We start from the raw sequence: 72,089 nt of genomic DNA on the forward strand, positions 1-72,089 counted from the left end.
AATTTTGAAATTATCAGTGTTCGGGAAACCCATTTGTAGATAAAAAGAGTGGTTGTCCAGGGACTTGAAGTATTTTTATACTCAGGCTAATGAGGGAGAAGAATATAACTGCTAGAGAGAGACAGAGATAAAGGTAAACAAATTCAAATAGCAATTTTTATTCAGATTCCTCATTATAAACATTCCTAGGTAAATTATTAAAATTATTGTAAGACATACCACATTATTGTCCAGTAAAGACACATGATGCAGTTGTACTATTTCTTATTACTAATAATCCATTCATATTTCTGTTAAAGCTGAATCTTCAGCTGCTCCTTGTTTTTTGAAAGAAGGTAAAGGACAATACTGAAAATCTCATCTCAGGAAAACATTTTCCATCCTCTAATCATGTTAGTTTTATTCCCAAACAGTGTGCTGTATGCACAAATTGGTAAATTATGCTCGCTGCTTACGCAAGACACAATATATTCACCACATTGTATTCAATACATCAACATTATAGTGATTGTTTTATAAACATTAACATCGCATTATTAATGTACAATATCAGCAGCTTCTTTATGCTAATAATGATTAATTGTACTTCTATTTTGGAAAACAGCCTACCTCCAGTGATGTATTAGAATAGCATTTGGTGCTTATCTTGTGAAAAGCTTACAAATAATTTGGTCTAACAGATAAGTAGATGACAGTCAGTCAGTCTCATTAATCTCTTAGCAGATTTCCTAAGACCATTCTTTTCTAGAAGTCAATCATTCTACATGTTTTTGCTGTTTTTCACTGAACAGTCTCTCCAGTATCACCATTTAAAATCTGAGCATGCTAAGCAGGATTTCTCCTAGGTCTACCTCATTAACTTCACTGGGGTTGCACCACATTTTATTTAATCCAAATATGTTTGAAGTTCTGAATATCTGTGACTGCATCTTGTTTAAAGGGAAGAGTGTGTGGAAATTTGTTCTGAAAATAATATATATAATACGGAAAGATTTTCAATGGCAATTTAATACTTAGTACATAATCAAGCAGATTTCAGCCCTAGAAGGTCAAACACCAGAAATTTTGTTCGGATGCTGTGAGATAGGCAGAGAGAGTCAAAATAAAGTATTAAATGCTTGTCATAGAATTGGTCCATGAAATGGTGGGGAAAGGTTCATACAAAATATTTCTATTCTTTGAAAAACAGTTCCATATTAATTTTATTTCCAAAATATGTCACTCTTTCTTATTAAATAACTATTGCTCACTTGATTTCTTGATTTTAGAGGAAAACTACAAGGCTGACATGAAACCTGGGAGGTATTTTGACTGGAATGTGCTTTTAAATGAGACCTACTTCTCCTCCTCCTAGTTCTTTCTATATCTTGTATTAGTTCCTGTTGTTGAACATTCAAATTCAGATGAGATTAGATCCTAATTTATTTCCTCTTACTCTGGGCTGTTGCAGAATCGTTTTTTCCCCACTCTTCCTTTTCATCATTTTTTCAAAAGGAGGTGGGATGAAAGCACTATGTTTATGGCAGTCCTTTGGGATTTATTTTGTATTTTTAAAAATATGTTGAATACTGGACCAGATCCATGGGTGCACACCTACAGATAAAATTCAGGAAAAAGAGAATTGGTAAGCGGATGGCAATTGTGTTTTATAGCATCTTGGGGGCAGTGGTTGAAGAAGGTTATTTTTTTACCTGCCGTAGTCACAAGCGATGTAACAAAGTTGTAAACAATATTCAAAACACAGAGAAGAATGCAATCAGACCTAAAAAATTCAGTGAGTTTATAAGCAAAAACACCAAAAGACACCTAGATTGAGTTTATCCAGATTGTGGACAGAGGCCACTCCTCTCTAAAGGACCAGCATGAGATGTCCAGCCCATCAGTCCATACGAGGTACTCATCCAAACGGCTACGGGCACTGTGACCCATTGTTCCTGTCCTTTCACCCTCCTCCCCATCACCTGCGTCCCCACAGATGCAGATGTGGCTGCTCCATCAGGGATGCCTGGAGACAGGCAGCATTTCATTAAATTTCCTGATGAGGAGGGAATTAATTATCATGGGCAGCTTGTCTCTCTTCTGCTTGCCACAGCATGAGAGCATCCACTGTAAAGATGGCAACCATGGTAACTGTACCTATATAGTTATATAGCTCACATTTCTGACAAATTGGCGACAAAATGCTTCTCATCTCTCTTTTAAAAGTAGCAATTATAGTATCTCTTGCATTTTGTCTTGCAATAAAACACCTGATTTTAGAAGTTTTTAGGAAATAGCAACACACACTATTTGCAACTTGGTGTCTGTTGGCTTCATAAGCTCTGTTATTATTCGTTTTGTTTTGCATAATTGCATGCCAATTAATTTTCTGTTAAATGAACTTACCTATACAGAAACACAGAATCTCCAACTGGGTAATACTTGTTCTCTTCCCCTTCTCATTTTCTTCCACAAATGAGCTGCAGGCATTTTAGATACCAACTATAACTGTAAATCTCCAAAGCTGTTTAGGAGAGGTGCTCTATAAATATGAGGATGCAATCCAAAATTTCTCCTAAATACACTGGGATTAAGCCATGAAGACAAACTCTTGCAAAGCACTTATGTGTTTGAAAGGGAAGTTCAACTGTATTGTCTTTAATGTTGTGGGTTTAATCCTCCAGGTTTTATATTATTTCCTAGTGTTGTCAGGTCAACTTTAGAAAGAGGTGACATATCCAGATACGAACAAGGACCTATTTTCTTAGGCCTCTTTCAGCTAGAGGTGATTGCAGGGTAGACATGTGGTAGTTCTTCTGTACTTGGTATAACCTACACCTAGACTAAAGTATTTACTGTATGCACTGTCTTAGGAAGTATGTGGCCCTTGAGACAACTGAACTGGCGTTACTGCCAGAGTAAGTTATGTTACAGCTAAATAACATTACAACCAAAAGAAGATCGTTGTGGTACAGGGAGCAGTGGGAAAAGGTTTAAAGGGAACTTTTCATTCCCAAAGGCTCTATGTTTCTTCACTTTCTGTCCTTACAATCTAAAAATGTTATCTCTATTACCTCAACAATCTTTAAGACTTTACAGGTTATTTCCGTGTGCAAGTACATTTTGGTGGCTTTTTTCCTCTTTGCTTTCTTTTATGTGCGTGTGAAAAATGAATAAAAGCTAGGCAATAAAATAAAAGATATTTAATTAATAAAGGCTTTTCAGATCTTTACTTTATTAACCACTAGTACCACTAGTCAGGGGAAAAAAAAATCATCCTTCACAGTCAGAATTCCCAAATGGCTTTTCTTAGACAGCAAAAAAGGATAAAAACCAGCTGCATTAAAAAAATATGGAAAGTACCAATCTACTGCTTTCATTGCCTCATGATTATGTTACTTACATGTATCTGATGAAAAGAAGTACTTGCTATAAATGTAAAACAACATGATCTGAAGCAAAACTACTGGTAGCCTGGCATGCAGTTGAACCATTTACATCAAAAGATTGCAGTATTTGCTAACTTACCTTGTTTTCCTGTCATATTTTGTGTCTTTATGACTAACCACGCACTAAAGAACTGTATACAAGTGTTTCATTTAGGAAGTTTTGATTTGCCATGAATGCTCTACAGCCATCAAGCGAATTGCTGAATAGTAAAAACTTTTGCTGTTTCACCTAAGTATGAAAATGAATGACATATTTTATAGGATCAAATAGTTACATCCTTCTTCCTGTTTTCCTTTTTTTGGGAATCCAAAAGCCAATCTCATAATGAAAAATATTAATCTAGGTTTCCTACACTGCATTTGTTGGATAAATTTTATCATCATCATCGTTCACATAAACACGATATTTGGCACTAACACACAGGAAGAGAAGAGCCAAACTTGTGATGCCTGCAGCAAACACCATTTTTGGGCAATTCCTGAGCCTACTTGAAGCCCCGTTGAGGCTGGGTAGCACAACATTCTCACAGACACTTGGCAATTCTCCTGCAAAATCAGTCTTCTCTTTACATCTACGAGAGAGCTCTTGAAGGGTATAGGGGAAACTCCTTAAAATACTCATTAAGTATTCTAAAAATGAAGAAAGATCCCAAAGGTTTGGTGGTTCCATGAGCCAGAGCATATGTTTCACATGAGATGGTTTAAGTGGCAGGGTGACATCATGTCTATAATTAATCAAATATAGGTATGACCATAGTATTTTGGTGTTACTGTTTCTGAAGAAAATGATCTCTGAATTGGCTAGGACTCAGACTCTAACTGGTAATCCATCCTGGGGCATAGGATTTGATTTTAGATGGATTAGGATTGTCATGATGACAGTTCTTGTCATGGAAGTTGGTAATTTCTCTTTCTGGTCCAGGCTGGAAGTCTGAGGTGAAGAACCATGGGAAAAATATTGTGAGGAAAAGATTTTGGTACATACGGGCATCAAACTGTTGACTGCAGCTCTTAGAGTGCAACCATCCAGCCAATTCCTTACCTACTAAGTGGTCCATCCATTAAATCAATTCCTCTCCAATTTAGAGACAAGGATGTTGTGCAGGACAGTGCCAAATGCCCTTCACAAGTCCAGGTAGCTGACTTGTACGAGTACTGTTTGATTTCTCTTGGAAGTTAGGGGTTTTTTTTAATAGAGGACTTTAGACATCTATGGTGATGCTCTCTGACCCTTTGTACAAAACTTGAAGAAAAAAACAGATGTTGCAATGTTGTGCTTCAATAGAGTTACTGAAGTTTAACACCTACATTCTAGATACATCATTTCTGCAAAAACAGGAGTTGATTTTCCACTAAGATAATTTTCTAGGTTTCAGTGAAGACACTCATTCATATAGCTGTGAAAAAGGAAGGTCCTTAGTGTTTGCAATAAACTTTGCTTCTTGCCTGAAGATAAAGCAACCAGAATTACATTTACAGCAGGAATAACCATGACCTCTATCTTATTGATTTTTATGTTATTGTAAATCTGGAATCTTGTCTGCTCCTGCCCAGCTGGAGGTGTTCTGTGAATTTCTGAGATTTAAATATTTATTGTTCTTTCAGTAAGTTCTCGAAGTTTCTCCGTGTTTTTCAACTTGTCTAATCCGTAGACCATCTACACATATGAGAAGTAAAGTTTTAAAGCTGCCAAAAGCCAAAGTGTTTTTACCAAAGACATCATGTATTGATTATTGCCAAATCTCATTGGACTAAGACACTATGTTCTTGTCAGTATTTTTACTGCTGCCATTGCTTTTTTTTCCTTTAATAGTTACAAGTACCTCCAATATATTTCTGAACAAACTGTTCCACCAGCTATAAGGCAATGAGAACTTTTCATAAGAATCATATCTAACTTCAAGAGACACAAAAATTAATATACTTGCTGCATTTCTCTTTCTATCACACATAGTCAATCCACAAACAAAAAAAATTGAAAAATGCTGTTTCTGTTTGTTTTGACAAGCAAAGAGAATAATCTCATTCTTTCTTGATTTGGCTAACCCTTTGCAAACTATGGGTATCTTATATATGATGTAAAAATGTTACAGAAATTGAAATGTGTGAAGGACAGAAACAAATTTATTGTGATACAGAGAGGGAGAATTGAACCTAGAACGCACATGGATAATATGTGAATGGAGAATATGTGAATGATTCTGCCCATGTGGAAAAATTTATGAAGAGTTCCATTTGATGCATTCTCTGAGGGGCAAAGCCCTCCTTGCTTCTGTTATCCTCTCCCTGCAGCTTCGGAAATATCTACCCTCTTAAAACAACCTTGCACATAGCACAAAGTCAAAAAGAGGGGTTCCAGCTCTTGGTTCCAAACTGTTTCTGGCCCTGTTGGAGCCAACAGGAGTGATGCAGGGCTGGTGACAACAAATAACTAATTACTAAATTAAAAATTATGAGAGCAATCTACCTATCCTGCACATAGTGATGCATCTTAGTGGCTAGCAAAATTTTATTTCTGTATTTCTCTTTGATAAAAAGCATTTTATCTCTTCTTCTTCAGCTTATTAAAGAAAAAAAAAAAGGAAATCATATCAAGAGATTTTCTCCTTTTCTCCTGACATAATTTGGCATACTCCCTGACATTAAGCAGACCTTTTTTTTCAGATACTGATAGCACATTTCTGTTCCCAAACAGACCCAGATAACCAAGGTCACTGCTGGCGAGAGGCTTATCTGTGGTGTTTCTATCAGAAAATAGGCATGTAACACAGGTCAAGTAAGCCGGGGCTTGAGCAAGAGGAAGGGAAAATTAACTGAAAAGCTCAGCTGACAACATCTCAAGCCATGAATTTGTTCAGCCTGCTGTTGTCTCTGATTTTAATATTCAAGAGGCTCTGACCAGCCTGAACCTACTGTATTCAAGCTGTGCATACTGTATTTCCTCCCCACAGGCATGTTAAATAATATCTTTATTTCTTCCGCTCTTCTCTTCTGGGTCAGGCTGAAGTCAGTGGGGATGGTGTGACAGTTCAAACAGGAATATCAGGATCCCCAGATTTCCTCCTGCATTTTGAGACATGCCCTTCCTGTGTCTCGGTGTCCCTTGGGAAACATACCAGGATGGAGGGAGGACATGGAAGGGGTCCCCCAGGAGAGATGGAGCAGAGCAGGAATGCTGCAGCTGGTTTTCACCAGCATGTGGAGGGAGCAGAAACCACTCCAGAAATGTGATGTGAAGATAACCGATCTCCACTTGAAAGGACTTTAAGAAAACACGCAGCTGCTCAGGTTACTGGGACAGGGGGTGGCAGAGGACAGCCGGCGCTCAGCTCCGAGCCGCACAAGGGGAGCAATCTGGGAAACACGATGGGCTGTCACCCAGGTACACACGTTATCAACACCAGGGGTTTTCATCAGAAAATGTTTCTTCTTCTCCTGTTCTTTGGTGTTTCCTCTTGATTAAGTAAGAAGAAACATGGTATGAGAGTCAGAGCTGTACAAATTCCAAGGATCTTTCTATACTTTACAAGCCCATTTGCTTGTCTTTACTTGCCTTGGAGAGCACCTTCCAAACCACCTCTGCAAAGGCAAACCCTAACATTGTCATTGTGGTCCTGCTTTAAAATAATGCAGATTTTTTAAGCAAAATCCAAAGTTCTTCATAAATTCTCCATATCCAGAGAGCAGCTACAGAGTAAATAATGTGGATCGCTTTGTGAGCATCCTGGCTAAATTCCTCCTAATATGCAGCACAGGCCAGCACAACAATTCTGCGGTGAATTTAATTAGCGGAGTTCTCCTTTCTGCATTTGTTATGCACAAACACTTCCTTGAACAAATAACATTATTTTCTCCTTTGTCTTTGCTGTGTTATTCCCAGCAGCTATCTTTTTAGTGTCATTTTGCCATTTCTTACAGATCTCTCTGTGCTGTAATTATGCCACTCTGCTTTCCAAATATACTTTTTTGGTGCTGAAATACAAAGGTTAGGACTGCATGAGGAAAGGCAGAATAATTTTCACAGAATTATTTCAGTTGCTTCAGAGACTGCACGTAATACTTTTACAACTTTCTATAGATTTTCCTTCTCCCTACACTTGCACGTACTTGGTAGTCACTCGGATAATAAGACATCCTGAGTATCACAGCATAGGAAAAGAAACTGCTGCGCCTATGTTATGAGCACATAGTGTAGTCTACATAGATATTTTACATGAGACAAGTGGTTATTGTCAAAGAGACTGGTAATATGTTGCCTGAACATTTTCAAGCTGGCTTTAGGACTGTATACGCGATGCTAGCAGTGATGGAGTAGGTACAATATTCCTACAGCCGCATAGTTCTCTGCAGACGTCAATAGGTTTTATCAGGCTCGGAGGGAATGTCTGACTGTTTATTGCACTGTTGAAATTCTGCTTTTAAGAGCTTAGACCAGATTAGGCTTCTCAAACGCACTGACTCTTTAATTTTATATTTCAACGTTTTTGACTAGGAGTGGGTCTGAACTTTTTGCAAGTTTTTATCAGAGACAAATAAACATGCAAAATATTTCCCAGAGATTGCTCTGCAGCCCATAATCTAGTATAATTTCAGGTCTGAAGTGTGTAAACAACATGATCAGGCAACATGACAATTGCCATATAAGGTAAAACGGCAAGAACTAAGTTTCTAAAATTCCAAGCAGACTTTGGGGGCTGTGTGGTAATAGTTAAACATATAAACTCCAGCTCTCTTAAGATAAACAACAGAAATCCACCAAGGCTGACTGCACTGAGGTATGGATGGATATTCAGAGATATCTACTTCAAAATGTTTGTTAGTCAGTATGGGAGGCCAGCTTTCTTGCGTTAGCTTGAAACTCTCCCTCCAGCAAGGTTATAGAGTGGCATTATAATTTCCTAATAAGATGTATTGAGGCACAGGAAGAGCACAGTCTTCCCAGTCATATGTATAAGACTATTCTGAACTGAAGGCACAGGGCAGTGCCTCTCATTAAACGATGGGAAATTACACAGCCCAGTTATAATATTGACTCAGAACTTCACGCAGCAAAGTGCTTCAGCTTAAGTCCATCCTTTTTCAGCAAAGCACTTATTTTTGTGGGAAGCTTTAAGCACCAACACAAGTTGGTCGATTTTAATAGGTCTTTGCTGCATACACGCAGCTCGTTGAAACTAAAAACAGAAAAAATGTTTAGCAGGAGCCATCCGGTTTTCCTGGCAGAGACGAGGAGGCATTAGCTCCTACATTAGCTTCTCTCTCTTGAGACCCCAAAGCAGAGATGAGATTTTGCTCCCTGCCAGCACAGCACCTTTGCCTTTCTCCAGCCCCTCGGCTCATTTGCTGGCCGAGGGACAGGTCTGTCACCGTGCCAGGCTGGCGAGGAGATGCTTCTACTCTGGTACGTGACCCAGCGCAATGGCATTTCTGCTATTCCCTTCCATTTCCCGCTTGCATCTACCCCAGCATAACTCTTCTCATCGCTCCTTAGAGCATGGCAGAGACAGTAATCAGATATCTGACTCCATTTCCTTCCAGGCACCTGCTCACTTGCAAACTATCAAGGGCAGCAAGTGCTGCAAGATTAGAAGGATAATGAGCTAAAACCTTATGCTGCCAGATCTATGAGGCTGGTAATGTAGGAACTAGGGAAACTTAAAGTCCAAAAAGTTTGTACCATGTATGATCTAGGATTGCAGTAATCCTGTTGATGGCAACTTATGCACACATGCAAAAAAAATCCATATACTTAGGTCTGCTGTTATACAGCTATGATTTACCATCTTGGTATTCATCATGGTGTTGAAGCCGTTGCAAAGCAGGTAACCACCATCAGATGGTCAGCGAACACACAGGACTTCAGAGTGTCACATGTCACTATTTGTGAGAGGGGAAGAGATACAGAGGACTGGATGTATCATCCCACGATGAGGCTTGGTACCGCACTGCTGCTCCTAACACAGAACCTGCAAGAGCTGATGTTGCTGAGATCTCTCTGGTTTATAAGACCCTTGTGAACCAATTAATCATGTCTTATAGTATATTGTAGATATTTCCCTATAGGAGGGGAATTCACCTTTTCTAATTACAAGAAGGTGCTAGAAAATACATGAAAACAATTAGTAATAAAAGACAGATCTCAAGAGCATTGAATCCAGATTATCCATTGCAGATGTGAACCGAAGGCAGCTAAAGGCAGAAGTCTTTGGTCTCTAACTTCTCGATTAAAATACTGGGGCTGAGTTGGTGGCTGTATTATAACACTATTTGCAGACACTATGTGAAATCACAGGTGTAATAAATCCAGAGAAGGTGGTAGTGAAATTGAGAGGGAAATTCGCACTTCATTGAATTCAGTGTCAACTTCCATTTAATTCAAAGGGACGTAAGAGTCTTCATGGGGTTACTGAGCATCTGTAAACATTTCCAAGTATGCCCCAAGTTACAGGTTTATTTTTCAGTTCATAGAAACCAGCCAGGCAAAGGTATGTTCATTTCTTATTATAGAAATAGGAGAGCAAAGAAGAATGAGATGATAGTCTTGATAAGAGAGAGGACATCTAAAATATTGATTTAAATCTTACGATGTTTGGGATGCCACACTCTTGGGAATACCATTGCATAAGGGGAACCTAATCTAATATGATTTATGCTTTTTTTTTAATGGGTCCTGGCAACACATATTCATTCCAGTGTGGCCTCAAAGGCACTCAGCATCCTCACATTTCAGGTCTGATATGCTTCATGTTGAGGCACAGATATGTTTCACACTGGATCTTGTATTAATGAAGAAGATTGAAACGAGGAAAAACACCAGCACTGTGGTGCGGTGAAAGAGCTCTTGTTCAAAGAAATTTTCTTGCTTAAATAGCATAGGAAAAAATGAAGAGAAGAAAGATACATTTCAGTGATAAACAAGATTTAAATCTGTGCCCCTCACAATAGTAACAGGAGAGGCAATCCCAAATGCTACAAAAGCAAAGTTGGTCTCTCACCCTTTTCTAAGTGTGTGGTGAAGGTCATCGTCACAAAAAAATTGCAATTCTTGGGCATGTGTGGCATGTTATTACTTGTATGTACATCTTAGTTATAAATATATGCTTAATTGTTTTGGAGTTTTTGTATATGTGTGTCAAAGTATAAGCCATGCATTGATGTCTGTTGAAAGAGTGATTGACTTCTGTTGAAGGAGCTGGGGTTGGTTCAGCTGCTAAATTAGGGTTCACCTTAAAGCTGACAAGCTCTGGCTGAAAGGCTGTCGTTGACTTTAGTCACGTTTAGATTAAGCTTCTAGTACAAAACTATGAGCCTATTTGCAATTAAAAAAAAAAAAACCAAACCACAAACGAAAACAAGTAATCTTAGAGAATGAAATCAAAAGATGATTGCAAATAGTATCATAAAGTTTTCTTGAAATTTTGGGTATTAATTGCTGCTCAGAGGTAAAAGGGCATACACAATACCTGGAGTAAACTCCGCCAGCCTGAAGCTTTAATAGTTATAAACAACAGCGTAGAGGGGTAGGAAAACAAAATGATATTTGTTAAGAAATGGATTGCAGTTGAATTCTGTGTATGGGAACACCCTGGGTGGCAAACATTATGGAAAATCACCTTGTCTTTTTGTTTGTTTGTTTTTATGATAAAGCAAAACAATACTGAGGGATCCTGCAGATTCTTTAGGGTTCCATACACTAAATAATAGTCCAGGCAACACAGAGAGGAAAAGTGACAATAAAAAAGAAAAGGGGAAAAAATGCCTAAGTCATTGAAAACTACCTAATGTAATTTGCTAGAGGGATACAAAAGGAAAATAGAGAGATTACTTAGTTATTAAAGATATTAATTAATGACAAAGGAAAATGACCTGAGTGTTTTGCTTACGTGAATTTGGATTGAAACTGGAGATTAAAAGGTATCACAATCACGTGAACTCTGGATTCTGCTGTAGAAAAAATATATTTATTCAAATTATGTAACAACTTGGATTTTAACAATCTAAATATTGACTGCGATAAGTATTGCACACACACAAAAGAGAGACTATTTGACTAGAGGAAATGGTACTTCTCTTTGAGGACTTTCTTGATTAATGAGTTTCATCTTTTACTATTTTACACTCCAGGTTAGACACAAATCTAGGTCCAAAGTTCAATAGCTGTTAATCCAGTTGTTGGTGATGTTGCTTCTCTGGTTGGAAACCTGACAAAACTGAGTTCCACTAAAGGAAGAGGCAAAAAGTTTTCCTTCATAATGCAGGTAGAAGTGAAGAAAAACAACATTGTCAGCAGTTCTGACCACCTTTCTGGTTGTGTTTGGCAAGTCTGAAATCTACAATCAATCAACGAACTGAGCTTCTCCATAAAGTGTTGAATTATAGTGTGTCTCAGAAGCAGCTAAGATACCTGGCGGGAGAACTATAAAGTGAAGTCAAGCAGATAAGACCTGATTCCCAAACAATGAATGAGAAGTTCCATAATTCAAACAGAAATACTTGTGCAGCAGTACACGTATTTATTGCAAACCACAATTCATTTCTTTACATTTTATTTTACAAATTCTCCATTACTTGCTTCAGTTACAGTGAAACGGCCTACTGTATTTCAAGGTATTTCAAGCTGATCTTGTACTTCATTTTTCTCTGTCAAGAAATATTCAGACAATTGAACAATCAGATTACTGAAAAGCTGTTAAGTGCCTTGTGATGCAAGGAAGTGTGAACTATTTAAGAACTAATGTGAAAAATGGAAACTTATATGCTATCAGGTAGGTGTAAAAGTAAAAAAAAGTAAGAATAAGTCAATATGATTAGACAGGACTGTATTCAATAAGCACACTTTTGTTTTGAAGTTGTGAGAGAAGAATGATATTTCTTAGGAGATTTTCCTTTGGATTGTAGAGGAAGATACTCTCTATTCTGTAACATGTCTTTTGCCCTTGCAGTTCCCAGAGTTGGTAAGAGGAGTCTCATTGAAAATAATTAAATACACAGAAATAAGTATTTTTTTTTTTTTTTTTACGCTGGTGAAGCTAAAATGAAGCCTCTACATTAAAAATTGCAGAGATTATTTATATAATAAGTGTTCAATCAATCATTTTTAAAGCAGAAATAAGGTCAAAAAGAGAAATGTTTCATTAGTGATAGCTGTTTGGCAACTCTGCAGAGGTTTCTCTGGCATGAGAAGCTGTCGAGTTCATTTGAGTGGACACACCACAAAACCATGACTTTAAAAGGCTGGCAACTTTGACCAGCTCAGTGCCACATAAAAGCTGAATAAAAAGTAGAATTGTAGAGTCTTTGTTTTGCTGTGCCTTATTGATTAAGACTTCCCAAGCCCTCAGTACTGAACTAAACCTGCTTGCTCTGAGGTTAAACAGGTAGATAAATATCGGTGGATGAATTCCCACATCACAGATGAGCAAACTGAGGTTTAAATGAGCATGTCCTTCTTTTGCATGAACTTTGAAAAATCCTAACTTGCACTCAGTTTCTTTCCTGTATGAAGCAGGCAGGAAGAAGCGCTGCTGTCCATTCTAATGCTGTGTGCTTTTTTTTTCTGTAAGATTTGCAAAATGGATAATTTAAGGAAAAAAGGAAAAATGACTTCACTGCAAAACCACAGCACCACATTGAACAAGGTATATGTGAGTGAGCAGCTTCTAAACCAACCCATGGTGTGTCCCAATGGGAACAGTGGGTCTGGGTCAGCCAGGAGTAGAATCACAGAGTAGTTTGGGTTGGAAGGGACCTTCCCAGCTCCCCCAGTGCCCCCCCTGCCATGAGCAGGGACATCTTCACCAGGTCAGGGTGCTCAGAGCCCCGTCCAGCCTGGCCTGGGATATCTCCAGGGATGGTTCATCCACCACCTCTCTGGCCAACCTGGGCCAGGCTCTCACCATCCTCATTGTAAAAAAAGTATATATTTCCTGATCACAATAAATGAATGCAATCAAGGTTTCAAACACTGAGGCTGTTCCAACTGCCAAACCTTCACTTCCCAGACTCAGAAATGTCCCTTTCCTGTAGCAGTATCATTTCTGCACTGGGCAAGTTAACAGCCTGAGTATATCTTGCTAAAATTCTGTCAATCTAAACCATATTTATGTTGCACTCGAAGTCTACATCTGTCTTGGAAGACACTAGGAAATTGGCAATGCAGAAAATTCAGTAATTCATGAGTTGTGTTCATAAAGTGAGAAAAGCCTTATTTCAGAAAATATGGGCTGGATTACACTATATATCCAAAACATAGCAGAAACCATGATTTTAATGGAGTCTGTGGAATGGAAATACAACCAACTTTCATTAATGTTTGAAAAAGATCTAAGAATTTATGGTAATTGAAGATGGAGTGCCAAAGAATTTACCAGAGACAGGTGCCCATTTCCATCGAAATTTAAGTCAATGACAAACTATTAAGATATTTTAATGAATTCCAAAGGATTGCAAGGAAAGTTTACGGGTACTTTTAATTATAATATTTGTTATCAATATATAGTTACAGTAGTAGAGATACCCTACGGAAAGATGGTATTTATATGAAGGTGAAGAGGGTCAGAAAAAAAAAAAGCATGTTCTACAGAAAATAGGGAATATGAGTACTGTAATTAGTGGATCAAATTGCCAAGGAATTGCAAAAAGGATCAGAAGGTAAAAAGATAATTAGCAAGTCAAAGTATAGGAAGTCAAATGTTGAAATAAAGCAGTGGTGATACAGACAGCTAAAGGGGAATTATCGACCAATAATTGTATTGCTTTAGGCAATGTGTTCTTTGCTAGAACTGTTATTAACAAGGGTTTTAATGGACTCATCTATTTTTATAAATGTGGAGTTAAGAAGGTCGAATGTCATGAATTCACTGTAGAGCCACAGTGTGTAACCTAGTTTTTAGGAGTTTGTAATACTGAGGGGAAATAGAAGGAACTGTGGCCAAAGTAGATGGTTATGTGGTCAAGGAAGCTTTCTTTGAATTTAGAAAAAACATAGAGTGTGATTTGCAGAGATTTGATGCTTACAGCAACATAAATTGCATAGTTTATTTGGGAATGAGTGACATCCTGGGCTAAAGCCTCCGTGAATCCTCTCCATTGCCCTGAGTGACTTTTCTTCTCTCTGTGATTCAAAAAGCTTCAAAAGTCTGGCAATGGAAGACCAACTATTTTCATGCTACAGCACAGCTGCCTCACCAATAACGAGGTCAAATTGAAGGAGTGAAAAGCTAATCCAGGTGTTTCCAATTGTCCCCTGAAGTGCTGTCTCACCAAAAGGGTGAGACCTCTCCCTAAGTGGGGATTTCAGTCCTGTTTTCATCAGCCCTCTGGGTCACAAGCATTGGGTCCTGCTATGGCTGGCAGCATGGGACACAGCCAGAGGTTAAGTAGGTGGAAAACATAGGTAAGACCCTGTTTTTACCCTGCATTTAACTGACTTCAGCATGAAGCGCTGCAAGAAACCTCATTACTATTGCTGTTTTACCACTGTTTGAGGTAGCTAAAGCTGTTTTTCTCGGATCCAATCCGGCTGTTTCTTGGACTCAGACTAGAGACTGGTAGGCTGAGTTTTGATCAAGATCCCTCTTTGCAGTTCTGGACCCACAGGGGATAGTCACAGGCTTGGGAGCTCCTGAAGCAGTTGGTTGTCAATACCCTTCTCTAAATAGGCGTTATTGAATATACTTATCTTAATATTTTTAATAATACGTGCACTATCTGAGTGGGGATAGTGATGGGAACTGCTACAGTGGATCAGATTTATGGTATAATTAATCTAATCTGTTGAGAGCCTTGATGAGGCAGCAGAGAACCCTCAGGTGAGCTCAGTGTGCCAGTTTTGCCAGGGGTTACCAGAGGATAATTTTGGTTTCTGCTTTGGTTTTTCAGAGTCCTTTCATAAGAGAAAAATATAAAAGACAGAGTAAACAATTTAGTGGCATTTTTAGTTAGTATCTAATGGATTTTCCACCAAAGAGGAGTACATAAATACAGTTTGTCCACAGCTTTATTCTCCCATTTAGTTTGTCATTAAGAGGGGAGAAAAAAAATAGTAAACACCTTCTAGATTACTAAGTGATAGAGAAGATTGAAAACGTCAGTCAAAGGAACTCTTGTGCTTCTACTGAAGGCAATGACAAAACTTTAGTTAAGTGAAAGTCACTGACAAGTCTAAAAATAGGAGTGCTGAGGTCATTCCCAAAGACTGATGCAATATAAAACTTTAGTTGAATAGGGGCAAGTGTGTGTACATAAGTATATAGTTGAATTTTTGGTTTGTAATAATAATTCCTGGAACTAGGATTACACCTGCAGTGAGAGCTATAAGATTAAGCTCTTTATAGAGCAGAGGCTGAGAAAAATTACAGCTATCCAAATCACAGTAACACTGAAACCAGAACATGAAATGAGATGAACATCTAGATTACAAAAGATATGTTGAAAGATGATGAAACAATATTTTTCTGCAATTCTAACTCCTAATTAAAAGAAGTTAATATATTGGTTCTAAGCCAGGAAAAATGAGACGTGGTTAGTGTTATTTAATGACTGATGTAACTCCTGTAAGCAGTATCTATAAAACTTGTAGTTCTGTAATTAGCGAGTGGGAAGAGTTTAATATTTCAGAAGTATCACTTTGGATGTGTGATTCCAGCTGGTTCCAAGAGTCCTAAATAAGGTCCATGTGAATTCCTTCATAAACAATTCCTGATACATGACCAGTCATATCTCTTGTTGCCTTTTCTGGGTTAATACCCTAACTTACCTCACATGTGAGATAATAAAATAAGATCAGTCTAAAAAATCACTTGAAATGTTTTGTAAGAAGTGGTGCTGCATAGGCTGTAATAGAGAGAGGATGATGAGGTACCCTGAAGTGATTAGACGTGCTGCAAGAGGGAATTTAATTTGGAAGATGGAGAGGTGTGGAGATAACTGCTTTCTGCCTACACACTTTTACCACTACTCAGTATAACTGAGGACTAATAAATACTTTATAAATTAAAGAAATTAAGCACAGCACTCCCAAACTGTGAGAACCACCTGCACCATCTGTACATTGTTCTACAAATAGTGGCTAAAATGTTAACTCCTGCAACCACAGCATTGGACAGATCAGAAGCTGATGTTCTTTTTCCAGGCAAATATATGGATTTGGAGGGACTAGGTACTTTTAAGTTTTGAAACAACAGTAATTTCCTGGCTATGTACAGATCCCTTACCAGAATGACAGTATTTTTAAAAATGATGGTGATATCTGTAGTGACCAGGCTCAGTAAATCCCAACAGACAAACCCCCACAGCCTCTGCAAGTGTCCTCAAGCTGATGTGATTCTGTCAGTGCAGAAACTTTTGAATAGTTCACTTTTGCATAACAGACCATGTGCTGGAATTAAGTTGCCTTTTTCCTCCTAACTCTCCTCAAACTATCTGAAATCATTATGTCACTAAACCCCCCTCAGCCCAGCACTTCTGCCTAGAAGCCTTATTTAAGCTCACCTGCAATCCAATTAAAAGCCTCTCAAAAATTCACACCTGTGCTAATTGTAGATTCACATCACTGCTTTGTAGTCATTAAGTCTGTGAGTTTAAGTTTTTTATGAGTGCAACTAATCTAGTTTATCAACAAAATGCTGGAAGGTTTACGTGCTGAAAGAAGATAATCAGTATTCATGCTTCAAGATTTCAGCAGGGGTCAGGAAGGAATTATCTTGTCTTATGAAGCATTTCAAAATGGCTAATTATGTTTGTTCATAAGATTTGGTCCAAAAACAATTGAAATCAGAGTAAAAGCTTTTGAACTTTTAACTGTGAATGACTAATTTAGCTGAAGTGTTGATTTATATCAGAAAGTCCTGTGATCATGTTGTTGTTCAATAAAAAACAAAAAGATACACTTTGAAAGCACATAAAACAAATAACATATAAGCCTCTGTGTTGCCAGCAAAGGTTGGAAATAGGCAGCTTCTGATGCACTTATATTACACTCTGTGTGTGTGTGTGCATGGATGTATATTCTCTAAGAGACGTGATTTTAAAGCCAGTGTTCTCTCAGCTCACAGAACCAAGCCGAGGTTGTTAAATATTAACCTTGTGCCCAAAGTTTCCACACACCTCTTGTAGATCCCATAGATATGGTATTCAAAGTGTCCAAAATTTTCTATTTTGATGGTGGTTTATTTTTTTGTTTAAGGTGTCTTCACCCTTATACAGCAGCAATCACCTAGCAATAGAAAACCCATCTAGAACTTTAGACAGATGAGGCCAAGGAAAAACAGCAATGAGAAATTCTTGTAATTCAGCCAGGAACTTTTTGGTTTTTTTCCAATGGGTTCTTGCTCCTGGAGTAAATCAACAGGCATGTGTCATGTACTAGAGATGGATCAGCTGTGGTAAACATATCCAGCTGCACATATCTCTGCCACAAGTGCTTGGTTTAGACTCTCTGGATGGCCAAGAGCAGTCAGTTTTTGGCAAGTGCCCATAGTTGCAGGGACTGGAAGAGAAAAGCTTGACAAAGGAGTCAGCTGGCACCAGTGCTTTCCATAGCAGCCCCCAAGCCTGAGCCAAACCTGATGGCCTCATTCCTCACCCCGTATTCTGAATAACTGTCAAATTCCTAAACCTGTTTTGCAATCTAGTGAGGTTTTTTTTGGCTGGAGTTATCGGAACAGGGACACTGGGATAATTAATACCTCTGGGTACAGTACTAAGCCCTTCAATTGTTGACTGTTCTGGGGCAAAAGTGCTTGTGCAGGGTTTTCATAGTCTGTTTTTTAACACCTTTTTTTCCCCCCTTGCTGCTTTTTCTTTTCCCCTTGCAACACAGGCTGCTCTTTGCTCCCTGGACATGCTGCAGGTGTAACTGCAGTACAGTGATGTTTCTTACGTCCCTCTAAATAGCTGCTACTGATGTTGCAGAACTGGTGCTGATCTAGTAGAGAGGCATGAGCCATAATCAAGCCTGAAAGAAAATGTCATGATATTGACAAATGCATATCTCTCCATTGTTATGTTCAGATTAATCCAGGTGATATCTGCAGATGACAATGGGCCAAATCACTTGCTGATGATCCATTGTGATAGAAACATTAGAGAGGCCTATAGAGGTCGTATTAAGCTTGTGCATCATGAAATATCTATAAATTTTTTGACGATTCCATCAGTTTTTCATAATTTAAGATAATTCTCTCCAACACTCTACTTAATTGTTAAAAAATGCTTATATTCCTTATGTCGCAAAGATACCATTCCAAACGTGAGCTGATATCCTTGCTATTAACAGAAGTATCTGAGTTATCTGCTCATGAAGATCTAGATTCTGCACATATATCTTTGTGTTTATAGAGCATTAATATCTGTTCTGTAAATAGCCTGAGCCTCTAGTGACCAAAAAGGGCCAAAAATTCAGGCTTCTACTTAAAAAGAAATTCAACTTTATCGGTGTGATAAAACTAGAGCAATGGCCAGAGCTTAGCACAGCAAGGACTAACTACCTGTCCAAAAAAATCCAAGCTAGAGTGTAAAATCTGTAATTAGGAGGAATTTTGGAAACCTTTTTGGGGGGTTTTAGTTCTGTTAGAGAAAACCTTTTTGGTCTGAGGATCCTTGTTCAAAGCTGGAAATCTTCAACCTTCTCTGGTCCAGCTCTGCAGATCAGACCTAGAGCAGGTACCTTGAACATCCCAACTCCGTCATTTTTCAGTTCCCCCACAGAAGCGCAGATGGGATGTCACTGAAATAAGGTTTTCCTGAAAGCTTATATAACCCAAATTCCTTTAGACAAAATATTTAAAATGCAAGAATTGGTGTTTTTAATTAAATGGAGGTTTTTCTGGGAAATTTCTGATTGCAGTCCTCTTATGACTGTCACTAAAATATGTGTGAAATGTCTAGAATTTAATTAGTGTGCTGGTAGCTTATAAACCTAATGACAACTGGTTTAATGCCAACATTTTTGTTGGCACTGCGGTTCATTTTATTATAATCTTTCACCAACTCTGGCACTAAATTCAGAATTCTTGCTTCAGGTATCAAGAATGATAAGAAAGAATTAACACATTTTCTCTGGTTTCACACAAAAACCTTAGTTTCTTGCCTCTTTTGAGCCAAAAGAGAACTTCAACTACGTTGCATCTTCAGTGAGATCTGGGTGAGATCTCTCTCTAATATCTTTTTAAGCAATGACACAGTATCCTCAAATAATTTCCAGTATAAATTTATTTGACCTTTAGTTTGAAGCTACTCACAATGTGGACTGATCTTTTTTCACTCTTCTTTACTTTAGCTACTTACATCCAAGTACTTAAGGCTTTCCTACTTTTGCATAAGTGTGGTATACGAATATATGACTAAGTCATATATTGATTTCATATGAATGACAAATGGAGATATTATTTCCCAGCATATGAAAAAATATGAAGCTAGCAACTTATTCACACCAAGAAAATCAGTAAAACCACAGTTCAAAAAGTGGTTTAACTTTTGCTTTATTCTGCTTTTTCCCCTTCCTTCCACCCTTATTCCTCCTAAAGAACACCACAGGCATCATATACATACTGTGGAAAGGATATCACTCTTCATATAGACCTTCTCCAGCCTAGCACACAACACAGAGGACACCTTCCCAGCAAATATTTTATAAACTGCTTTGCAAGCTGCCCTTCCCAAAGGTTATCTTTGTATTTTAATTAGCTCCGATTTTTTTTTTTTCCCATTGATTAGGCTGATTAGACAGACAGATAGTTAAATATGGCTAAATAGTAGTTATCAAAAGAGACAAATGCTGTTTTTAAATGTGCTTGGGTGTTGCTGGTGTGACAAGGTTCGCTGTGGCAGATCAGCACCCATCACATCTATGAAGCACAACCCATAAATAAATCAGGGAGTGCCAGAACTGGCTCAATGATGGACAGAAAGCTCATCCTTCTGGCTTTTCTTTTTATTCAGTAGCTCATCACTAGCATGAGGAATATCTGATAAATACCCAATACACTGTAGGCTGACGCAGCTCTCCATTAATCTATTAATAGCGGTAACTGTGCTAATATTTGTAATGAGCTAATTACCTGTGGTATAAACATGAAGTGCTGCATAAAGAGGGCTTTTTAATCCCAGATAATTTCAAGTTTTAATCAGCTTGCTCATAAATGATTGGGTTTTTTTGATTGTGTGGGTTTGATTGTAGTCTTTGGAAATACTGTGCTGAAAGGTGGTTTACCATAATTTAGTCAGGAAATGATGGTATTCTCTCAGAAATAATTGAAAAGATGATAAGCCATCATTTCTTGCAGAATTTGGCCCTTCTGCAAAAAAAGAAAATCCGTTCAGTGCACTGATCTTGTGTGGACAAAGTGATTGCCAGAAAGAGAATACTCTCTGTTCATTATATGGATCTCTTCAGACTACTCAATTCAAGAAGGAATTTTGCAAGAGCTCACAATGACTAGAACAGAAAATAGATGCATTGAAATGTTATTACATTTACAGAAAGCTTCAGGATAATTTATTTATGAGATGGGTTGTTGCTTTTACATGCTTCTTATGTTTATCAAATTTTTGCCATTTATTCTTCCCGGTTGGGCCAGTGATAAGCAGCTCCTATTAAGGTGTTATTCAGGCATGCAACTTCCAACCCTATCCAGAAACAGGGAAGTAGAAAGAAGAGTTGTGTGTGTTCATGGTGTGGTTTGTGCGTGTGTGGGTTTTTTGTGCTGTTGTTTGTTATTATTATTATTATTGTTTATTTGTTTTGGTTTGTTATGTTCAGAAGTTTCTAACAGATTCAGCTCAAGTAGGTAGAAGGGGCTCCAGGAGATGCCTACTTGCATGGTAGCCAGAGCTCACTTGACCACATTAAAAATCTGGGTCCTTCCCAGCAAGGTCACAATGTCCGTCTGAAGTGATGTCCTTCCCAATCGTCCCCAAGAGGACCAAGGGCTTTGCAGCCAGGTCCAACTCTCCTGTTGAGCTGGCTGAGCAGGACTTTCATGGCTGATTTCTGATGAACCTGTTGACACGCAGATCAATACTCCTCTTCAGGTACAAAAACTCATCCATCATTTCCCAGTAAATGTGGGGTTGCCCCTTGACTTGGAAGCAACTTGGTTGAGAAGAACATATCATAGTTGGAGCTCACCTCCATAGTGGAATCATTTACTAGTTGAAACCAGTGGGGAAAACTGAGTTCATTGCTTTGTTGATCTGTAGGTCTTTGCTCCTTGAAAATGAGGACAGCAGAAGCATCAGTTTTTCTGGCTTGTTTCACCATTGCACTTGCATGCAGAATGACGATGATTTAGCTTGAATATTCTCCTCCTATGGCTTTGTCTTACATGTTTGGCCATAAAGAAGCAATGATTTGGGCTATAATGGCAGTCTTAAAAATGTTTGGTCTAACAAGACAATATCATTTAGGGTGTGTGTCCAGTGAAGTTATTATCTATTTATGTGTATGTCAATTTAATTATATCTGAAGTGAGGTTTAGGTGTGGTGCATTTCAGCTAAAGATTAAAACTGATTGTGTTTTGCATGGCAATACTGTAAAACACAGCTATTTCTAATTAAAAAAAAAAAATATCCATTTCTCTATAACAGATTACATTGTTTCTTTGAGGTGTGAATTTAAGCAGCTAGTGTTTATAATATGTACATCATGAATCTTCAGACTTTAATCTCTATAGTCCTATTTAACACAGTGCAGCTTCAAAGAATATGAATATCTTATTGTTTATTGAGATAAGAAGAAAATATAAATGAAAGATCTTTGGAGTCAAAATTATATCCATAGCTTCTTTTAAATCTGCATAATATATTTAATGCTAGATGTCTTAGAAAGCTACCTGTATATTTATCTGATGAACAGTAATACAGACATACTGGAAAGGGTAAACACATTAATTAGTGCCTGCACATCTTTCCTTCTTGCTAGTGTAATCATTAAATTGATTTTTCCAGTCTGACATGTAATTGTTCCAGCGATGGAATCCTGCTTTCCACTCTTGTTCTGCCTCATCAATATTTCCTGTAAAACATGAAATGGGTTACATTTAATCTAAATTTGAATCTCTTTATATGTTAATTGAAAAATAATTTTGATTATCAACGTTACTTGCTCCAAATACACCATAGGCTGGTCTTCTGTATCTTTTCTTAAACCTTGAAAAAAATGAAAATTTAGTGTTTAACACTTTATCTTTACATTGGGAAGGAAAGACTGCAAAGTTATTGTCCTGGAACACTGCAGGATAATAAATATACTTATGTATGGGGTTGTTGCCTTTGGCTAATGCTTCTGTCGATCTAATTTGTCATTTTAAAGCCACTTTTTTCAATCCTCCAAATATTCCTTTGGTTCAGCACACTCCATAGTGAAACCCACACACCCTGCACACTATGATATGCAAACTGAGATAGTGGCTTGTGAAGATGCCATGTAATTGAAGCATTGTTCAGGACAACAATAGCCTTGCCCTTGGTTTCAATGGATTTCAGTGGATAGCCAGGATTTTGCCCTCCTATGGAATAAATCCACAAGTTTATTGCATAAGGGGCAGAAGTTTGGAGAAGGATATTGTAAAATGTGTGCTGTGTCAACAGGAAACCATCTTCTCTTTTCTTTCGAGTCTATAAAGCATTTGCCAGCTAATTCTGTGTCCCAAGGCAATATTTATTGTCAAATTTGTTATAGGCATCAGAGCAGAGGGTGAGGATGAGAAGAGTAATAAAAATAGATCATTTTACAAGGTTTCCAGAGTATTTTATAGACAGGGATCACTTCCTCCAGTCCCAAAAGGTAACTAATGCCAGGGAGAAATGCAGTGACCTTGCAGGAACAAGTCATACAACAACCAAAGGAAATATTACATATGTAGGCTTTATCACATGCTTGGCTTATTATTTTGGATCAGTTGTAGACTTTTTCTTAAAGTTTAGAAACCATTATATAACCTGTGAATGCCTTTATTCATTCTGGACTTAATTATCTTGGTGTCCCGTATTGACATATCTTGCTTCCAAAAAAAGATTGGTAAATGTGTTCATGAGAGAACAGTTCCATGGTTTCTTTATGCTCTTTTGACTTTATGTTCTGCTGCAGTGGAGCACAGACCTTTTCCCTCCATAAATACACCATTTCCTCCTTTTTCATGATCTGCCAGCACTGCAAGTTTAGCTGGTTATGTGAAAATGAAATACTTTTGTGTTTTACACATCAGTAGAGAAAATATTCTGGAAAGACAGTTAACAAAATCAGAGATTAAGTTTGGAGAAGCATCCAGTAATTTGGTTGCTTATCTGCAGTTTAGCTCAACGTTTCCAAACCGTTTTGGTCTAGAAATCCAGATGGCAGTTTAATGAGACTTTGAAATGAGAGTTACATTACTTCTTGGTTTCAGGCAGACAAGAAATAAAACTAAGATACTTTTTCATGGGGAGGTTCTATACTTCTGCTTGTAGTCAAGAGATAAATTGTGAAGAACAAATATGTTCAAAAAATTAGCTATGTTCCTCTTCCCCTAGTTCAAAGATGTTATCCTGGTTTTGTCTACGTCTCTTTTCCTTTCTCTTCCTTATCATTCTTCTGATTTAAAGAAGAGGGTGGAGGGAGGGTGAGGGGTAACAGAGAGCATCTGTCATGGTTTGTTGTCTTGCTTTAAGCCTTGACAGATATAAATAAACTTTGTTACATCATAGATCAAAGATAAATAGTAACATTTTTTTTGCAGGCCAAAATTGTCATTAACTCAAAGTAGATTGGTAATGCTGATAACAATAAAACCATGTTTTGATTCCTAAGCTATGCAGATGTGACTTGCAGAACTATGAGAAGACATGAACAACATTTTACTTTCCTGACTGTAAGAACTTGCCTTTGCATGTTTCTTAATTTAAAGATGTAGCTGAGGTCTTGGGTAAAGACCAAATTTTCCACATATTTCAAATGGATTGGTGTATGGAACAGTAATAGCATCATTTGGAGAAAAATGCCTCAACAGCATTTCTTGTCTTATTCTTGACTATGGGTATCAGTTTTATTAATCCAGACAAAGCCTCCACTTATGAATTAAAATACCTTGTTCCTTCTTTTTTACTCAGGTTTAGATGTGCTTGAAGTCAGACTGTAGACCAGAAACTGGAATACCTTTACACACACATGTTCCATTAAAAGCCACTGTTCTAGAGTATAGATTAATGAAACATTTCAGCACTACTTAAAGATCACGGCAAAGAAGTGAGTCAGCTAGAGAAAGATGAGAAATTCAGAGTAGCCACCATTATGAATCTAAAAGACAAAAGGGGGAAGGAAAACACTGAAATAAGAACCTGGATTCCCGTTTGTTTACTTTTTTTTTGCAGTGATAAGATCCAAATTGAAGTCACAAGTCAATGCATCCCATTATCACCAACATCATCAATCTCTTTGAAGCAACCACCCGTGACTTAGATGAGCTGACAGGAGAGAGAATTCTACTTGACCAATAGTTAGAGCTCAGAGCAGTGGATACTACAATGTGATACTGGGGAAGTCAGCTAACAACACAGGGAGCTTATTTTGCTGTATGCAGTCATTTAGGCAATCCCAAACCTTACAGTAATACTAATCAGCCTAATGCAGAGCCTAGGGAAGTTTATAGGGAGAAAAGGGGAGGTTTCAATAGGCAATGAATAGCACCTCAGTGCTCAGGTCCCAGTATAACAGGCAAAAAAAATGAAAGGTGTGGTGTGTGTTGGCTTATTTTTATGTTTTTTGGATATTCTCTGGCAGTGTCAGCACAGACAGCTGGCTTTTCTTTTCTTTCCACATAGGCATCCAGCCCTTTAATGGCGTTGTAGCGAAGTTAAATTTATGTCCACACCATCATTTGTTGAAGTGCTAGATGTGCCAATAAAGTGCTAATCTTAAATGTATTTTTGTGGTATTAACATTAAGATTGGGACAAAGGCCATATAGTTGTTACAATATAGTATAATTAATAAGGGATGACAAGCGGGAATGATTTTTTCTGTCCTCATAAATGTGGGTGCCTGCAAAGTTTTTGATTCATTAGTACGATAAATGCTACGAATTTAACTATGCTGTGGATTTTCATGGGGATAGTCTCTACATAAATGTTCAGAGAGGAAGAAACAAATAGTATCTATACTTCAGTATCTCTATTCAATGTTCTTAATCAAACACTCTAAATATCAGTGTGCTCTTAACCACAACAGTGTGTGTGTATATTATATATATACATATATATTTTTTTTTTTATTTTTATTTTTATTTTTTTTTTTTTTGGTATATGTATTTTTAAGGACTTCAAGATTGGTTTCTTTTTAACTTTTGGTTTTAATTTTCTTCTTCCAAAAGTCAATAGAGCTCTCTGGGAGATGAAATATTGTAAGGGCTTTTATATCTCTTGTGACCTGGGATGCAAGGTACTGGAGTCTGAAAGAAATCAGATTAAGGTACATATTTTATTCACCATAGGTGCACTGAGCACAGTCTGGTTTTATCAGTAGGTGCAGTAGTATTGGTGGGGTTATTTTTGACTAGTTCACTTTTCTGTGTGCATAATGAATACAGAATCTAACTCTATGGAAATTGAAAACTAATTCTGACGGTGAATTTTATAATTAGTCACATTTTTTTTTAATATTACTACCATGAGTATTTAGCTCCATGGAATCCAGATATTATTTGGAAGATCATACTAAATGCGATCATTTTGATTATTCACTGCTCAAGAGGTTCAACTTTTCTCTGTCTCCACATTGAAAATCTTTTTAGGGTTGTTTTAAAATATAATGTATTTACGTTACCTACTTTGATCTCTATAGGTGATGTATGATGCAGTAATATAAAATAATAAAATATGTATTAGGCACACAAAAATAGTCATGGAACACAAATGGAGAGCTCGGCTCCCTGCAGCTTTCTATAATCAAAAAGCAACAGGCATATATAAATAGTTAGGGCTCTAGATGCATTAATGATTGTGTTAAGGAAGTAAAACCTAACATAGATGCTTTTATAATTAACATATGATTGCTCTAAAAGCTACTTAAGAGTCACTTACTGTTAACTGTTCCCTCAGTGTGTTTCTTTTAGAAGCAAGTCATCAGAAAAAAGTTCTGCTTGTGTCTAGTTGGAACTGAGAGCCTATGTAAGGCACTTCTAGGTCCAGCTTATCTGGTTAATAATTATATTATAATTAAGCTAGATGCAAAACAACGAGCTTTGACTCATGTCTTCAATTATATTTTTATATTTTGAAATCGAAGAGAAAAACATTGAGAAATCTTCCAAAAATGTACAAAACACTTGTGATATATAGGCCAATATTTTGTATATGGCTGTTACTGTTATGTTAGCGTGTGAGGCTTATTTCTTTCTTATCAATTTTCTCAATCTGTAACCATGACAAATTTTTTTTGGAACGTATCAGATTTTGTTGCTTGAGGAAAATGGGAAATTTTGAACCGTAAACATGGCAGGGACCAAATATTTTCTTCTCTCATCCATTTAACTGCCTGAAGGAACCTGTCTTACCCAGCCTGTCGTGGGAACAGGGTTGCTCAGATGCTGAACACATTTGGAGTTGGCCATTATATGCTGAGAGGACCTCAGGAGGGATAACAAGTCTTGTGCCAGGAGTGGATCAGTAACTAAGCAAGTGGTTCATTACCGAACACATTCATGTCAAATTCTGACCTCTTGGCACAATGAGAAATCCCCAGGCAATTTCTGCAAAATAAGTCAGTTTGATTGTACTCTTAAAGTTCTACCTGATATAATTCCACTTTGTCTATCTGAACTATAACTTGCAATAATGATAACATAAAATTCCCTTCTTGTTCTCTGTTATCTTATATCGTAACCTATTAAAGCAACCTTCTTTTTCTAAGAATGTTTCAATGGAAGAAGTAATAGAAAAGATAGACACTCAGAAAATAAGAAAATACATGTATTTATGGCATGCACTGTCCTTTGGGCATAAAAGGAGATAGGAAATCCAAAATAATATTCCAGTGAAGAGAATTATTACAATATAGAGTATTAGATCATGTTTGTAAGCAGAATTTTAAGGTTTCTTTGTCAGAATTGTGTAAGATTGTATAGGGAACAAATGAAAAAACCAGTATTTCTGCTACAATATTTCAAGGACTGACAGCTGTAGACATGTGGCAAAGCATCACTTTTATAAATTATTCATTTTACCTACTGATTTTGTTTCTCTTGATTTAATTGAAAAATATCTATTGAGAGGGGATAAAAGTTGAGCCATAATACAGTTGTAGGAATAAATTATTTCCGAAAGAATCATCTGTGCACTGTGAAATTTTACATATTTTTAAGACTAACATTCAAATGGAATCTTACAGAAAGTATGTAAATTACTTATTAAGATTTAGAAATGGTATCTTATAAGACTTCCCTCTGCTGTGTCCCCTCAGTCAAACTGCAAAATGAAGCTTCAGAGCTGCGAAACCACTTCATAAAACCAATTCCTTTCAAAGTCCAGAAGCTTGGTCTGTTTGGGTTTTAGAAGGACATTGACATGGAGTTTCTAAAGGAAACCTGAGTCCTTTGTGTTCAACTGAGCTTAAAGATTCAAACTTCCTCTTCTATTTTTCTGGGTAGTGAAATGTCATGAACTCATTGTGTACACGGTCAGGTACAAATCAGTTCTATTTTGCATAGGCAAATCCTGAAGTCTCCTGGTTGTTATCAATGATTGACATTCTAGAAATAGAACACAATCTCTTATGAGATGTGGAACAGAATCCCCTTTTGGCAACAATGACGTGTTTAATATCCTCTGTGGATTAACTGTATAATAATATAATCCCATAAATAACAGATAATATTATCCAAATATAACATCCCATAAACATATCTTAAGCACATAATGTTAGATATATTACACCCTCACCACAACACGGACAGTTTTGTCGAACACCTGAGCATCTCCTGGAAATTCAGATTTAAACTGAAATATTGTGTTAATATCAAGCAAATAATCCTTGTACAAAAGTTATATAAAAGCATCTCCAAAAGCATATTTACCTGTCATTTCCAGAACTTTGGGGTAAAAAGTATTCCAGAATCGACACTGTTGGGCACGTAATTTTGTCAGTATCTCTGGAGTGTCAGTATTTAATGTCAAATATTTTTGTTCAGTGCTGGTGAAGACTGGCCATCTTGTTCCATTAACCAAGGTCCCATTTGGAGTTCTAAATGAGAAAAGAAACATTCCATTTGGAGTGAGAAATTACCTCAGCACAACAATAAAGCATTATTTGTTTTTTATTTAACAGTTATTTCAGCTTAGTTTGGAATTACTGAAGTAGACTTTTGTAAGCAACAGGGGAAAAAGGAAGGTACCTTTTATTTAACTTCATTTAGAAAAAAAGAAAATTATTTATATTCCCCTTTTGGAATGTTCTGAGTTGACCCGAGGGAGAAAAGTTAATAAAGAACTATATACAAACTATACTTGTTGAATTTGGAAGTTCTCATGGAAGCTGTAAATTATTGTGGATGACTCAAGAGCAAGCTAACCAACCAGTTTAGGAGGCTGAGTGGTTTATTGTTTTAGCTTGAAATAATAGATTGGACTTTAATAGCTCAGATGAAAAAGCACGTAAAGCTAAAAATAATGTCTAAACTTTGGATGACAGCTATATTGGGAGAGAAAACAATTGTTCTTTATTAGGAAGGAACAGTTCCTCCTTGAAGTATGCTGAGCCCCAGCAGTGGAGTGCCAAAGATGGGAAATCTCTAATCTTTTGAAAACTGGGAAGAGGTACAGAGTGCTCAGCCCTTTATAAAACAGGCTCTGCAAGTTAAAGGATCACAGCTGTCAGTATTAAAATTGTTGTGATAAATATTTATAATACAACAGAATTTGTAAGGTTCTAGGGACAGATGTCCAGTTTTTCCCCTCCAAAAAAGACAATATGCAGTATCTAATAGATAAAAAAATAATTGGTTCAAGCGTGTGGAGGAAGAACAAAACAAGGAGCATTGCATAGGGAACAAATGAAACTAAATATGACTTTCAGGAAAAGATGATTTGTGACTGTTTAAGGTATTAATTTATGTTAGCTCAGAAGAAGTTAAGACTATAAATTAAATATCTTATTGCAGTGCAAGCAGGAGGACTAATTTTATTTTCTAGAGGCTGATACCAAGGAATCTGGGGTTTAGGGCAGAACAACTGTATTGGTTGATTCTTGGTGGGATAAACGAAGGAGCACTATTAGCTAAGTCAATTTAGTGATCCCTGCTTCACTTTTCACCAGGACTCTTCCCAAAAGCAGAGGTCACGGTGGGGCCCACTTGAGTTCCGCTTCCCAAGAGTGGGAACAAGTTGTCAGGTGTAGGTGGAAGCAACCAGAACACAAGATTCAGCTGTTGAAATAATATCAATACCTCTTAGTTCCTTCACAATGAACCAAGTTTTCTGCCCGTGTTCTAGTATTCTGCTTTATTCTGGAGTCTTTAGCACCAGGTGTTGGCTGGTTACAGAAATCTGATGTTAGAGTAAGGGATTCAGCATGTCATTTCCTGAATTGCTCACTTCTTTACTAATTTTTCTTTACTAATTCAGCTCTGATTAACCTGTGGCACCCTTCTTAACTGCACATTTATTTGTGGCTCATGAGAATGGTGACTTAAGCAGAGCTGACTTGCACTTCAGTTCAAGATCAGAACGCTAATGGTGCTGTCAGTACTCATTTAACAGCTTTTATGCTATGAAATAAATCATGACATTCCACATTATAATTTACATGTGTGGGGGGGATTACACAATGGCTACAGATGTATTTTACTAAAAATGATTGAATGAACTGTCAGAAGAACACAGCATTTTGGAATTTGTAAACTTTCTGATTGTGACACTCTCCTTGCATTTCTAGGAATTTCCTTCTTAACACCATTATTGAAAATTTCCCAAGTTAAAAAGTACCTCCAAAATAGAGCAAAACAGATCACAGGGGTATAATTTTTAACTGGTAAGAACAAGGCATATTCATAACCTCACTGTTCTATCATAATCACTATTCATTCCTTCTTGCTAATAATTTCATTATGGGAATTGCAGTGCTCAGAACAAGCCGCAAAATTCACTGTTCTTTGCACCAAACTCAAAGTATGATAACATCCATATTGAAAATTGAAAGTATTGTGGGAACATCCTTCCTGAACAGAAAGGAATCCAACACACTGCACAACCTTTTCTTTGTCCGTCTGTGTTTGGATGGACAATCTTTGCTGACAGATTATAGAAACTCACTTCTACCGAAACAAAGCTCAAAATTTCAGTTGAAACCTCTATCTTATAGTCTTTTATCAATTCCTCAAACCTCTGTTCTTTCATCTGCTCTTATTACTCAGTCAACTCTTCTCCAGTACGTTCTAGTTTTGCCAACCTCAGTGTTGTCAATGGGGCCTGAACGTGTCCCAAAAGGGACGTGTGTCTTCAGGATGGATCTACCTTGTTAAACACTAATCACTTTTCTTTGACCTGTGTCCATATCTATATGCTCTAGCCAGGAAAGACTCTAATTTTGTTTAGGGAAAATGTGACCTGCTTCACTGAATAGAAAGAAACCAACTCTTTTTCTACATTGATTTTAATGTTTGTAGGAGCAAGTCTTATAGCAACTATGAAATACAATTATTTGAATTACTCATAGAGAAGAAATATAAGAGGGAAGGAAAAATCCCATACAAACAAAAAACCCACAAAAGCACCTGTGTTTAAACTTCAGTGTACACAAAATTTGTTTCATTATTTAAGCTACTTTTTTTCTTTGCATAAGCCCTGAAGTTATGCACTGGACTCTCTATACTCTCTGATAGTGGCACAGCAGCTCATTTATAGTTAATGAAATAATTCCTTAAGATATGTCTTTAAGGCAACCAAACTTATTTTCTCATTAACTTGAAAAACAAGGTATCTTTTTGAGCTCAGTTTCCAGTAAAGCTGCTCTCATGTTTTACCTTTATATGTATGGATGTTCTTGGTGAAGTTCATGAGCCTTTTTTAATCTTGTGTTCGGTGGAAGTTGCTTGGAATTACTTGCTGTTACTAAGGTCAGGTTCTTCCCATTTTGGGTATTATACATCCATAATTGTTAATAACATTTAATTCTCTTGACTCATTTTATCTTAAACATACTAGATTTGACATAGGAGTGAAGAAGGTTTTAGAGGAGCTTATTTATTGATAATTTCTGTATATTTAATGTTCATCTTCAATAACTTTAGAAAGTTAATTTGGTTGAGATGGAAAATGCAACAACCTGAATATAGTTCTTTTAGTCACAATAAATATACGTAGATTACTATTCTCTTTTATACAAGCAATATAGCTTGAAATGCAATATTAGCTCACTGCATGTTTGTTACATAGCATTCCTTTTACAGACAGTTTATCAAACACGTAAACACAACAATTTAATTCACCATCTAAGTCTTTTTCTTTTAGTAATCATTCATGATATAAAGTACCCATAAAATATTCACTTTATTTTTGTGAGTGAGCTCTGAATAGTTTTCACTTTGCTGTGGCATCACCATTTAACAGAGATTCTTTTGCAAAGTTATGTTTTAATATAGCTCAGAAAGAAAAATATTCTCTGATAAGTTGCTTGAAAACAGTTTTAGGCACCATTTACCTTCCTAATGAGTGTTGTCAATGCTAACCGTACCACATGCTAGCTTAGATTGTCCCAGGCTTTCACTGTATTCCTATTTAGCTGCTTTATTTGTAAATGGATCAGGTTAACATGTTGTGTGTTTCTCTAGAGGAAAAGAAAAACAAACCCCGCATCATTTTAGCCATCTAACACAGATGAATTACACCAAACCAAACTCATGAAGACATTCACAGGCTGAAACACAGTTTTACTTCTAGTCCCCAGTAGCCCCTTCCTCCAGACAAACAAATATTTGTTCTGCCTGGCTGAAGCTGTTCATAGAGATACTGCTCCCTGTGAGGATGCACACACTAATTTCACCTGAGCAGTGTGTTATTGCTCTTAATTGTCTCTTCTACTGCAGCTAGTTCCCTCCGACCTGCTCTGAGAAGAGCTTGTTTGCTTACAGCTCATTCCTCCGTGTTGTGTGGAGCAGCAGAACATGGCCTCTCCATGCACAACCTGCCTCCTTCCTGTTCTCAACAGGGCCGCACCAACCCCACCAAAGACACTAAGTTCACCGTAAAGCAATTTCTTCCTCTGTACCTTCTGCAGGTTATCACCAGCCTGGCATTCTGCTGGCATGTGTCTCGTTAGCTGAATCGGTTGCCCGCTGAGATTAATGAAAAGTTATGAGAATGCCGCTGCACCCTCTGCTTCCCCTATGCAGCATGAATTGAAATCAAATTAGAGACCTTTTCCTCCTCAGTGTGACTTTGACTTCACCCAGGTTGTAACTGCTGATGTTCATTTTCAATTTGCCCTCCTTTTTCTTTTAAACAGCTGGCTTAAAGGGAGGAGAGAGTAAATGTGAACCATTTTTTATCAGCTTTCATGCTTTCTGGTAGCTATCGGGCAGTACGAGCAATCAGCTGTTTTTCATGGGATAGAGTTTTACAGTGTGTTGCCATGGGCACAAGGTAACAGAGAGGGAGCATGGCCTTAGAGCAAATGCAACAGCAACAATAACCCTGTCTATCGCGCATTTTTCCACAGTTGCATTGCAAAGCCTTTAAGAATTATGGAAATAGTTGGCTCAGCATCAAATAAGAAGTGATACTGTAAGTCTTTCACCCCAGGGGTAGCTCTGGGGGTGAGGGATGGTTCTGCGTGTGCCTGTGCTGCAATCAGAAGGAGCTGCCAAAGCTCAGGCAGTTGTACCCGAGGTGGCTTCAGAGCAGACAGGTGAAGGCTGCCAGCAGCACAGTGTGGTTTCCACCCCTGCAAACAATTGAGCACCTCAGTAGAGGTATAAAACCTACTAGGAGTGAATGAAATTAATAATCCTTGTGCCTGTGGAATTACATAATGTTCTGCTTTTTCTATGGCATTGTAAATTTTCGATGTGTTGCCTCCTATATACATTCGTCTGCCAAGTGAAAGGGAGTAAGCACAAGGTAGAGAAATCCAAGGTTCAGAAAGAATGAACAAAAAGCAGAGAAGACATTAGCTGGGCTATAGTATCAACAGCTGCTTTCAGTGAGTAAGAGTTTGGAAGCAGAGTTGTGGTATACAACAAAGACACCAATCTAGCAACTCATACCACAAATTAAGCTGTCACTGCACCACAAGTAAACATACCTGCTCGCTTCAATGAAGCTACAGGTAGACTTAAAAAAATTATAGGATGGTAAGGGCTTCTTGAGAACATCATTATGTGACAAGACCCTATCAAAACTCTGGCCCCTAAATCTTGCTCCTCCAAGGGCCAGGCTATGCCAGACTTTTGTGCTCGTTTCTGCAGCATGGCCAAAGCCTGAGCCTCTGCTGTTGGTGCCTCGTTCAAGAAATAATCTTGTTGTCTTCAGAGAGTCAGGGATATCATACTCTTTGAGAAAAGGCCATGAGGCTTACATGCTAAAAATTTACCTCGGTTTTACAATTGCTTTATTAGTGGCTGTGTTGGGTAGAATGTCTCTGTTAAGCATACTGGCACTAAACAACATACCAAATCAAAATATGTTTTCTAATCCAAGTGAACAAAATATGGGGTTTTTGTCTTTTTGAAACATTTTGTTGTTTTCTCTCTCTTTCATTTGGACAGGAGGGCACTCCTAATTAGCAGGAGAGCTGACGAGGAGCACCAGGCACCGCTTGCTGCAGAGGGGCGGGAAGTGTTTGCGACATTAGTCAGGCAAACGCATCCAGATGTCTCGCATAATTTCTAAAGGCCACGATGCATGATATTTATACCTATGTTCATTTTCTCATTGCAACAACAACAACTGCCAGGTTAATATCAATTTTGGGCGGTGGCGTGATCCTCAGGGGGACAATGGTGTAGTGACAGTGTATGATTGTGTAAGGATGGTATCTTAACAGATACGTTCCAGCCCAGTCCTATTAAAAAGCAGAGCAGATTTTACTGTTAAGTACTGGTTGAATCTTCTCAAACCCTCAAACAATTTGGCTTAGTGCCGGTTTCTTCATACCAGGCTATTAGTTTCAGATGACTCACTGTTAAGTAGGCATCAGAGAGGGCCGTGAGGCTGGAGACTCAAAGTTCTTAACCTGAGGAGCAGTCCTGGTTATTGGAACAAAGGAAATGAACCTGTTCTGGAAACTTCCTTAGAAAGGTTGACAAGGGAAAGGATAAAGAAATATCTGTAACATCTGTAAAAAAACTTGTTAATTGTAAAAATATCTGCAGTAGCTCCAATTTTCTGTTCAGAGATTGAGGCCGGTATAAATCTGAAGGCCTCTCACTGCATGGCATACATCTGATGCCATATCCCCATCGACTGGGTCCACCTATATATGATTTAGTATAATGAGTTACTTTTAGATTTTTGAAATTTAGACAGTTACCCCCCAGAACATTTTCCCAAGTCAACTAATAGTCTATCACCTACTAAAATGGTTTGGAGGACTCCCTGGATGAAATCTTTACATTCAGTTGTATACTTCGAGGCTTTCAGAAACTGCAAAAGCAAAGACAAGCTGACGGGGGCACCTTTGTGTTCATTATTCAAAGTTTATTAATTGGCCCATTTAGAATAACAGGGCAAGGGGAAGTGGCACCCCTACATAAGAGAACTGGAAAGCTGACACACTATCATTTCACAAATACATGTATTACTTTTGATGTCATTACTGCTACCAGTTGGTGCTCTTTATACGTGATACTTCATAACAAGTTACCTTGCTAGTTTTCATTTGAGACAGCTCTTCGGAGTATTCCCTAATACCAGCTAATCACTAACCATCCTATTTATTGAACTGATGGACCCTCTGTACAAATATGCTGCCACACTTAATGTTTTATGTTAAAATATTCTCTTAAGGTCTTTATCCTTTTATACTAATGGGAAAGACAGCAGCTATCTAATCTATCAGTTGAAAAGGATGAGTGGTGCCATTTGTAATAAACAAGCCCTGAAAACTACCATACCAAAATGTGACAATTCAAACAGGGGTACTGTCAGCCTGTGCAATACTGGGTGATTGGAAAACATCCAGGATTATCTGTTTCAACCACTAAGCTTCCTTGCAGCCTCATGGCATGAGCATTTTCAGGGTATCAGGCCTGTGATGTTGTGACATTAAGAAGGGAAACTAAGAAAAAAGAATTGGTCATATTTTAAACCATTTTTTTATTTATTAAAATTTAATACTTGTGACAAGATAGTAAACAGATTCTGAAAATCTGTAGTAACTAAATCTTCCTCATTTACTTGTTCCTTAATATAATGCAAAATCATTGGTCTGATTCTGTGACATTTGAACCTTACTCAGATTCCCTCTGTAATGAATGAAAGTGCTCATAAGATTAAGTAGTACAAGTCTGAGAGAGGCTGCAGATTTAAATCCTCCAAATTAATTTTCTTAAGCAGCTGTTTATGGAAAGCTCATTATATTCTGTTGTGCTCGGTTCTCACAGATCACACACAAGTTAATAACCTAGTGACTATGAAGTGCCCCAGATTCACAGCAAAAGGAAACTGCTTTGCAAGTTTTCTCGTAGGTAAATGTTATTTCTTCTGCTGATCCTTGAAGAAACCTGTAGGATTCAGCTAGCATACTTTTTAACTGACAGAAACTGAAGAAGGACCTGTGCGTCTAGTCTTTCTTACACCTTCACAGGCTAAATAAAGCTCAGGATATTCCTTCCAGATTCCAGCTTGGTGACAGCACTTGTGTGTCTTAAACTATAAATTATTGTGGCATGCGCTATTACAACTGATATCAGTTTCAGGAAATGAAGCAATAAGCTACTGCTGCTTTTTTGGTCGTCTTGTGCTCTGCTCAAAACAACCTCATGAAGCATCCATCAGGTTGAAATGATTGTTGCATGTGCATGTCTTGTTACTTATTTGTGAATTCCTGCTGTATATAAGGGTTTGACAAGGTAGCTCTTAAGGTGTTGGCCATAAATAATATATACTATTTGAGAAATTTAAATCCAGGATGTTCTGCCTTAGCATTTTGGGCATGCTTGCAATGCATTTACGAGCTGAGTGCCTCGAATCCCTGGCTCCTGTATTGGCGTCTGCTCTGGTATGAGGAGTAACAGTGAGCTGGGTCAGTCGAGCCAGAGCTAATGAGCCCTTCAGACCCTGGCTGTGTAATTTCAACCTCCTGGGCCCACGCTGGCACTTCTGCACATAGGTGTCCTCCACCGTGAAAATGTTTCAGTAAAGAAAGCTTGGTGCTATTTCGGGAACCACTGCCCCAAACTCCACTATCTTTATAGCATACGATGAGATGTCATTATCACACAAAGTCTGGAACAGCAGTCCCACTGCTCTGAGAAACTTGAAAATAAGTTAAAATGTCCTCTCCTGAGCAACAGATAAAGTTAAACATGGCCAGACCTTTCTCTAAATTTAGCTCTAATTAATAATGAAGACCATGTCCTCTCAGCAAGTCCATACTATGGTCATAAAATGACATTCGGAGATCCCGCAATATCTCAGATGGTACATCTCAAAAAACAAAAAACAACAACAAAAGACAAAAACCAAGAACAGCAACAAAAAACCCCAAACCACTCAATAATCTTCAGCCTAATGGTATGACTTAGAAAGATTTGAAATTAAATTCAGTTCAGGGAAATACGTGAAATTTTGACATTAGTATGGAGACAATTTTAAATCACCAAAAATATGTTTTATTATGTCTTGTTTTAAGAAATACCTATCACTCAGTGTGATGCTCAGTCTCCCTAAGCTGAATGTGACAGGTGTCTAATATAACGTATGTATTATAGAACACATAGTTGCAGTCATTTACACGTTTAAATTATGTATCCTGATAAGCAGTAAAGAATTTTCAAAGTTATTTTATTCTTTCTGCTTAACATGTCTTGTGTCTGATGTGTTATTTTGCATGATGTTTGAAGATCAGTCCAGCACTTTTTGAGGTGAATCAGCTTACTAGTTAGGGGCTGATCCAAATCCAAACAAATGGAACAGATTGATTGATGTCAAAAGCTTTGGATCAGGTCTCAGCTGGAGAAACACCTGTAGCTGTTTACAGAAGAAGTTTCTTTCCTCCTGGACAGAATTCACAACGATGATTTCACACCTTCTCCAGGACTTGAGGTTCTGGTGTGAATATTCACAGTTCATATTATATCATTGAATAGACATGAGAAAGGTTTAGTCCTTTATTCTAAAGAAAGTATTTTGTAAGATGCTTATGCTCTTTTGTATGGTGTCAGTTTTAGTTTTCAAGGCCCACTTTTCAAACTTTTATATATAAAAATATTTTTTTTTAAATCTGGGCTGCAACATTATATCAGATTAAACTATATTTTTTAATATTTCTTGTAGAAGTTGAAGAGAGCTATTTGGATATGGAAGAAGGTGCTGAACCCTATTTAGACCTTGAAGGAGGAAGTAACTTCCACAGAAAGTAAGGAAAAGAATAAGCAGATAGGAAAGGTACATGATACTTGCCCTTTTACTCATCCTCTGATACTGGCTTATCTCCTCTACAACCTCACTTCTTCTCATGACCTGGAAAAACATTAACTTACATAGTATCTTAACCACAATTGCTCCCTGGGACAAACCTAAAGTGACTCTGTAAAGGAAGAGAAAAATGTTTTTATTGCCGTGGAGCTCTTAATACTGTGTTTTAAATTCCCAGTGGCTTTGGTAAAATTCGTCAGCCCAGCTGGTTGTGAGAAAGAGTAAATACTATACTCACATGAATATGATTGCTGTTTCCATCTCTTACTTTCTCTCCCATTAATCGAGTTCTTCCCAGACTCTCAGAAATAGTTAGATAAATGGATTCAATGCTTTCCTTATCTCCAAAGACAACATTTTCAATACAGACTGTGTAGTAGATACTATACTACAATATAATGTTTAAGATTTGCGCTCAATTGTAATTGTCCTAATCATGATTTCTTTTCAAGACAGATGTTCCACATAGCCCTGCACCAAATAAAACAATCTAGATTCATTGTGTCTCAACGGACTTCATCATAGTAGCATTTCTGTGGTATTTTCCAGTACTGCCACTGTTTTATTATAGAATGGTTTAGGTTGGAAAGGACCTTAAAGATCTCCTAGATACAACCCCTGGCCATGGGCAGGGACACGTCCCACTACAGCAAGTTGCTCAATGACTCATCCAACCTGGCCTTGAACGCTTCCAGGGATGGGACATCCACAACTTCTTTGAGCAGCCTGTTCCAGGTTCTCACCAACCTCACAGTGAATAATTTCTTCCTTATATCTAATCTAAATCTACCCTTCTTCATTTTAAAGCCATTATCACTTGTCCTATCACACCACGCCCTTGTAAATGGTAGGAAGAGCATGAGTCATAAACCCCAACTACCATGTGATCTAGGCCAAATTGTGCAGTCCCATAAACAAAACCATTAGTCAGCTTTCACTAGCATGAATATGTTATTGCTTTCTCTGGAACAAGAAGTTATAGGGTTCATAAACCCCCAAATAAAATGGTTATAAATAAAAAAATATGATTAAGTCATTTTCTTATCTCTATTATAAAGCCATTATAGGTTTAACATTTACAAGTGGAGATCATGTAACTTTCTTTGATAAACACATTCAGATTATGTGCCAGCTTTATAACAACCTCTGGATCTGATTTGAACTACACCAAGAGGCAAATCTCCAAATACAAACATTGGACTGACAGTCATGAAAGATGTGCTCTCAAGAAAAATATGTAAACAGGGGAGCATATCTAAGTCTATTCAAAGTCCTTCTCTTTCAAAATTGAGGAGGCTTTTTTGGAAGTTGGAGTATGCAAACTACTTCATAGCTAGGAAAAAACAACTGTTTAAACCTCTAAGCATTTTCAGTTATATAGAAAATTCACCTGGAGGCTCTTACTTGGGAACATCATGGTGAATAACATTCAAGAGGCAGATATTTAAAACTTCATTAGTTAAAATAAAAATCACAGTATTTGAACAGCAGCTCTAGTAGAAAAAGGGTCTCTCTGGTGTAAATTTGAGGCAACGCTTTAGAATTTGTATTATATGAAATCAGGAAGTTGTCTTATGTTCCCTCAAGGAATGGTAGAGAACACAGATGGCAGCCAGAGATGTCTGGGAAAGCAGACGATGGCAGCTTTAATTTTACATCTCTGTTAGCATATAATTGTGTAACATCCCTAAGTATAAGTATGAAATGCCTGATTTCTGCTTGTGCAGCTTCTAGATTTGTGGGGACAGAGTGTCACAAATCCTATGACTAAATTGCTAACTACATTTACCCACAACTGCCTTCTCTTGCAGCTGATGGAAAAAAACCTAAAGACCGTATTGAGCTACCTTCAAAAATATGGTGTTAGGTAACCTCTGCTGCTCCTCATTTCCTCTTTACTCCCCTTTGCCACCTCCCTGAAACAAGCCAATCTCCTGCATTGGGGAACAAATTAAAACGTGTGCCAAAAGGTTTCCATTCTTCATGGGAAATTTCTCAGTAGAACTTCAGATTAGTGTACCAGAACCACCTGGAAAAATGGGGTTTGTGGACCTTTTAAACTTCGATTTCTGTCTTTTGATGATGAGACAAGGACTAAGTTGTAGAAAAGCAGCACAGAAGAAGAGTGCCCCTAAAAAGAGGATTAACTGCACATGAGCACTAATTAGAATTTCACAGTGGCTTTTGCAATCACATGTTCACATGTCTGCAAAAGTTATGATATAGGGAAAGCAGCCCCTAATCCTAACTTATCTCTGAATGTATCACTCTTATAAGTGAATGTGTCCTACATGTGACTCCTAATACGTTTGTGCATTCATTTCCTTCATTTCACTGTTAGCAAGTCTCAGACATTTTCTTCTTCCCCTCTCTTTTTGTTCTTTCTCCCTTTGTGCCTTTATTCATTCACTTAGCCTCTTGCATCAGTTAACACTTCCCTCTCGTCCCATCTTCTTTACTCATGTACTTTCCATCAAACACTAAATTATTTCCATCCAGGCTTCTTATTCCCACTCCCAAATTTGAGGTAGCAATCATCCTATGATTTTATTTCAACACTTGGAACCATTGTATCTCTGCATTCCTCTGCTTTCCCCAAAACATATCCCTGTAGGCTCTGTGCCAGGTCCTGGGCACAGCAGGGAACCACATCCAGGACATTTCCCTCTCTTCTTGTAAAGACTCAGTCAAAGGCAGCATAATGGTACAAAAATTCACTTTGTAATTTATTTTCTTGAGGTCGTGTGTGTATGTTTGTGCGTCTCTGACTGCAGACACAGGGAATTCACCTTGCCCAGTCCCAGGACTGTGAATTATTGCTGGTATTTTTGATTCCACAGCCTTTGACAATTACATTAGAGCTTACCCCTCTCTATAAAGCTTTGCCAGTGTTACATTTAAGGCAAACCTTTGCATGATGGTTTCAGGCTTTAGTTTTATGTCTCATTCAATTACTCCTACAATATTTGGATATTTCCTTAATAGATGTTCTCATGTCATGTTTGAAAATTGTCGTATGACTCGTCTGTTGTAGAGAACAAAATCTATATGGACAGAATCACATTTGCTGCACATATGGAAACTAAGACAACATCCTCTTGTAATTTTGCAATATTTGTGGTAATATTAAGCCAATCTAAACAATGTGTATCCCAGACCTATTTTCAAAAGATGACTGAATCAAATACTCCTGTTTTCAGTTTTGAAATTCCATGACAGCTTGTCAGTCTGCAAGCCAGGGAGAGAGAGATGGCTGCCAAATGCAAGTCTCTAGTTACTGACTTTTTCCATGATGCTCTATTTCCAAATAGATTGCTGAAAAGGTGTTTCCATTACCGATTCTGAATATAACAACATATATTGTTGCTGGAAAGAAGATGAGTCACTCTTAAGAACCTAAAAACCAAAAGGGAAGGAGAAATAGTTTCCTAAAATTTGACTTTTTTGTTGTTCATGATTATGATTTCCCCAATATTTTTCATGGCTCAGAAATTATTCCTGTGAAAGAGAACAAGTGTGAGAATACCTGTACTCTTTGGGGTCAAAATTAAAGCTTTGCTTTTCCCTAACATGGGAAGGGAAGACTTTCTGTATATCTTTTTGTATTCTTAGAACTGCTTCCCATGCTGCATTTATACTCCTTCAGGTTTTACCTGATGCACAGAAATCTGTTCTGGATTCTTGACCTGATATGGTCAAATCACTAGTTACGATGATAGAAGATTTATTCAAGATAAATGTGAGATGCCAGAAGCAGCAGCCTCAGGGAAATCCTCCTTCTGGTCCCACTGAGCTACAGCTCTAGGCTGTTTTGAAGACCCTGGGAGGACCAGCACCAGGTCTTGTCTGAGTCCATCAAACCTGAGCAGCTGCATCTCTCCCTGTCAAAGGGCCAATTTCAGGAAGAAATATTAATACAACCCACAGTAAATCTCTTACCATTAAATGGTTGAGTGGTACATAGAACTTCCTAGTTTCTGAAGTATTAGAAAATCAAAAGTGGTCAGAGTTTGGTTTTTCTCCAGTATATTAATTTCCTTCCATACACAGAGTGTATAGGTCCCAAGTTCAATCTGCTGTGTGGACTCTATATGAGGCTGTTGTTTTTCTTACCACTGCTCTGAAACTACTCTCTATAAACATGTGATAAGTCGGTAATAAAAGCACTGGAATTTATTATATGTCTACCAGAGGAACATCAGGGAAAGGCAATAATAACCAAGCAAAGTGCTTCAGAGCTTTAGTGGGACAATCAAAGCCTCACAAATTCCCCTAAAACATAGGGGGAAATATTTCAGAGGCTTCACTTTATAGAAAAAGCTGCAAAGATTTGTTTCAGCAGTTGTAAAACTGGCAGTGAGACAAGTTTTGCCAGTTTCCTTTTATCTGAAACATTTTTCACAAAGCCTTAAAAATATTATCTTTGTGTGTACCACTACATTCTTATTTGAGTTTTCATCTCATCTGATTTGTCTGTCTCTTTGTCACTTTATGTCACTCGCGTCTGAAGAATACAGTTACCAAATCTAATGAATAAAGTAATGCAAAAGGCATAACCTAGCAACCACTGATCTGGGATGCCATATATTTTTCCAGGATAAATAAAACTTTCTCTTACTAGAGTTAGCAGAGCATTCTGCTGCTTATGATTGATAGTACCTGTTAGTGTCTTGCTTACTTTCAAAAGCTTTCTGAAGAATAGCGGAAGTGCAGCAGAGAAATTAATTTTAAAAGTGTTTAGAAAGAGAAATTTGAATTCTTTCAGCATGGCCATAACTTTAAGTGTGCCAGAAAGCATTCAGGAGAAGGCCACTGAAAACTAACTTAATATTGTTAAAATGAACTTTACCTATACAAGAACGTAATCACCCTGAGACTGATCCAGCCCCTTCCATATGATATCACACTGTGGTTTTCTGCTGAATTTAATTTGGTCACATCTATTTGCCCGTCTAATTTTGTTGATGTCTGGCATTTTATCAGATGATTTTAAGGCTACTAATTGATATTCAACTTGTTATATTCTTAAATACAAGAATTAGCTGAAGATACACTAGGTCAGTGCAATTGGAAGAATTTTAAATCAAAATGGAAATCAAGGAGATTGGTTTTGGAATCTATTCTTTCCTATAACCCAAATAGTTTATTATTCTTGATTTATTCAGACAGCACCAGTAATAAGTTTTTTTTCTTCCCTTGCTGGTAGAACAGGGACTTTTGAGGATGGGATGACAATGTTGTTCTTCCTATTGGTGTATAAAGCCAGCATCTAACTTCAAGCCTCATAGATGAAATGTCTGTTCCTGGCTCCTACTGAAAAAATTCCATTACCCATTCCCCTTTCATATTCTGAAACTGAAAATCTTTATCCCTGTTAATTTTCCAGCAAAAATGGTCAGTTATCACTATTATTTATTTTTAACAAGGGTGTGAAATAAGAAATGACCTGAGGCTTAGAAAATTGCATCAGCTATTGATGGCAGTGATGGTTGAGTAGGAAACCCTTGAGCTGGCTGACAATTTCCTTTTGTTTACTGAGAAATGTAGAAGTTAAGAATTCCAAGTACACTCTTAGCATTCTTTGAAGGAATCCCTTCTCTTTTTCTCCCTAACATATTTTCTTTTGTTCTACATGACATTTAGTTATTTCTAAGAAACAGAAAATGCTCCTACAGGCCATACCTTTGACTTTCCATGTCATCATTTTTATTCTTAGTGCCCATGTGAGAATGAAAAACAGAGATCAGTAGGATCAAAGTATGGGCATGAAAACCCCTTATGAGAAATAGCTGCTGTGTGAGCTGAGTCACCTCTTGGTCCCTCTCAATGAGAAAGTACCAGGAGAAAACCAATTTCTTTCAGCTTTTGTTGACTCTACCTTATCACCTTTCAGGCTGCTCTTCCTTCCCTTGTGCTTTTGTACTTCTGCGCATTAGAATATTGGGTCAAACGCCCTCACTAAAAATGGTGCTGTACAATATTTCTGATTTTCATCTTTAGGCTGATTTTCTCTTCATCTACTGGAGATATCATGGTAATTTTCCCCTCAGATGTTTGCACTTTGATCATGTCAGATTTTACTAAAAACTTTATGTTAAATGGGTCTTCCTCAGTTCTTTATAAATGCTGCTTCTGTGCTTGAAAGTGTCAGGAAAATAAGTATCAGCTATTACCTTTGGATTTGCTAACAATTTTTGTTATTTTCCCACTAATCATACACTATGAATAATGTGTTACAGAGCCTAAGGCATGTGTTCTGGATGATCAGAAAAATGTCATATAATGGGTTAATACTGATCTGATCTTTAACTGGTGCATAAATTACATTATTGTATTGTCTACCATAATAGTGACGTTTTTGATACTTGTGTTGGAAAGCATAGGGAGGGATTATTTGCTGTTTGCTGTGGAAACCATTTGAAATTCAATCCTTAGGCTAATCTAATTATAGTGCGAATGATAATCAGACTAGATGATGGGACTGTCTTCTTTAAACTTAAATGTGAATGTACATTATGTTGTCTAATTTTAGCTAGCTACAGTGACAAGGACAATGTACTCTATCTTGCACAGCAGGTTATTGAAATGTTATATATACAAAATATGTGTGTGTAATCCAGCAGAAATCACAAAAATGTAAATATTGTGGTGCAAAATCTAATATAGCCCTGATTTTCTCTTTTCCTACTAAGAAATAGTTCTGTTTAATGGAAAGATCTGCTATCTCAGGTATAAGATCCTGATTGCAAACTCCTGTAGGGCAGACTTTAAAGCTGCTGCATGTAATAAGAAGCCTTCACACTCAGTCTGCTCTCTGCTAAGGGCCTGATGACACCAGCTTCAAAACGATGTTGTCACAGCACATCTTCATGATGTGAGGAATTGTGACCAAGTTTTACCCCACATCATTGTGCGGACTTCATCTTGGCAATCTATCAGATGCATTTTTGGCACTGATAAATCAACCACACAGCTCAATTCCAGAACATACAGCCCTGCTCAGTGCTTTTCTCTGTGCTTTGGTATTTCACACCAAATTCATATGAAGTGGTGTCATCAGGCACCAAGTAAAGAGGGAAGCAGGAAGAACTCATAGACAAAACTTTAAATTTAATTTCACAACAATAAAACCTGTACAAAGACATTATGCAGTGATGAGTATAGCTGTCTGTACAGTAATTTTATGAGTTTTAATATGCTCTTCACTTATGGGAAAAAAATTACAGGCTTCAACATATAAAGGGAACAACAGCATCAGAATAGATCACTGAGTCACAGAGCAGCTCCTGATACACCACCAGGGTCAAGGCAAATAATATTTGCTCAGATTAATAATCAGGGGAATATTAGGTTGAAAAAGAAGAGATGGATGACATCTCTAATTAGGACTCTTTGGGGAGGACAGTTATTAATTCCAACAAGGAAAGTACCAACAAGGAGCTGATGAGTCACGGTTTTAGAGAAGATGAATAGTTATTATTTAAGGACTTGAAAAAACGCATTATAGTGAAAGACTCGAGAGTACAACCTGTTTTATTTAATAAAAAAAATTTTAAAGATTAAGGGTTATTTGAATAGACCCTAGAATTATCTCTATATGGAACACAAATCATAATATAAAGCTTAGAAATTGTCAAAGAAAACACACAACGTGGAAAACAGAGAAGCAGATTAGTCAAATGCAGACCAGACACAAAACTTCCTTTTATAATTGTAACAGTTTTAAATGTAATTAAGCTTTAAAACAATGTACTGACATTTGTTCTGGATTTTCCATCATTGGAAATGTTTAAGTCCCACCTGTGTATTGTATTAGGTACAAGGTTATACAGACTAAATGACCACAGTAGTCTCCTCTGATTTCTAATCTATTAAGAAAAACAGATCCTGTTCCAAACTTGATTTCAGCCTTTACAAATCCACATATCCTCCACAAATCAAAGGCAAAATCTACCACAGAAGAAAAAAATTATGCAGGATTTTAAAATTTAAGTTAATTAAACATTTTAAAAACATTAATTAAGTGTTTGATAGCATGTTTTCACAGGTACAAATATTTATGTAGGTACTTTTTTCAGGAGGAAGCATAAACTGAGCTTCTGAGAAGACAAGATACCTCCCCATCACATCAGGCTTGTAGCCTTGAAACTAATCGTACGTGACTGTAGTAGCGGCTGTTTTTCTTACCACACTGAAATGTTTTCATTTCAAACTGAATATTGCATTGAGAGCCCCACAACCCAGCCAAGCAGAGCAGGGGCTGTCTCACTTCTCTTGGACTCCAGCTAAATAGACTGAACGAGGAGTTGCATTTAATCCCTTTCAAACATTCAAATGAAAAATGCTTATTTGCTTCTTATACAGTTTAGGACATATTTCCCTTAAAGATGAGTCTAATGGAAATAGCGAGAGATTTTTCATCAGCTTCAGTGAAACCCAGGATTATACACAGTACACAGGGGAAGATTTGCTTTCTGAAAAGAACATCCTGCAATTCCAATCACTTTATCATGTGAACATAACATACCTTCTTATTATCCACCTGCATGTTCTGAGCAAATTACTTCTTACAGCAAATTGAGCTTTTTTATTTGTCCCTACTACTACTGTTGGAATTCTTTCCCAGACTTTGAAATATTTGGTTTCTAAAACCTGAAACCATTATCATTCTTTGTAACAACTGCTGCCATGGAAAAAAAATGTTTGGGATTTGCTTTGATAGGTGGATACAGATTGTTTTCTTAAGCTTGTCCAATACCATGAGCCACACATCAAGAGTTTATTTTACTAAGGTAGTGTTTTTATCAGACCTAAACCAGGAGTTCTGGATAGCTGAACAATTAATCCTCTCTCAACATTTTTGTCAGGCTTCAAATCACCACCAAAATGGTTAAACTTTTCCCCCTGACCAATCAAATAAAGTGCCACAGTGAACTCACCCAGTTTTCGCAAAAGTTGCCCAGTATCTCAGCATGGACCGGCTTAGGATTTCTTCAGCTTTGGTGTAGTTCACTCTTCTTTCTAGGGGCAATCCGAACACAAACTCAATCTCATAACCATGCATCACTCCCATCCACTCTGGCCAAGGGAGCTTTGAGGATCGATGTTCAAAGAAGTAAAAAAATGCCTTGTGTCCCAGTTGTGCAAATTTTTTGGTGAATTCTATAGCAGGACATATTATGTTGTAGTCACCAACGATATCATCCATGGCATCACGGTAATGTTCTGGCTTCTGCTCATTTTCCCAATCTGTGTACTGAAAAATGATTGATTCTATTGCAAGCTGGCTTGCTTCTGGGAAGGACAGAGTTAAAGTTGCTTCAAATTCTGTTTTATTGATCAAGCCATCGCCATCCTTGCTGAAGCTTGGGACTCTATATACTAGAAATTCTGACCCTTCATCTTTATTAACTCCAACTAAGATCTGTGTTTGTTTGAAAAGGCCATTCTCAATCAACGTTTCTGGCATGTCTGTGAGAAAATCACCATCCACAGTTGGACAAAAATATATTTGTAAAAGAGGGTCATACGTTAAAACTGAAATTTCATTGTCCAGTATATCCTTTGGGTCCTTGTCTTGGAGGCAGAGAATTAGTCCTGTCTCATTGCTGGTGGGACACTGGAGTTGTTTAGCTAAAGCCACTGTTCTGTTTCTGGCTTCAGCTGCTGTTATTGCAGCCCAAGGGGCATTTGCGGATCCACTTTGCATGATGGCTCTTGTGAATAAAGCATGGCTTTTCGGAGAAAGGATATGGTAGCTGACAGAAGCCGAACCAGCACTCTCTCCAAATATAGTCACGCTCTTTGGATTGCCTCCAAACGCTGCTATGTTCTCCTGGACCCACTGAAGTGCCAATCTCTGATCAAATAAACCTGCATTTCCAGGAGCTGCTGGATTTCCTGGCAAAGCCAAAAATCCTAATGCACCAGTCCTGTAGTTCATGGAAACTACAATGACTCTTTCTACCCTGGCCAGAAACTTGCCATCATAGACCGGTAAGGAAGTTGACCCAGTCTCAAAGCCACCGCCATATATCCACACCATGACAGTTGCATTCTTAGGTTTGGGAGAAGGAATCCATACATTAAGATACAAGCAGTCTTCACTTAGGTTAGTTTTTGGATTCCACATCTCTGTTCCAGGAAATCCTGGATAAGTTGTATCTATAAGCTGGTAACAAGAGTTCGCATGTTTTGTGGCATCCCAAACGTCTGACCACTTCTTATGAGGTTCTGGTTTTTGAAATCTCAGTCTGCCAGTGGGTGGCTGTCCATAAGGTATTCCAAGGAAGGCTGTTACAGTTCCCCCCAGTACCTGCAGGTTTGTCCCCCTAACTCTGCCATTCCTGGTTGTAATGATGTTCTCTTCAGGCATTACCTTCCTGATGAACATATACAGGAGAAGCAGCCACATAAGAAATTTGGTATAGAGACCTGTACCATTTGTCCAAATCATGATGCCTGAAGCACAGGAAAAAAAGAAATTCAGAATTAGTATTGCAACATATTAGTACCAGAGCCAAAACTATTTATTCAAAAAGGGTGTAGGTCATCCCAAAGGCATTGAAATTAATATGGTGCTGCTGTGCAAAGCTCAGCAGTGTTGAACAATAAGTTCTTCTTAGTTAATTGTGTTGCAAAGTCTGTATTTAGTATTTAGCATTTGGTACAGTGTTTCAGAAAAATTCTGTCCTTGAATAAAACATAGAACTGAAGATTCCAGACCAGAGAAGGTGAAGTCGTATAAGCAAACTCTGACTACTTCAGTTAGCTTAACCACTTGCATTTCCACTGGCACTATGAGCAGGACACTTTATGATCTGTGATGGAAAATGCCATGCCCGACTAGACATTACTTCGTTAGACGTTCCTTTGGCAATTTGTATTCTCAAATCAATAAAGAGCAATAACAAAGATCACCAGACACATTTTTCCACACATAAACTTGCATCCCTTAAACAATGAAAACAGGCTTGAAGTCAAGTTTTAATCCAAGGATTTCCAGGTCCACAGAAGTTTTGAACTCTATGCTTGGGTCACAGAGTCACAGAATGTCAGGGATTGGAAGGGACCTCAAAAGCTCATCCAGTCCAGTCCTCCTGCCAGAGCAGGAACACCTAGATGAAGTTACAGAGGAAGGCCACCACAGATGCCTTGGCTGAAGCAAACCATTGAGATGGCATTGCTATAAGCCTAAAGCCCTGGGTGATTTCATTGTCCCACTCATATATCTCAAGATCAGAATATGTTTTCACAAGTACATGAAGTACCTCTGAACTTGCTGTCAGTCTGTCAGCTCCTGTGGGTAACTGCACAGTCAATAGGTACAGCAAGAGCTAAATGAAATATTTCTTACAAGGTCTTTTTTCTCTAATGCAACTTAACCAAGTTTACAACCACCACAGTAATGACAAGTAGTCCTACTTCTGCTACTTAGAATGTTCTAAAATTCTAAAAAACAAAGGAGTGTTAATACATGTAGGTGGTACATAATTTAAGTACAGCCTGGTCTTCCTGAGAACTTTTAAAAGTGATTATTAATATTAAAGGTAACAGTGTAGATGCTGATTATGTACCACACTTAAGCATACTAGTAATAGTAGTCTTATTTACCCCAGACATTTCAAATATCATAAAAAAACCCATATCTTCCCCTTCAAAGTGAAAAGTCAAAGACTATTTGCATAAACCCATTTCTATGGTTTACATATTTGAAAATGCTTAACAAAGCTTCCTTCTATTTTTTGCTTGTTGCCCTGTTGTACAGAGTGTACTCTGTCCTACCACTTTAAACAGGCCATTCTTTGTTAATGAGGAGCAATTGTGTCCTTAAAAGGAATGAGGCTAATTGCTGAGGAAAGTACAGCTGTGGCCTAATCTGAGCTCCTCCTGCTTGTTTGCGTATTCTTGAAAATCAACTAAAAAAAAATGCAAGAGGGGGAAAGGATGATTTCAGGCAAAGAGATTCCTAACTTTGAGATAGCATCAAAAGAGCAGGGAGGGATCTTCAGAGATAATATTTTTAGCATTTCTATAAACAGATAGAAAACATGAACATTAAGCTCTTGTCTTTTTATTAAAAAAAAATAGATAAGGTGGTGCATGGGAGCAATAGACTTCAGAGTTGGTCTAACACTCCACCTAACCTTCAGATTGTCTTACAGAAACCTGCAAATGCCCCCATGTCTACTAAACTTCAGAGATGTGAGGAGTCAATCTGGACAACACACGTGGTCCAGCAACTCCTGAGGAGTTTGAGTGAGCAGAGGCTCCCTCCAGCATCCCTCATACAAGAGGCGCACATCATTTTGTGGCATTTACCCTGTTGTGCCAAAAATAAGCCCTAGCCCCAAAATAAGCCCTAGCATGATTTTTCAGGATTTTTGAGGATGCTCAAAATACAAGCCCTACTCCAAAAAGAAGCCCTAGTTACAGTTCTTTTAAAAAGTCAATTCAAATAGTGTCCAGACAGCTATACATGTAAAAAAGTAAGCATCTTTTGGAACAAAAATTAATACCAACCCTTTCTTATTTTTGGGGGAACAGGGTACCTCCTCTCTCTGTGTGCCAGTCATTTTTTTTTAATCTTCATTCATTCCCATAATAAAATCTTTCAAGAGCTGGGTGACAAATGTATGTAAAGTTTAGCTTTGCTGCAAAGCTCTGAGCACATCTCACAGCCAGCCACGGCAACTGGAGTGAGAAATGTAAAGAGTAGGGATGTATAATAGTTGGGGGTGTGTTCACCGAACATACAGCACTGGGACATGGGAGAAGGGATTTCTATAAGTCCGTCATTTCACTGACACTGTCTTTTTTCACATACTTCTAACAATACTCAGAACCGAAATACAACAACAAATTGGAAATAGTATTTCAAACATTGTCATTCTGAAGGAAATGACACTAAGAAAAACAAGACATTAAAGCTCGTAAAGTTTTAATATCTAAATAGTAATTAAAATTAATTCACCTCTGCACTTTCATGTTAATTGAAAAGGAATGGGATGGGAGGAAAACACTGTAACATTGCAAAACACAAAGGTATAACTTTTGACCCTGAGAAGTTTAAGACACAAGTTTTAGGAAGAAAAAAAATACTAATAACAAATTAAATTCTGTACATTTTTAAGTAGCTCTGCAAAAGAAAAAGTGGCATTTTAAAGAAAAATTGGTATTTTAAAGAAAAATCTTGCAATAGATCAAGCTTGAAAAATGCAGAATTTTTTGCACTACTTAAGAGGACTCATCTACTCTCAAGTTACTCTGCTAATATTAATAAAAGTAGCAAGTGACAGAGGATTATTATTACACCTTGACTGTATGGCAAATATTACATTTAATAAGGTTTTTAATGCTGCATTAATACAAACTCAACAACGTAAAGCACACTGAGCAAAACAAACATTACTCAATAACTACTATGAGAGTAAAACGGTAGGAAGATTCCTTTAGCTCATCAACCTTAATCCAGCAGAGATACATCACATAATGTATTTGCACACTTTAAAAAGCTGCTTCTGTAGTAATTTCCTCCAGCAAAAGTTAAACAGACTATACTTTTGTATTCTTATTCAGCAAAGGAACACAATTTATCTCAATGACTGCTTCCTCTTCTTGCAAATCTTTACCCAGCCAAAAAAATCTATACAAAAGACTATATAGTCACTGTTTAAATAGAAAAGATGGTTGAATTAGTAAGTGATTCCTAGCTCAGTTTAATTTACTTAGCCCAGGATCCCCTAAATAATAACAAGGTCTGATACACACGCCTGCTTACTCGTTCCATTTGCAGAGCAGAGTGAGTTTTCCCAAGAGAGCAACAAATGGGCAGAGCGTAACATTTTAAAAGATCACAATCCCCGTGCAAATCAAGCTGAACTGTAAATTATCCTGGCAGACAGAGAGGCGTAAATAGAGAGTCACTTACCCCACTTCTATTACAAGAACTACAAAGTTTTTAAGAGTCAGGATCTTTGAATACTTGAGGGAAAATGAAGGGTGCAGCTGCTGCTTTAAGCCCGTAAATTGGACAGTGCTGACATTATAATCAACTGTTTCTGACACAGAGCTCGCGAGAGTTGGCAGCAGCAACTTGATCTGCAGGCAGCCATCCCTTCCGATCCGACATCTGCCCAAAGGCTAATGGTCTAGATGTGGAAATGCTACAGAGATAAAGCTGTTTTGGAGAGAACTGGGCATGAGCCCCTACAGCAAATGGAAGATGCAGTGATTTGCTCATAGCATGGAGAAACTACTTTATAACCTAGAAAAATAAACACAATTATAATAAAATCCTGTCTGTCTTCCTTCTTACTTAGAGCACCGATCTCACTGTGCTTTTTTGCTGTTGTGCAGGTCAAGATTAGCACGATTTTAAAGTATCTCAAACTTTCCTTTTTGCTGTAAGATTAGTAGTTATTTTTGACTGTGGCAGATAACAAAGGAGTCTCTTCTGCACACACATGTCAACAACTGGCAAGTGTCAGTTGTATTACTTGACTCATGGCCATCTGTAGGCTACTGTGGAAATCTGCATTGTCATCTTCTGATGTTAGGCTTAAAAAATGGTACCCATGTGGTTTCACACACTGCTTTCTCTCTCGGGTTTCAAGTAGGATATTGCCCGTGCTGCCTAGTATACCAAATATCCTCCTTTTCCTTGAACCTCTTATGTATTGTTTCCACCAGAATTCAGTGCTGCAGGTGCAAAGCCAGTCTAATGAAGGCAGAACAGAGGAGTGGAGAAGATAAATAACATACACACTCATTACAAAATATCAAACCCACATCTCTGAGCCACCACATGAAGCCAATTTGCTGGTGAGGCTGCTGGTCCCCAGCAGCATCTGCTCACCAACATTGCTCTGAAAAAAGCCCTGAAGATTCCACAATTTAAGGTTTTCTTCTGCCTAGAGCCTTTGCTCGCCCTGTTAGAGCTGAAGACAATTACTTCCTCTCTGCTTAATAATCAAACTCCAGCTCTGTTTCAATTACACAAAAGCAATATTTGGCAATGCATAGAAGAGGAATAAAGCAGAAATAAAAAGTATGAAGTTTATAGACCTTAACATGGGGACTACCAATGGTTTTTAAAAGCTAGCATGTGAAATAGTGTTTTAATAGAGAAAAGCTCAAGAAAGCATGGTCATTTAGTTTTTCCCAGTGATTTTGTAGTCTACCTTTAGGATCAGGCATTTGAAAGGTACATTTGCAAGGACTAATCCACTGGTGAGAACACATCCCAGTCTAAAACTAAACCAGGTTTTAAACCCCTATGCTTTTAGTATTAATGTGTTCAATAGAGTTGCTAGTTGGGAATTCAGAATTCTTAGCCAAGATTGTTATGCTTGTAATGTGAATAAAAATATTTAATAACCAAATAGGATTAATTCAGGATCAACTCTAGTGGCAACTCTTGCTGACCAAAATTTCCAGGTGCAGTTTCCTACAGGAAATGTTAAGTTGCGCTCTTTAAATTAAGGCAGTTTGCAATGTTCTGATGTGTGTATTCATTGATTTTGTCTAATGCCTCATAAATACTTTTGGAAACATGGCCAGGTGACATGCATTTGCTTCATTTCCATGACATTAGAGAAATGAATTATAAGCTCCAAATCTTGTTAGAGGCCAATTTTAAATAGGGTTTATCTGATGCTTATGACAAACTGTTGTAATCTCAACCCTCATCACTACCTTCAGCAGTAGGGAAACAGCAGGAGACTCAAACCACTAAAAATGGTGTTTGTGGCTTTATCTATTTTCCAGCATTACCTGTGTTGTCCTACATCTGCTGCCACCACCACCCCTCTCTGCTCCCTTTGACCATATCCAAGACACCTGCAACAGCCTCCTCTGAGTCAGGTACACTTAATAAATCTGAAATGTGGAGCATTTCTGTGGACCCTGACAAGGTCACCACTTGGTAAGTGAATAAACTCTCTCAGTTTATTTTGGGTGGTAGGAAACACCAAGTACAGCCTTGGGGCTACTTGGAAGCCTTCAGGGAAGGGGGGCATTAGAACAGACTGTTTAGACCCTTATACTTCTCAACTATTATACTTTAGTCTAATCTTAGGCTATTGTGCTGTGCTTTTTGAGCAAACTAGGCCCTCTTCTATAATTTTTCCTTTAATTAAAAAATTAACATATAAATTAAAGTTTCACAACTGTGTGCTGTGAGAGGAAACACTTATTTTAGTTATTACTTAGCTTATTAAAAATGCCTGCAAGAAATTTAGAGATTAAATACACCTAATGCCTTTAGTAATTCTGTGTAGAGTGGACATTTTCTCAATTTCCTTCGGGAGATTGAAAGGAGGTACAGAGGTATGTATATATAAGAGCTGTTATACATACATACACATATAGATGTAGATATACTGGTATTTTTAAATGTCTATCCATCTAGCTACCTATTTATAACACTTATTTTTCTTTTGAGGCCATGCAATTTTTTATTTAAGGTTCTTAAAAATCACGAAAGAGAAAAGTGTCTTTTCATTATTTAATGTGTACATATGAAACACATCTCACACTGACATAAGAATTTTGATAAGAGAGATGTCCCGGTCTCTTAAGAAATGAAACCAAAGGCCAGCTCTAGGAAAGACTGGCATTTAGTGGGCTAAGAAGCTTAGAGAATTTAAATACTATGCATTATAGAAATATTAAACAATTCTGTTATGATTTTGTTCATTATTAAACTGCCCTTCAGGGTATTACTTAGGCATATGCAGATGTTTACACTTATTAATGTCCTAAATTATTCATATTCTGGGTTATCTTCAAGACTTACCTAACAGAGCTGAGAAACTTATGAGCAACAAAAGTGTTTGGGAAAAGGTGTATCTCAGATATTTCTAGTGGAAAACACGTGCCTCTCTCCCAAGGTGCCCTCTGAGCTTTCAAGGTCTATTAACACATGGAGAGACCCATTCACCCAATTTGATCCTGCCCTTCCAAGCCATTTACAGCCTCAGAATGAGCACCTGGGCTCCTGTAAAGATAACTGGTCTGAAAAGCTTTGCAAATGTCACTTCACAGTAAAGAATATCCCATATGAGGTGTGCATGCATGAGGAAATATTTACATGCTAATGGTATGCAAAAGTAGTGATCATTCTTATTTGTTTAATTGCTGAGAGGAAAATCAAAAGGCAAATTATAGCTAAACTATATAAAATGCCATTTGTATGAAAACGTGGGGAGGTTTTGTTTGAACTCCAGCCTTAAGCTTCCTCAGGGGGTTCAGCCATCTCTGATCCCAGGCTGAGTTTCCATGCTGAGCATCTGCGTGACCTTGGCTTGAACCTCTGAGAAAACTGCTACGGTGTGAGAAAAAGCTGTGAAGAAAACATGTAAACTCAAGCTGTACGAGGCACAAAAGGTGAAATTGCAGACAGGGGTAAGATTGCTGAGATGGGGACAGTTTGCAGTTCAAGGACTCTGAGTGAAAAACACCAAAGCTGCAAGCTGTGAAATTTTCAGGTAAAAACCACAGATGACAGAATCTCGGCAGCAGCAAGAAACTACTGATGCTCAGCTTTGGGGCTTTCATTCACATTATTCTACTGTGTACATTAGGAAATAAATCACTGCCTTTACTTTTGAGGATACCCTGCTTGCCAAGCATCTTTCCAAGGTACTTACTCAAATACAGTGGCCTTGAGAGGTGACACCTTTTTCCTCTTTCTGTATTTGTTTTGCAAATCTCATACTTGGTACTGCACACAACACCTGTGTACACCTATGAATGTAAAACAGGGACACCCTGAACAAACCTTGGAGAGAATTTAAGTGTCACTCCAGAAGATGGTAGCTGGTGGTCAAACCCATCTGAAATTCTGTTGTTATGCTGATTTTTCAAATCAGCCTCAGTCCAGAGGAGCTTCCAGGACTAGTAGAAGTTCCCAACAATACATCTGAAGGATAATTTGATAACATTAAGAAAGGTGTCTTAGATACGTACCATGAAAATGGATGCAGATTTGTTAAATATACAGAAGACACTAACACTCATATAAGCCATTAAACATGATTATATTTTCTTCTTATTGGTTCAGTTATGATCCACTGTACTTTTTCCTCATTACTCTAATTATAGTTTGGTATAATTTCCTCTTTATTAGCACAATTATGGTCTGTACTTTTAGAAAATTCTTGTAGAAATCAGAGTCAATAAGAAAACATAACCAATTAAAAGATGAAGTTATTATTATTATTTCTTTTGAATGTTCACATGCTCCTAATTCCTTATGGTACTCTTACATAGCTCAATATTTTGTCTCATATAGGGATCAGATTCAATAAATGAAATAAAAATGGTTAATGTATACACAATATGTCTTGCATGACATTATTATAGCCTGGTGTTTAGCTTGTAAGAAAACAAGCAAAACTGGTGTGTCAGCAAAGAGCTGAAATCTTGTGTAAGCATGATAAAGCTAATTTAAGTTAGGTTTTGCAGATTTCTGCAGAAGATAAATTAATTGACAATATAACTGTTTTCCCTTTCTGTTTCTTTTTTTCTTATGGATAGTAAAGCTCTAATTGTTTAAAATTATGTAAAGATACCTGAATAACCAAGCTTGCTTGCAGTGCGAAGTTGACAACAATGATAATAATATATCCTCTCATACCCAAACCTCTGTGAATAACTAAGAAGTTTGATGGATAAACGAGCTCATTTGAATCTGTTAAGTAGAATTTACATCTATAAGCTCTTCCTTATTCTTCCAAATCTCATTATTTATCTTAGGCCTTATCATTAATATGATCCCACATCTTTCAATTTCTGCACCCACATGAGACATACACACATCTAATGAAAAATAATGTAGAGATGTTCAGAGGTTTAGCTTAAGCCACTACAGTTTTCAGATTTCAATTTCATCCAGCATGTTGGAAATAGGAGTGAAGGAATTGAGCCTCACACCAGGACCTGCTGGGACCTGCAGGTGGGAAGTTATAGAGGAAGTAAGTTCACCATGCCCTGGTCCACTTGCCAATAAGTGGGTCACAGCACCTGTACATGTCACAACTATGGATTTTAGTGGAAATAATTAGGTGTTTGTCATGAAAAATCTCATTACAAACATCTGTGCAACTTTATTTAGGAAGATTCTGTGACTGGTGAATATCAGGTAATTCATCACACTGCCAGCTGCTTGAAATATAGACATGTCAGAACAGGTGGCTTAGTGGTTAAGTCAGGTCTTACTATATGTCTATATATTAAGTAGATAATATTAACTTAAAGGTAGTATGATGTTCAAAATACGGTACCTAATATGAAGTTCAAGGATATAAGTCAAAATATTGGTGACATTTTGATTCCAACAGTGTCCTTAAAACATTGATAAAGTATAACTATTAGAAACATTATTTTATAAAAGGGTAGAATTATTATTCATCAGTAATTTTCGCTAGTCTATTAGCAATATATCCTGCTCATTATTATTTTGCCCTACCCAGATTCCTGATGGATATATCCACCCCATAAACTCACCTTTTTCTTCTTTTGGGGTTGTTTTGGTGTTTTGTTTGCTTGGTTGGTTTTTGTTTTGGTTTTTGCATCAAGGAGATCATACAAGCCCAAAACAACACTGACTTTTCCCAGTCCCTTTCACCTTACCATGTAGCAGCATTTTAAAAACAACCCATAAGTGTATTTTCCCTTAGCAGGGGTTGCAGCAGGTTGACACAGGGAAGGAAAACTTCAGAGCATGGACAGAGAACACAGCACCAGGGGCAGACCTGCTGGACCCCTGCTGGGGACAAGAGGAATTTTTAGCAGGAATGTTAGGATTCTCCACTCATTCTCTCACTTTTGCCTGAAGGAAGATTCAGTACAAACTGCACCAATGGTCTGTAACCTGAAATATTTTCTATTTAAGTTATCAAACCCAGGGATGCAGGGAAATTAAAAGATGTGCCCAAGATCATAAGGAAAACTGAATTGCATTCAGACACCCAGAACCTGAAAACACTGTTTTTCTTGGTTTGTTTGAAATCCCACAATTTTATGGCTGCAGTGTGCTAGGTTCTCTCTCAATGTATTATTAAAAATTGAAGACATTTTTGATGCTAATCTGGCATAAAAGCTGTATTTCCACCCATTTTCCACAGTAAACAGAAGTCAGCCCATGGGATTTAGAGGCTGCATTTTCTAAAAGTCACCACAGGCAATCATCAAAAGAAGTTACTGCAGAATTCTCCTGGGCTCCGGAGCTGGTAGATACACCATGGGGAAGGAAAACCACTTCACAGAAGCAAGTCCAAGAGCTGCCAGGAGCCACCACTACAGCTGTGAATCGTTTGTGCACAATAATTAACTATAATAAATGTTGTAGTAAGGATTTGGTCTGGAAATGGAGTTAGAAGGCACAGGTAGAATAACAAGGCACAGAACTCTGTGCCTTCATTTTGGTCGAAGTAGCAACTCATTTGAAGTGGGGAAAAAACCCACAGGCAGGTGCTGCCAAGTGAGTTTTAGTTTTATAGGATTTGCCTTTTGGTACCTATCCTGCATAAGCACAGCTTTAATAAAATGTCAGTCTATTTCCCAGTGCTGCTGGAGGAATAAAGTGCAGTGGCTAATACTTGCTCAGTGAAAACATTCAAGTGATTTTAATTTTTGTGTTAATGAAAATAAATAAAGAAAAATAAATCCCATCACCAGCTGATGAAAACCTCAAAGGTTTTGAATGTTGCACAAAGAAATGCGAGTGCCTGTGGTGTTGCCTTTCTGATTAACCGCACTTGTACTTATATCAAATATGAACTGTCCTCCTCAGTGAAAGAGCATTTAACAGTGTTTAGATTTAACCATATAAAAAGTGAAAGGCAACTTGCTAACACTCCTATGCTGCCTTTTCTCTCCTCCTCCTTTTATGCCACTCCCTCAATTTTAAGTCAGCTATTTGCAATGTTTCCAAAAAAATGTGCAATGATGTTCTTACACGCAGAGCATAAAAAAATAAAACTAATAGTTTTTCTAATAAATGTTAACAGCAGCCGTAAAACAGCAAAATAAAATAAGGAAAACAATCAGTGAAAATCTGTATAATTAAGTATTGGTGCATGAAACAGGAAAAGGAGCTGAATCAGAGGAATTCTGGAAGCTATTTCAAGAGAAGATGGGCAAAGAGGAAAATTTATCAAATGTTTCTGAGTTAATTATACCAGAACAGACAGAAAACAAGATGTTTGACCAAAGGGAATGTGAGTGGATCCAGCTCTTTTCTGTTCTTCCCAAATTATTGTCCTTTTGGGTTTAAGTGATCCCAGTGTGCCACCATGCAAATGATTTTAAGCTAATGCTGAGACAGATGTTTCAGTGATGGGTGCCTGGACCCCAGGGATTTAGTCTGGGCTAAGTACCTGATTCAGTCTATGGGATCAGTCTAGAGCTTAGACAAACTGGGAACAGGAAAAAGAAAGAAGCCCTACAGTGTGTGTACAGCACTGGATCCTCAGAACTGGCTCTTTAATTGCTTTCACCAGGCTGCCCTGCCCGCCATGGGCACCTCCCTGTGCCAATATGCTCACCCAGAAATGTCCAAATCATCCCTGCAAACAAACCCAAAGACCATCTGGTCAGCAAGCAGAAGATGGGACTGTGCACAACCAGTACCTACCAGCCTTCAGAAAAGAGCCAGAGGAAATCAAAATAAGCATTTATTTTGGATGATCAAAGAAAGAGTCAATAGAATCAATACAAATAAGCAGCTCCAAGCTCTGGTTACATGGGCTTTGGTGTCTGTTCCAAGGACCAAGAACTTTTTACCCTCGAGCAATCCACGTTAAACATGGGGACAGCCCCTCCATAAGCAGCTGGAGGGATTTTTGAGCTTGTCTTTCGGTACCTCTGGCATTCTGGATATGGGATAGCCATGGGACAAGCTATCAAAGGGCTGAGGGTTTATGTGTATTAAGCAGAGATTTTCCCTCTTAACCATTTCTTTTACATATGCAGGGTCCACATAATTTCTTCTTCCATCTCAATAGCTATTTATTCAATAAAATGACTGAAAGCCAGACAGATTGCCTCTTCCTCCCCACCCAAAGATCTCTATAGGGGAAAATACACCCTGCTAAAGCCAACAACCTCATTTGAATAATGGATGTGAGAGTCACCGAGTGTAAGATAACACCAAATATCTGCTGGAGATGGTAGCAACACCGCAGTGAATGCCCAATCCAGTGACGATAACCAGCATTTGTCATAGCAAACATCCAAAAAACAACTTTCATTTACAGATTTGTGGCACTTCAGAAACCAGTGTTACCTCTGCCTCATTACTTGGTTAAAGATATTTATCAAGATCTCTTTGAAGTTACTGTAGGGAAAATTTATTGTGTATTTACACAGAGCAAACTCCATGCCTGGAGTTTCCGTCACGATCAGGACTTTTCATTTAATGGGATATGCAAGCAGATGAGCTATGAGCAGCCTTAGTGAAAACAAACAAACAAAACCACCTTTCAATTTAAGGTAAGTGGCAACTGATGAAAGCAGAAAGACGGACACACACTGAAAGCCACGAAGCAACATTTGTCAGCACATAAAGCAAATACCCACATGAATGTCAGACAACAGAAGGTGAACAAAGTTGTGGGGAAGAGCTTGTGGGAAGCTCCTTCCCATGCACTGAAGAACACAGAGGTGTTTGACTGAGACAGGGTCAGCCAGAAATGAAGTCTGGAGTCTTTGACAAGAGTTGGCATCTCAGCAGCAGTGAAAAGAAGAGGTAGACTGAGGGCAGGCACTGAGGACAAGTCATCCAGACTTGGAGTTCAAGCATCTGCTTGCTAGCTCCTGTTGTCCCCATGGTGCCTCAAAGTCACATGGAATAAACCTCATATTTGCTCACATTAACTCAGTTTCTATAGATGTTTGGCATGGAATACAAGATAACATCAGTAAAAGTGGAGCAGTTAACACGTGGATTTTTAGCACTATATAGGACACGCCTGGCATTACTGTAGTGCTGGAGCAGGAAGGGCTCAGGCGTTGTCACGATGCAACATTCCAGTGCCCACAGCAGTTATTACCCTGTCCACCTCAGCCAGGATGCCTTGAGAGTTTCTCCACCAGACAGCTGCTATATTACATCACGTCAGTGCACAGGATAGAGCTATTAATGCCTTCTAATGCGATACTCTGTATCCTGACAATGCACGCTATTAGGCGGTTCTTAATCACCGGATCACAGGTATTGATATACCGGACCCTAAGAGCTCTAAAGATGTATGGTACCAAAGAGTCCTCCCTATGTGTGCAACAGTATATAATAAAACCATTAGGCAAAGACTCTTATTTAGCTCAAAGGAAAATTATGGCATTTCAAACCTGGGCATCCACAGATCCAGTGTACTCTAAAATAAATCAGAATTTTCATTTTTCACGTGCCTACATATTCTTAGATTAATGACTGTTACAGCCAGCTTTTCAAAAATATAACAAAAAATATCTTTGCTCATTTTCCTGGCAGACTGCTTGCATCACTTTAATTTAGGAAGCAAACCCTTTTTACAATAATCACAGACATGTAAATGAGCCAAAAATGGTGTTTATTTTGTTGCTTTCCCAATTTAAGCTGACCTAAATAATTTAACATGAAATTTGTAGCAATGAGAATACAATTTGGTGGACACATATGGGAACACATTAAGCTTTTACTACAGAATTGTTACTCCTCTGAGTAAAAGATGATTCACCCTCTAAATGTACTGTAAACACTGATACAGCTCTCACTGTGGTGGCACGAATGGCACTGTGGAAATAATACAGACCCTTCTCTGTTCCTTCCATTTCACATGGGAAAAAGAATCACAGAATCGACTGGGTTGGAAAAGACCTCAGAGATCATCAAGTCCAACCCTTGGTCCAGCTCCAGCCCATTGACTAGATCATGGCACTAAGTGCCATGTCCATCCTCAGTTTAAAAACCTCCAGGGCCGGTGAGTCCAGCACCTCCCTGGGCAGCCATTCCAATGCCTGACCACTCTCTCTGCAAAGAATTGCTTTCTAATCTCCAGCCTAAATTTCCCCTGGCAGAGTTGAAGCCCATGGCCCCTTGTCCTATTGCTGACTGCCTGGGAGAAGAGACCAAGAAGCTGTTTTCACCCAAGCATTACAACTGGGTACATGCTTGTTCTCTGAGGGGGTGTTGGGTACCAATTGTCAAGACTGACAGATGTCCCCAAGCAGTATATTAAGTTGCTGCTGACAAATTTTTGGTTAATATTAAAATATGGCATAACTTCAGCAAGCATTAGGGGATGCAGAGTGGAGAACCAGTCCCATCAGCGGTATCTGCTCCAGTATCACATCACCTGCCTGTGGTTCAGTGGACTATAGGGAAAGGTTGTGAGCAACAGGATTTAGTCTTTGACCATTTTGTCCTCTAATTCAGCACTCAAGGAAAGGAAAACAATTCTTTCTTTCTTTTTCCTGCTCTACCCTTTTCCAAAGCTCTTTGTACAGCTCCTCAAAAATATCTTCACTGGTCTTTGGAGTGTTTTATCCTATTTATGTAACAAATTATTTCCTCCATAATAAACTAAAGCAGAATAATAAGCATTTTCGTAAACTTCAGCACACTTTACAGTTCATATATATTAAGTTTCATTTATTGTAACATATATTAAGTGTAAGTTTAAATGTGCTGTTCATACTTCCATGTGAACTAAAGTGTTTTCTTGGACCAGGTTTGTAAGTCATACAGCCATCAACAGGACTAAACTACAAACATGCAGCAATGAGAAACCTCAGAATTTACTTGTGGTGACAAGTAGAGAATCTACATTACATATAAGAATCTTCATTACATAAAAATAAAGCTACTTTTTGGTTCAGAGCACTTCAGCCTTTCAGTGCCTTGGTAAGCAGTTATTTAGACACCTTTTCCCTCAGGTGCAAATCCATGCAGGTTGGAATGAAAGGTTCTTTCTATCAAGTTAAGGAGGAGTGAGGAGTCTCTCTTTTGACATCGCCTGAAGAATAAATACTTGCACAGTCTCAGGACCAGCCTCAGCATTGGACTAGCACTGTCTTTCTAGTGGCTTTTGGCCCATTCTGTACGATCAGTAAATGAACTGAATATGTAGTTTGCAAGAGTTTTGTTCAGCAACCGCACCAGTGCCAGCTGCATCACTAGTAATAACATAGCCCGTCCTTCAGAATCAAGCAAAATAGAAAATGTAATTAACTTTATTTGAACATTCTATCTGAGCACATTCGGCACCCTTTTCATTTCACTGCCACATCATAAGATACACTCTGACCAACATCACATCCCTTGAAGACACAGAAAAAAAGAGAATAAATATTATTATTTCTGTTTGAATACTCAGCCTATGTAAATGCATTATATACTTTGCTTGGCTTCATCATAATAGAAAAAGCAAACAAGACAAACTTGTATTTTTTGCTGCACACACTTTCCTTTTGTCTTTTTTTTCCAGCTTTTGCATAGTGCATTTTGCAAGCTTTTCTTTTTAGTTATATGCTTCTAGCTATTACCTTAGAACAAAAATTCAGACACATCCAGCACAAAACCACATGAAATGGCTCGTCACAGCGCTGCCTCGAGGTTTCAGAATCATAGATGCTGGAAAGCAAGAGACCTGTTAATTTATCTTTTTGCATACGTCCCTGCAACCTAATCTTTTCTACTTATTCTGAAAACCTCAGGTAAAACAGTATTTTACAAATGATTTAATGAAAAACAGGATCAGTTCTCTACAGGCGATAAACTGGTTTCTGGGGAAGGGAAAGTCCTGTGTTTTCTTGTGCAGATACTTGATGTGATGCATTAGAATAACCATAAACCACCAGGTTGTGCTGTTGCCCTTAAGCAACACACATCACCACAGAGCTACATTACTGTGCTCATCCCATGGCTGTTCTTTGGCTGGGAAGACCCTAAAATCTCAGAAAAACAGAAAGAAAACAAGCCTCGGACTCATTTTCCTTTTGATTTTACATCTCAGGATTTTCCACAGGACTTTGTCTCACTTTGGAAACCACTGGCAGTGTTTGCTGGCTGTGGAATTCAGGTATAAATAACCCATCTGCACAGGCTCAGGATACAAACACTGCAAAGCTAGTCCAGGAGTTGATGTTGCACTCTGTACAATTACCAGTAAATGATCTATTAACGTTTATCACTGCAGCTTATTTTCACTATTGCGTCTCCCCCCACCTATACAGACTGTTTCAGTTTCTCAAAATTATTTACTGCTTCAAAAATCAGGAATGTACTGAGGAGAGAGCTCAGAGGATGCCTTGAATAAGCAGAGATTGATGAAGATGCTGGACACCAGGTTTGTTTGCAGTTGGAATCTCAATGCTGCTTGCATGACTAACCCTTTGAACCTTATAAGCACCTCTGGCATGTTGGACTAAACCGTAATTTTTTCAGAATATCTGTCAGATTACCCTTTTATACTTGATCTTTTTATTTTCTTGCTAATTTCTAAATAGATTTAATTCTTTCAGGTTCTCCATTACAGAATTTCTAAGTAAATCACCGTTAAAAAGAACAGGTAGACCTTTTTCTACAGGACTGATCACATCAGTGATGCGACTCAAAATTACTTTTCCACTATGTATGACTAAAGAAATATGTTACCTGCAGAGAAGTAATAACATCTTCCGTTAAATAACAGAACTGTTACATAAAAAGAATGCATAAGAATCCTCATGCTGAGCGAGACCAAATGTAGACCAACAAATGTCAGGGAAGTTTGCAAAAGTAAAGTGGAAGAATAGGCTAAACATATAATGACAAAAGTAAAACTTTCCAGCCAGCAAAAAATGAGCCTCAGTCAGAGGTGATATTTTTTTATCTTATGGCCACCCAGAGGTTTTTCTTCCTTAAATTTGTTCAGGAACTTTTTGTGACCTTGTAAACATTTTGCATCCGGAACATCTGGCGACAAGATCCATTGCATAAGTACATGAGCCCTGGAAAAACTCTTGCTTTCAGTTTGCTTCTGAACTCACTACCTGCTAGTTGTACACCAAGTAGTATAAAGAAAACTGGGCTAAGATTCAAAGCTGGATCCTGATACTTTCCCTCATAAAAACTAGATAATTAGGTAAGATCGGTTTTAGGACGTTTGTGACATGAGGGACAGGACCACCCCACAAGAATTCCTGGTTTTCCTTTCCCCTGTAAAAAAAAGAAAAAGAATTTCATATTCCTCAAATTAATATAAAAAACTGAGGTATAAACCTTGATTATCAGAGGGAGATGATATAAATCTTTCCTACACTCCCCCTGTAAATTACCAAAAAGCCCACAGAACCAAAACCAGGAACCCAAGTCTTTAAACCGAGGTAGAATAACTCCAAGATGATTTAATTTAATATTAACTCCCATGTCATTAAGTATTTGGGAATATTTAGAAGAGAATACGTAGTCAAACCTTTTGGGATAATTCCCCAGCTACTCTTCAACTTTTTGCTTGGTGCTGGAGCAGCCTCTTCACATTCGGTGCTTTGCCTTTGATGGATGCAACAGCTACAGTCTTGTGTCTGCCCTCAAAGTACTCCAGAAAAACAGCTTTTAGCTGTGCTTAAAAAGAAGAGGGGGCAAAGACTCCCTTAATTCACCTCAGTCGGAATACACTGGATCAGAAATCATCCAACACAAGAAATACAACTTAGGTTATTCAGCTCCCAGTGGGGACCTGGTACCATCCTGGCTTGTGGATCACACCAGAGTTGCAGATGATGTTCTGCACAGTCACTTTCTCCCAAAGGATGCAACCAGATTTTTAGCTACTGAAAAATCACAGTAGCACTATTATAGAATGTTTCTGTACCTCTGTTTAGTTAGGATGTGAATGTGTCCCTTCAGAAGTCAGGTAACTGTATGTTGCAGATTTTCTTCTGTCTGAATTATTAAGAAGCAACCACTACTATGTCAAGCCCAATATTTTAGAAGAGGTGAAAAATGTGGATATAAAACTCCAGAACATTTACAAAGTCAGGAAATAGGGAAAAATCCCTCCTGCTTGGAAAGGTTAAAAATCTTGCCCCACAGATCTGTTCAATGCCAACAAAAAGGTTAAAAGAAAACCTAAAGAGGTCATTCAATTGTCATTTTAGAAGGCTTATGACACAACCCATCACCAAAGCCTCTTATGGAAGTTTAAAAACTACAGGGTAAAAGGTAAATTTAGGCCACAGATTAAAACCTATTCATGAAATATAGAAAACAAAGAAGAAAAAGATCTAATTCTTGACATACAGAGAGGTTAATACAGAGTGCTTCAAGTCTTACTGCTGGGACTGATTTTTGTAACTCTAAATCCCTGGCATAATGCAAAAAAGTACTGGCTTACCCAGCAAATAATCTCCACTTCTCTATTGCAACAAATACTCCTGTTTGCTCACTTTGGATTGGGCACCCAAGTTTGTGCATTTTAATTGTAACAGCACCCACAAGACTATCAGAGGAAACTTGATCTCAATGTGGTTACACTTCAGTAGAAATATCCCAAGGGGAGAGTCTGTGTTACTTGTGATTGCTCATAAATCAGAACAAAGACATTTCTTTTCTTTTAAACCAGCCAGTAAGTCTGGAGCTCTGCAAAGTAGATAAAATTTATTTTTCCCTTGTATATTGAAAAAAATGTGGGAACCATGCTGCTTCTGTGGAAATCATTGGTATTATGTCTGAATGAATAGCATTCAGTACCAAAAATTTCAAGTAAACTCCATCTTAAAGGTTTACGTTATATCATGGATGTATGCAGATGTTCAGCATGGAAGTAAACAGTATAGATTTCATTTTCCAGTAAGTGTAGCCAACTGGAATCACAGAATCACAGAATGGACTGGGTTGGAAAAGACCTCAGAGATCATCAAGTCCAACCCTTGGTCCAACTCCAGTCCATTGACTAGATTATGGCACTAAGTGCCATGGCCAATCTCAGTTTAAAAACCTCCAGGGCCAGTAAGTCCAGCATCTCCCTGGGCAGCCATTCCAATGCCTGACCACTCTCTCTGCAAAGAATTGCTTTCTAATCTCCAGCCTCAGTTTCCCCTGGCAGAGTTGAAGCCCATGGCCCCTTGTCCTATTGCTGATGCCTGGGAGAAGAGCCCAATCCCCACCTGGCTAGAACTGCCCTTCAGGTAGTTCTAGAGAGTGCTGAGCTCACCTCTAAGCCTCCTCTTCTCCAGACTAAACAAGCCCAGCTCCCTCAGCCTCTCCCCATAGGAAGAAATGGTAGATGAAGTTTCATGCAGATGAAGATTCATGAGTCTACCAACACGGACACTAATGGATTCAGAGATGGTTGTTTAAATCTTACTAATAATCATCATCATCATAATCTAAACAAGAACTCAGTAAAAATCTCTGCTTATTTTTCAAAAGCAGCCAAAAGTGGTCACTGTGTTGCAGACGACCAGTAGCAAAAAAATAAAGTGCAATTAAAAAGTTTGCTGTTATTTCACATCCTCCTGATTTTGAATTCACTTTCAATCACAGCACAGAAAACGTGGAAAACATTCTGAAGAAGCGCAACTGGAATGTCTTCGAGGCAGCAAAACCTTTGAAAAGTGTAAAAGCAGTTTTACACCTGATTCTGCTCTTTTTTTCACCAGCAAAAGTATTTCAACTGTGCAACATCTCAAAAGCTGAAAAGCTGCCACGGTCACAATGATTAGAGAAATCTGACTCAATTATCCTGTGCACATATATCAAGATAAAAATACTGAGTACAATGAATACTCAGAGCACAAATTGATTAACAGTCAGTTCAGCCAAAAACTTGTCTTGGTGGTGTATTTCATAATTAGGTATCATGGCAGGAGGAATTGGCAGAAAACAAAGTTGGACATTTAATTTCCATTGTCAATTGATGAAGCGATGATCTCAGAAAAATCAGTTGCCTTACACCAACCTGCATTGATATACATGACTATGTAATATTTTCATTTGCATCATGAATAATGATGCCTATTATATACCTAAAATATAGGGTTTTTTTCTAAAAATGTGATTGGAAGCCTCTCCAGCTTATATGGTACAGTTTCCCTTTTGAGTATCATGTAGAAATAAAGTCAATAACTGTATTTTATTTCAGGTTGTGTGTGGCTCATACAAAACACTCACCTTCTATTCTCAATATAAGATTAGCAGTTGTTAAGTCTTAATGGTCCCTGTGGAGGAACTGATGGAAATCAACAGTTACTATCCACCTACAAAGGAGTTCAGAAAGTACCCTTGAATTCTATTTGTATTGCTAAGGACATCTACAATTTTTTTCAGTATCTCCTTTTCCTTCCCCTTGTTCTCAAATACAGGGATTAAGGTAAGGCTGAGGGTACTGGTTTATTTTGTTAGAAATTTAGCATCTCAATTTCTTTAGATTCCTCAGTGTTATACTTAGATGATAAGAACACAGCTTAATTGAGCTGGAAAGCCTATTAACTGTAAAAATCCCAAAAGCATCTGTTTGCTGGAGCAGGTGCTCAGCTTCTGCCCGTTTCTTTTCCTTTTGAACATGTTTCATAACATGTCTTTTTTGTATAGCAAAATTCCATAAGACTTTGTACTCATCATGTCCAGATCTCTTCTGTTATAGGAAATTTTGTTATTTAATTCATTACTTTATTAATCTTGCCCACTTTACTCCTAATAGAAGAACATTAAACAATCTCAGTCACTTGTGATTATAAATCTTGATCCCATTTCCTGAATAAATGTATACAAAATTATTTTTATTATGAGCATTACAATTTCCTATTATGTTTCCCCCACTTGGATATTTCTGTGTGGTTAAACTTATAAGAAGGAAACAACTGCATCAGCTATGTCATTTTTCTAAGCTAAGCCAACCTGTTTCAGTCTGGCTTTTTGGGTTTAGCAAAGAGTTTACTTTCCCCTCATCATTCAAGTAAACCTTGTCCACCCTGTCCCTATTTGAAAGCATCACTCTTGATGCAAAGGGATCAGAAATATATTCCTCATTATTAGCAAGTACATCAATATGTTATTTTTCATGTCTTATTTCCATACAGCTACTCCGATGAAACTATTGTAGATTAACCAGAGCTGTTGAATTCTACTGTTTGTCCCTGGGTGCATGACTTGGTTTGATTTGACATTACAAAAGCAAATAAGCTTGCATGATAGTTTGAGATAAACAAAAATACAGGAATATTGGGAAGTCCTCTGAGATGTAAATTCTGCTTTCCAGCTATTCTGCTGTGTTTCCCTGGCTACTCTGATCTGGTACAGGGCTCACTATCTCAGGTCCAGAAGTCATCAACAACAGCAGTAAACTGTGTGCTGGTAACTGTGTTATTACAGTCTTATTTGAAAAAATAAACTGAATCCACAATGTTTTCAGCATTGCAGAATGATGTGCTTATTTGAAAATACAATCTGCACTTTATATTCCCCAGCCTATCACCGTTCTAAAACTTCATCTTGTTTCTTTGCAATCAGTCTGGTGGAGAGTGCTCCATCAAAAGAGATAGAGCCAAGATATAAAAAAAAAAAGAGAGATAAATACTTTTGGAAAAGTAATTATTCTACACAGAAAGAGAAGGGCACCGGACTATTCAGAGTCATTGCTTCTGCCTTCTTCACTGGATTTATAGCACACTGGGTTCTTCCCTCTGGGTTCAACAACCCTGTCTATTTTGCAGCTTTGTTTTGGGGTGGGGAAAAAAAAACGAGGAAAGATAACTTTTTGAATCAGAGAAACTCTGGGAATAGGGATAAAACAGCAAAGGAAATAAAAGCAGGGCAGGTTGTGCAAAGTAGGGCTGGGAAGACATGGAGCAAGACAGGAATATCAAGACCTTGTGTGTTATTAGTAAGTGAGGTGGTAATTCAGCATCATCACTAGATGGTCTATGAACAACACCTCTTTGCATTGCCCTGAGACAGGAGGAGTTTGGTACCCAGACTATTTCTTTTTCTCTTCTTTTTGTTCTCACTGCAGCTTTGCAACACTATTCCCCTCCGCTTGGTTCAAATAAACTGCTTTGGCTTGAGATGGGAGACCACCGCATTCCCTGCCCCCAGCACGCACCCACAATACACACCCCCCTCCTCCGTGAAAACTTCTTCAGATAATTTATCTCTTCAACAACCTGCTTTGTGTAATTCCATATGGACTGAAAAGATTTTCAAGGGAAAATACAGCCCAATTAAAACCAGCCACTTTAAAAACATGGAAGGAAAGTTGCTGTATAACACTTATAGTTCTGCCAAAGAAAAACACGTGTAGAAATGAAAGACTTTCTAAAGGTTGTACAACTAAGAAAACCTGGGAACTTTATCTTCCAGAATTCTCAGAAATGCAATGATTTACTGCTTTTGCTCGCTAAAACAAGTATGCAAGTTAAGGTAGAAGTGCAGAGATGTTTACACAAAGTTTGAAAAGACAAAGAGCCCAGGGAGCCCCGCGCAGTCTGACTTCTCCTGGATTCAAAGACCTGAACACAAACACTGACAGTCCACAAGCAAATCTGTGCAATGAGATCAACCCCAGCAGGAAGGATGCAAAGATTTAACTAACCGCTGCTGTAGGATCACACTTGTTAATCAGCTTGATTACCTACAGCATCGCCCTCACCACTACATCAGCTAACTATTAACTTCATTTGTGCCACAGCCCACCTCTTGTTGCTGCAGGTGCCATCTGAGACACAACAGGCAGGGGAGAAGGGAAGGAGCTGAGCACAACTCGTGTGTGCTGAGGAAGCCAAGGAAGGAACAGCCACTTCTCTGGGCTTCAAGCAGCGAGCTGTCAGCCACATAACATTAATAACTGTAATTTGTAACTGCGAAAGCTCCAGGATATCAGCAGCGCCTTGATGAGCTGTGACCAAGGATCAGCTGCAAACCACCGCCTTGTGCTGGAGGAGATTCCCCAGCCCACAAAGTCCACAGCCATCCCAGTAGAAGAAAACAACTCTTTGGAAAAGCACCGTCAATCGATGGTAAACTTCAGTATCCGGGTTTTGCTAATCTGCAGTGCCAAGAGAAATACCTTTGAAGTATCAACCTTATTGCCAACTGTTGTGTGCAAGCAGACTAGCAGGAAATCAGCTGGGAAGTGTTTGCTCTATTTCTTCTGTTTACAGCATGCTTTGCACAAAAGACATCTGACAGCATTGTCAGCTAGAGAGAAATGGCTGCAAACTGCGGTGTAATTTTAAGTGCATTTATTATGGCTGGATTTTTGATGATTGGAAAGTTCCCAGTGGGATCCAGGAGATGCAAGCAACTGACATTTAAAACATTTTAATTTCACCTTGATGTCCTGATAACACTTTAAAGAGGAAAGAGTACATGCAGTTTCATTCCACACTGATGCATAATTTTATCTCATTCAGTTTACTCAACCTGATGCTAATTCTCACTCCAATATTACTGTGCAGTTCTTAGGCTGACATTTATTTCTTTGACCATGCCAGATTTTAAATTATGTCTTTTCCTGCTAATTCCTACATCAGTCCCCTTTGCACAGGGGCGACCCCATGTAAGCTGGGTACAAATAACCTCCTTGCATTTGCTTTTCCAAGTTGCAAGAATCACTGGGTGCCCCCCAGTGTGACACTGAGGTGCCTGTAACCTCTTTGTGGTTGTCCAAGATGAGATTATTTATCTGTAAAATATAGTAGTAAAGTATTGCAACACATTTAACATTCGCCTATGACACATTTTTGCATTTTCAACAATAAAGAGTATAGAAAGGAATGACAACAGGCTGGTTTTAGCCATCAGTAAATAGTTAATTCTCTCTCAAGGTTCCCACAGAGGAGAACCCAGTTTCCAGCTTAACATCATTTCTCCATCCTCGTCTAGCACCATCTTCCAGGCTTCGGGTGCAATTCAGTTCATTTTCCCAGCCCCACGCTGTGGGATTTGCAGGTTTGAGCACCCAGCAGCTCCTCTGGTCCATTGCCAGGGACAATCTTTACAGAGTGGACAGTCCAGAGTCCAGGACCAAAGGACACCAAAGCACCTGGAGCCCCCCCAGTGCTACTTTCATCATTTACCCCTAAAATGTCAGA

At 38.0% G+C, this 72,089-nt stretch overlaps 1 protein-coding gene across 1 annotated transcript; it reads right to left on the minus strand.

The window, feature by feature from the left end:
* Positions 1-22,316: 22,316 nt before the first annotated feature.
* BCHE (butyrylcholinesterase) lies at positions 22,317-48,486 on the minus strand (the record flags this gene model as incomplete). The annotated part of the gene is made up of 3 exons (XM_080349763.1): positions 22,317-22,444; positions 28,475-28,641; positions 46,970-48,486. The coding sequence occupies 3 exons, from the start codon at positions 48,484-48,486 to the stop codon at positions 22,317-22,319; spliced, it is 1,812 nt and encodes a 603-aa protein (XP_080205889.1).
* Between the last annotated feature and the right edge of the window lie 23,603 nt (positions 48,487-72,089).

Source organism: Nesoenas mayeri (genome assembly GCF_963082525.1).
Source record: "Nesoenas mayeri genome assembly, chromosome: 9".
Lineage (NCBI taxonomy): Eukaryota > Metazoa > Chordata > Aves > Columbiformes > Columbidae > Nesoenas > Nesoenas mayeri.